Source organism: Gadus chalcogrammus, chromosome 19, assembly GCF_026213295.1.
Source record: "Gadus chalcogrammus isolate NIFS_2021 chromosome 19, NIFS_Gcha_1.0, whole genome shotgun sequence".
Lineage (NCBI taxonomy): Eukaryota > Metazoa > Chordata > Actinopteri > Gadiformes > Gadidae > Gadus > Gadus chalcogrammus.
In genome coordinates, this window is record NC_079430.1 from 14,948,419 (window position 1) to 15,008,196 (window position 59,778).

Here is a 59,778-nt window from a genome sequence, read left to right on the forward strand (position 1 = left end):
ACACACTGCACTGCGCTAGGGGTCAAGAAACAAGTGAGTGTACATCGGCGCAGATAGCCACAACAGATCCCTGTGGACCCGTTCACCTCCCCAGGGTTTTAGCTCCGCCGTTCCAGCGCTGTTAGGGAGACTGTCAGCTCGGCATTGGAAGTTGATCAGCATACATGCTTCCACCTATCCCACTGCATCCCATACTAGGCCGTGAGGAGATACCAGCATAAGGCCTCAGGGAGTTCAGTTCAAATGGGGTTTTCTCTTGTCCTCTGGGGGGCTAGAGTCAGTGGGGTGTCATAAATATACGGCCTGTTGAGGCCTTTTGAGACTGTACCATTAAGGGCTATGTACAATTGAAGGGAATTGAATTGACGTTATATTAATTAGACATCATTATACAAAGTGACTTTCTGTGATCTTTCCTCAAGGATGCCTACAGGTGGACTGGAAACCTTGTGGCTCGGAGTCTAACACCCTGACCACAAGACTGTCCTGTTCCCAGCTGACCTAATATCTTCACTGAGCAGCGAGCATTGTTCCAATATTGTTCTGATGTCAGAATAATCCAGACCGTTGCCTGGCCTTACACCCCCTCACCAGGGCTTCGTAGAGAATCAAGGCAGATTTAACCCTTCTTTTGGGCATGGTTATTCTGGGTGAATCAAAGATTCATGCTCTGCTCGTTATATTGAGATGCTGGGCAACGGACCAAGATGGCAGAAAAACGAAAATCAACAACAAGAAACAAAGCGGTGAATAGTTTCAGACACAGGTCTTTGTCTTGACGTCGACCTCGTTGAAACACCTTCGCCCAAGCTGTGTGAGGCATCTATTCCTGCACTCTCTCTGTCTTTCATTTCTTTCCACAAGGACACCCAAATCAGAGCCATCTGTGCTTATCTGGGGAATGTTCGCAGCACCCTGCATGGACATATATGTACCCACACAGTGCATTGGCGTCTTGGCTATATTTAGCCACAGCCCCCTGCTGCAAGATGTTGCGATGATGTCACGAAACAAGCTCTGGAAGATTTGTTTGTCTTTGGTTGCGTTTTCTGCCTTCCTCTTCCTGTCTGTTTTGTTTACATTTGTCGAGATACACCCTTTTTTTTTTCCGCTGCTCCAGCAGAGAAGCCTTTTACAGATTTTGTTCTTGGGATGACTCCAGTCATATTCCAATTTTCCCCAGAAAAGGTGGCTTTTAGAAAGGTTTTACATATGCTGTTGGGGGATGCTTTTTGCCCTTTAAATGCTGAATCGGTGCGTTTGTGATCCCACTAGAAATAGAACCCCTAACCCTGCCGGGACACTAGATTTGTTGGGAATGGGATAGAAAGGGCTTGTGTGATGTCTTATAGTCTGTGTATGGGGCTCCATTTGTCTTGTGCTCAGCTCAAGACATGAGGCTAGGCGAAGAAAGCTAACCTGTGGGGTTAGCGTATCCCCGCCATCACCCTCCCATGACCCCCAACAATCCATCATCCTCCTCCGCCTCCCCGCGTTCATCCACCGCGCAGGTAAGGAGGAGTGGAAGCCCACGAGGACGTCGGAGGATTCTCTGCGTGATGAATAGTGTTCAGTCGGCGCCCTGTCAGCCCCGACAGCACCGAAACCCCTGATGGGTGGCAGATACCGCAGACGCTCCTAAATCATGGAACGCACACACACACACACACACACACACACACACACACACACACACACACACACACACACACACACACACATGCTTAAACACATGCATACGCAGGCACACACACACACACACACACATGCACTTATGCCTCCATGCACACACACACGTGCTTAAGCACATGCATACACAGGCACACAAACACACACACACACCCACACATGCATGCAGGCACACACACACACACACACACACACTTACGCACGCACACACACATGCACGCAAACACTCACAAGCGTATGCACGCACACATCCACACACATGCACATAAAGTGCATACATGTGTATTTTGTCAACGAAGTGCAGACGCTATGGTTGTGGTGCGCCCCCATCTTTTTTCTACGCTCTTTGCCACCGCTCTGCTCTCTTGGAAATATTTGAATTAATTTTGTCATGCAATTCCATTTTTTTTTGGGATATAATTGGAGATTTCATCAATTACAGTTCTACCAAGTTCAAACCAATGCTACTCACTGCTGGAAAGTAATCAAATACATACTACCCAATATACTGGCGGTGTTAAAACTGTTTGGGCATTAGATTCCTAATCAGGATGAAGATGGGGTCTTTGAAGATAATTCTGGGCCGGCTCCAAACATATAGTTGTTGTTTCTCTTCTCATTCATGACACGACCCCCATGAGGAAGATCCGCAATGCAAACATCCAGCATGTGAATGTTTGCAACGTATGTAAACTGTTTTAAAAACTGCAACACTGAGCACTCAGCAACACTTTACAACTTCCTTAAAAAACATAGGCTATGTTGAGTCGAAGACGATAACAGGCAATGTATTTTGAAATGAATCACACGGACATCAGCCTGTGGGTGGTCTTTCGGCCCCAGATGCGGTGGTCCCACTTCATAACAGATAACCACAGCTAAGCAAGGGTTGGCTATAATGAGTTGTTGGCTCCACTGCACGAGGAAAGCTAAGCAGGAGTCAGGTATATAAGACTTATGAATCCATAAATCTCTAGCTCAAGGCTTTTCGGTCCAATGTCTCAAGAGATTATGGGAAAGAAATGATAAGTTCAGTTTTATGCAGGTGTGACGTAAGAAGGCTGGAATCAGCTTTTTTCAAATAGACATTGTGTGTTCGTTAAATGTGCGTTCATGCAATGTGCGTTCAACCAATGTGGCGATTGTGGGAGATCAGCAGATTCAGAGGACAAGATATGTGACACCTGTTAATTGAAACATGAGCCATGGGTCTACATGGGAATTGAGATGGAGGGGTATGTGTTTGTTTATGTGTGTGCATGTGTGTGTCTCTGGAGGGGGGTCCTTGAAGTAGTACCCTTGACAAATTGGGGGGTCCTGGTGAACTTTGACCCCAGAGAATGTACCCACTGGGCAGGTCTGATGCACGCTGATTTCAGATCCCAGTGTGTCCAGCTCCCACTGTGTCCAGCTCCCACTGTGTGCATCTCCCATTGTGTGGAGCTCACACTGTGTGCAGTGTGTCTATCTGGGATAACCCCGATAGACCCTTAGGGCTCACCATGTCGGCCATCTCTTTCCACTCCTCCACGCTTCTCTTTCATGATGAATGGAAACATATACAAATGGGGAAGGTATAGCCATGCCTTTGAAATAAACCCTAAAGGTCAATCCAACTGCAGGGAGAATCCTCTTTTGAAGAAATTATAATTTGAGATGTATAACATAAACATTACTCCCTCCTAATGGTAACCATTTGCACATTATTCCAATCTTTTTGTGGCAAGACAAAATAACAGAACTTATGCGTTAAAACAACAACAAAAAAGTTCTAGCAATTTATCTGAAACTCCTGAATCTATCAGTAGCCTATGGCTGAAATACATTGAGATGATTGTTTAATGTGCAATCTACAAAGTAATCAGACAGAAAAAAACAACATCCTGCAATTTGGAGGAATTGTGACTGTGGCTGTAATTAATTCTTCAAAAATCCAGTCAATCCACCTACATTTTCCCATCAGTTGGTGTGGTTGAATTGAGTGACGTTTTGCCTTGTTGTTTGGTTAAACTCTGCGTTTTATCAACTTTCCTCATCAACATTGGCCAAACCTTGCTATGCTATGCAATGCTAACCTATCTGAGTTGTGCAAGGTTTAGGTTAGCATAGGTTAACAGGGTTCACTTAGCATAGGGTAACAACATTTAGATGGAGTAATTCAATGTAGCTTTTAGCACTCACCCATTACAGGCTTTAGCATAGCTCTACATTCGTCCTATTATTAGGCCTCCCCTTTCTCTCGGAAACAAGGCCACTGAAATAGCCTCGACCTATTAGGCTCTAATGAGTCATTTGTGACTTAAAGAAACACACGGCTGTGCATTAAGCTACGTGGCTATCACAGAAGCAACATGCTCATACTTACAGCAGCATTAACACTCTGCAATTTCAAGTTGTCGTTAGCACACTTTAGCGAGTGTTGTTACGCTACGCTAGCTTGTGGGAGACGGTGAACGGAGAGAGAGATGCTGTCGCTGAAAGTGTGGTCCTCCTGCCACTATTTCTGTCCCGGGGTGAGAGTGCAGCTGTCGACTAGCAGCAGACCCCTGACTGACTGATCGCCGCGGCCTCAGACTCCTCTCGGTGCTGGGCTGGGTGGCCATGTCGACTCTCCACTCCACTCCACTCCTGTTTACCTTTGAAGTAGATGAGAAAGCATAAGCTTTTCCTCCGTTCTTGGTTCGAACCCCCGTATCCGCAGCCTAAAGGCAACCCTCATCCCTACCTGCGCCATAATGCCACATATCTGCAGTCACTTTGGAGAAAAGAATCCCTTCAATAGCATATTACTAATTATAATTGTTCGTCAAAGTTCAGTGTCTGTTTGTCTGTCTGTGTGTCTCTCTGTCTGTGTGTTTGTGTGTCGGCCTGTCTGTGTGTCTGTCTGTTTGTCTATCTGTGTGTCTGTCTGTCTGTGTGCGTGTGTGTGAGTATGTCTCCTGTGTGTCTGAATGTAGGACTTTTGCCTGCTGTCGCCGTTAAGAAGTGTCAAATCTGATGTTGAGCAATGCTTTTTTGTTCACACCTGTTGAAAGTGTCTGACAGAGCACCGTCGGTGTGCTGTGAACATCTACTCTTATCATCCCTCTCCCACTGCTCTAAGTCTACTCCATATCTCTCCCCTTTTATCACTGAGCGGCTATGTTCAAGTCCTTAAAGAGATCGGCTGACACAAAATAGTGTGGTGCGGTTGAGCATCGGACAAAGTTGTATTCACCAGCTTCTTACTCTTTCATTTTAATATTTCAGATTCCAGTGCTGCTATTGATAAGAGGGCAGCACAAAAAACCAACAACATGACATTGAAAACCTTGAAACGTTGCAGGGGTATTTTGTTGCATAAACTACCCTGAGCGTAAGATAGGGACACGTCTGTCCACCGACGGCAACCCGACGACCTCCAGGTTCAAGCCCTGGTTTGTGGCTTCAACCCGCTGTGGTTTTCCCGGCGTGTTATTACAGTCTTTCTCCAGATTATTAAGCATTAGCCCAACGCCGTGGTGGACTCGTGTTGTCCGGCTAACTCTGTCCTGGTCGGCTGGGGATAAGCCCGGCAATCAGACAGGGCCTAATGGGCCGAGAGACTACACACTCCTCAGCCTCCCCCCCTGTCCAGTGTCACATCAAAGCGGGACTATTTCTGTCGGGTGTGATAACTCGTGGCCGTCTGGGTCCGGGAGACGAAGGCGAGGAGGACGAGGAGGAGGAGGTGGCGACGGCGGCGAATGTGTCGCCGTGGATGGGCGCCAGGGTAGTCACGGTGACGGGAGACGGACGAGCACAGGGGCATCTGGACTCCCTCAGATGGTACCCACTTGTCCACACTTGTCCAACGCTCTCCTCCTTACGTTCCTATCCCTCTCTCTCTCTCTCTCTCTCTCACTCACTCTCTCCTTCTCTCTCTCACTCACTCTCTCTCTCTCTCTCTCTCTCTCTCTCCTTCTCTCTCTCTCTCACTCACTCTCTCTCTCTCTCTCTCTCTCTCTCTCTCTCTCTCTCTCTCTCACTCACTCACTCACTCACTCACTCACTCACTCACTCACTCACTCACTCACTCACTCACTCACTCACTCACTCACTCACTCACTCACTCTCTCTCTCTCTCTCTCTCTCTCTCTCTCTCTCTCTCTCTCTCTCTCTCTCTCTATCCCTCTCTCTCTCCCTCTCTCTCTCACTCACTCTCTCCTTCTCTCTCTCACTCACTCTCTCTCTCCTTCTCTCTCTCACTCACTCTCTCTCTCTCTCTCTCTCTCCTTCTCTCTCTCACTCACTCTCTCTCTCTCTCCCTCTCTCTCTCTCCCTCTCTCTCTCACTCACTCTCTCCTTCTCTCCCTCTCTCTCTCACTCACTCACTCTCTCCTTCTTTCTCTCGCTCACTCACTCACTCTCTCCACTTCTCACCCCTCCTCTCTCTCTCTCTCTCTCTCTCTCTCTCTCTCTCTCTCTCTCTCTCTCTCTCTCTCTCTCTCTCTCTTTTCCTACCTCCCTCTCGCTCACTTGCTGAGTATCACGTTGTCACGGTTACCTGTGCTTACAGAGGAGTTATTCCCATCCCTTGGCTTACCGTCTGCACATGAGAGGATGATTGTAGGACTGTTACATAACTGGGTGTTATGTCATGAATATGAAAGAATAATATGGCCGAAAATCTCTTAGAGAAACAAATATAAGACACGTAAAGAAATGGATTCCCATAAAGACAGGCATATACAGGGCCATATATGATTCTTAGTTTTCTGAGGTAGGTTTTTATTAGGCCGTTATGAAATATTTTGTATGATATATGTTTTTTATTAAACATTATAAGGCATTCCAAAAAACATATTAATAAACAAGACTAAAAAGTGTGGTGTACACACACACACACACACACACACACACACACACACACACACACACACACACACACACACACACACAAACACACTCATCAACGCACAAATATTCTGTAGTACAAGGGTACAGGGTTGTTTAATTACATAGAAGTTCACTATTAAATAATATCCACAACACACTTGTTGAGGATACAAAATGCCTGCATTTAACAAGATGCTTTACAGTTGCTTTTATGTCTTATTTTAAATATAAAATAATATAATATAACAATCACAAAGGTATCACAAATCCCAAAGATATCCCCTAATCTATTATAGGGGAACATTGAAAAGACTGAAAGCTGAAAAATGGGACGGACATCCATGTCCATGATCGGGGATGGGTTGAGAATCCTACCATCCTAAAGTCATTGATGAAACATTCAATAAAACAGGCTGTTGGCCGCCGGTCTTGGCCTGAATGTAGCCACAGATGGTTGGATGGTTCTCTGCTACAGCCTGCCACGTAGAGCAGAGAATGGCAATCTTTCTCCCCCATTTACGGCCCCGTTTCTAGCCCTGAGTGGGGTCGGTCTCCCCTTCATCCTCAGTGAAAAGGGTCGTGGTTTGCAGTTTATTGTTTATCATTGCAAAAATAATAAATAAAAAAACCAGCCTTCAAAGTTCATAAAATGCAGGGATATTGACTGCACACATGGATCCACTTATATGGCTCATCGAAAGGATGGCTTACCTACCGCTCCTCTCCCACCTCCTCCTCCCTCCTGTGGTCTCCCTCCCTCCCCTCTCTCTCCCACCTACTCCCCCGCCTCTCCCACCTAACCCTCCCTCCCGCCCTTGTTATCATCCCCACACAGCCAGGGACTTTGACTTTATTTTGGGATACTGCACTATGGTTGGAGCCACAAGGATAAACACAAATTATTTATTATTTAATTATATATATTAAAGTGAACCATTTTTATCTGGACTTTAATTATACATGCAATACCTGATAGTGAATGCAAATAGACCATGCATTGCAATAAACGCAATGTAGGACTCTGTAAATCATGACATTTGTTCCCTATAAATATATAAAGCCCCATCTTTACACGGCTAAACTGTCCTTAACGTAGACTTACACATGTACTCTAAATAAATTATAATCAGAGTCCTAATAACATTGAGCTTGTTGTTTTCCCTGCTGCTCATCCTGTCACTTTCCCCTTTAACGGGCCGATGATGACGTTATACTGCAGAGCCCTGAGCTGACGGCCACCTCGAAATCTCGCGAGATTATGGGAAACAATCCAGACGCCCTCTCAGCCACAGCCAGCACCACACCACCACCTCCACCTCCTCCTTCCCACGCCCCAGTGCGCTGCTGTGGGATAGTGGCACTATAAAGTATATCCACCTCTCGCTCGGGAGAAAAGATAAGGAGCACCAACAAGAGACACAGAGAGGGGGATGAAGATGGCGGACGCCAAGCAGAAGCGGAACGAACAGCTGAAGCGGTGGCTGGGCTCGGAGACGGACCTGGAGCCGCCCGTCATCAAGAAGAAGAAGACGAGGGTGAAGTTCGACGACGGCGCCGTGTTCCTGGCCGCCTGCTCCAGCGGCGACGCCGAGGAGGTGCTGCGGATGCTGGAGCGCGGCGCCGACATCAACTACGCCAACGTGGACGGTCTCACCGCGCTGCACCAGGTTGGTTTTTGGGGTGCTTTTCTCTTTTTAAAACGCGGAGGAACACTGGGAGCCGATCCGCCGTGGGACCACGCGGGGGAAGGAACGCAGCCCCCCGGGTGGATAGGGAGTGAGGCGGCGGGGTATAGGGAGCGAGGCGGCGGGGATAAGGAGCGAGGCGGCCCGCGAAGGCTCGCCTTGCTCCGCTCCCACAGCACCTGGGTGGATAGAGATTGAGGTTGCCGGGGATAGGGAGCGAGGCGGCCCGCTGAAGGCTCGCCTCCTCCCGCAACACCTGTCAAATGGAAGCCGTTCGGCTCCGGTTGTTTACCTACCGAGCCCGGCTCCCTTCCCCGCACACACCGCCTCTCTTTGGGGGTCTTTTGCGGGCTGTATGTCCTTATAACTGCCTACTGTGTATGTGATTAGTGTGGGTGGTGAAAACAAGACGTTAAATGTGTGTTGGCTTCTTTTTGTGACAACTTGTTTGCGTCAATAAAGGGAATATCTGATCCCGGATCCAGATCGGTGGGCGCCGTCTAATTGCTGTAAGACAGTTTTGTGAGATCGCGAATGTGCTTTGCATTTGGATATTCCGAGTTTTCCCCCACAAGCTTAGTTGTTTCAAAAGCATTGCATGATAAGGGTTTTAAAGACTCATGGTGGATGTGAGAAAGGTGATTGCGAATAAAATAGGGGAATGTTGTCATGGTTGTGGCCTGTGTGAGTGGGTCAGAAGTATGGAAGTGTGTCGTCGTTTTCACTCATTAGAAGGTTAGCCTATGCTAACGGGGCGAGTGGACCGCCGTCGTTCGGGAATCTAAAGTCCTGCGGTGACAGTTGGTTCTGAAGATAACTGTATATTGTGGTTAATTTGTATTTGTGTTGTTGCTGTCTGTTTCATAACCGCTTAACGTTAGCGGCGACGGGAGTAGCCGACGCTAGCGCCGAGCTAGCGGGCTAGCGCGGCGCTAGCTCTTGTGAGCTGTTGTGACGGGTGATTCATTCGACATCGGGCTCCGCGAGCTCGTTGTCAAGCGTTAACTTTTTCGTGCAAACTGTACTTCGCTAAAATCGTAACGTGGTCGGGTTGTCGACTGTGCGTGTGTGCTGGGTTGTAAATACGAGCAGCCATAGGCTAACGTGGGTGGTGAACTTTCGCCAGGTAATGCCCTTCAATAGCAAGCCTCTTTTTTTATATATATATTTTTATTTAAACGACATGGCAGCTAATGATGGTTGTTGTCCAGGAAACAATTAAATCGAGCGTTTGCATGCTGCTTAATTTTACTGATATGCAGCATTGTGATTGGATGCTGTTTTTTTTTATTGCAGGCTTGTCACTCAGCTTGTGTATTTGTTTTGAAATAAGTTGATGGGTTGTGAGTGTGTAGGCTTTGTTAATGTGTTTGTTCGTCATGCCATGGCATTCAGCAGACCGTTTTAAGTAGTAGTCTGCGAGTGGATCAGCACATCTCTGGTCTTTGTAACTACATATATTTACTTTGAATTGTCTTTGTGGATTGAGAAGTCTTCAATTCAACCAGCAGTACAGCTGTCATTGTGTAAGTGTGCGCTGTTGTGGTGTTGGTAGGACAACAAGTGATGGAATGATCAAACGATCAATTAGCCCAGAGTATAATGTTGTGGGCCTATAGCTCACATAGATGTTCAGTGAGGTCACCTGATTACTCATTGCCCACATGCTCAGTTTGAGTAAGCCCAGGCCCTGTTATGAACACCTTGCTGGAGGCCGTATTCGCCTGTTTTCACACATTTGCTCTGTCCACTCTTATCCAGCAAGCATTTTATTGGCTTGGGCTGTTTGACTTTGACACATACAAATTTAAATTGACTGCAGTGAAAATGGAACTAAGTGTTTTGGATAGTGTGTATTGTGTGTTTACCGCTGATATTTTCGAATGGGACATGAGAATGATGCAATCAGTTTCCCTGTGCCTATTGTTTATTATGGGTTGGTATCGTCTACTAATTTACTAAAAGCTGAAGTGGATTACATGTATCCTTATGGCAACATATCCTTCACCTGGGTATTCCAAATTCAAAGACTATTAAGAAAATAGTGGGAAGACAATCTGATTTATTTGAGATAAAGTCACCTCCCTCAAACTAATCTCAGATCCAGGAGTTTTGCAATGCTACAGCACAACTTCTGGACGGAGCAGGAAACCAAAACCTCCAAAAGGCGGAGTTAAAACCTTTTACCTGTTTCGTTGTGGAGATATTTTACAGACGAAAACTATTTAATTGATGCTTCAGAAGGGATTTAAGTGTTTACGCAGCGGACAGTCTGCACAGGGTTGATTTGAAACCTTTACACACACTTTTTAAAAAAGTTTACAATGCCAGCAGCAGTTTTGTTCGACAATTGCGCGCTTTCAGATCTCTGCCTTTAGCGGAAATACATTCAAACAGGCCTGTGCAGTGCGTAGCTAAAATTGAGGTCCTTCCAGGGACTATTTATTGGACCTGGGAAAATGTTATCATCCCGACTAACTTTAATCCTGATCCATTTGTAACCTATCAATTACTGACACTTGGTCTGTATTTTGTACATTGGTAGGATACCCTTTTTCCTTTCTGTGAAGGCTGGATTGCGTTACATCCATATGTACCACCTGAAATTGTAGGTCAATGGATATCTAGGAGGAACCCCCAAGTCCTTGTTAATTTTGGCACAACATGCCTTGTGCATGGCCTCATTTGGGGGAAATCTTGCCTTTTTTGGGACAAATGTTGAGTGTATGAAGAGGGGGAGGAACTTGCAGTGGCTGTGGAGACCTGACCATCTCTGGTGTGTGTGTGTGTGTGTGTGTGTGTGTGTGTCCAGCGCTTCACATTAACTCTTGTGAGCTTGTCTGGGTCAAGTGGACGATGGAGATGGATCTTCTTGTGCAAACGGATGAGTTAACTCCACAAGAATGAAATTACTCACAAGTGTCCGCTTCAATGTTGAAAATGCATTGACTCATGATAAAGATATTCAAGAATCATATTTCAAAAACACTGAATCTTAACGAATGATCCTCCGACATTTCATTAAATCTGCTTATATGCTTTACATGAATATTATTGGTTTTAAGAAACTATAGTGAAGAAAAATATATTGTGAATGAATGCACGCATACGACACCTAGGCAGGATTGAGATTTTACACCTGCCACAAGCCAATGGTGGTTAGATTTGAACATTTGGCAAGTAAAAAAAATCTGGTTACATAATTAAAAAAGCATGACGATAAAAGTTAATGCTTGGCTTGTAGAATTTTTTTCCCTTCAGGCAGGTATAAAGACACATTTCCAAAAGAGCCTGCACTTAGGCGTGTCTCTGAGCAAATACGATTTTATAATCTAATCAGTTAATCAGCATCTATCTGTCATTCTGAAAACATAGCTGCTTATCTGTATCAGGCTCCTGCTGCTAAAAGGAAAGATCACTCCATCTCTTTCGCAGCAAAATCAGGTCCAACGTCAGTGAGTGGTGCAGGTTTATAAATACCCCCAACACAAGTTCCCCTCGCTGGGCTTAGGAGTGGGTACTAAGTTTAGCGATGAGTCAGTCTGAAGCTCTGCTTTGAAGTGCAGGCCTGATTATAAGTATTACGTTTTTATGCCCGAGCTTGAGTCATGAACTATATTCCACACTACTTTATAGTTCTTGATGGCAGCCATTAGCCAGCCAGCCAACAGACCCCAGATCGGTAAATAGGTCATGCAATACTTTCTGTATACATAAGCACGCACACTTGTATATTGGTTGATCCCCAGCGTTCATTTGCAGAGCTGCAGTTTGTGCAGCAATGTGTTGCCGGTTTAACGCCGCAAGCTAAAATCTGCCCGCAACGTGTCCAAAAATAATGTTGTTATCCAGCGGGGCGGCACGGTGCACGGTGCACATGTCTGTTGAGGGGCTCCACATGCAAGCGGAGATCGGCCCCAGATTCCAGGGACCGGTGCGCTCCGCCACTCCAGTTTTCAGCGGGTAGCATTCCAAGGGCTGTCGTCCTAGCCTGCGCATTCCTTGCATGACATTCTGTGGAAACCATGGCGAACACTGCACCGGCGAGCACACAGAGCATTCCTCAGCTGTCACCAAACCCCAAGCCTCCCGGCTCTTCTCCCCCCCCAGTCCCGTCCTCATCTTCTGCCTGGGTTGGTGGTGTCCCTCCTGGCTGCCCTCTCTCTCTCTCTCGCGCCCTCATGGCAGGCCCCAGCTGACTGCTGCCCCCCCCCCCCCACCCCCCCCGGGGTCCCCCCATGTCTGTCGGGGCAGAGTGGGAGGGGCATAGGTCAGGCTATCTATCCGTTTTTTTCTTTCTGTTTTACCGTTGACCGGTAGCTGACCTTTGGTGTTTTACTGTTTACGGCCCTCGCCAATGCCCGAGGCAGAATTGAAGGCAGTCCCTTACAGCCTTACGATTGCGTCTGTCAGCGGTTGCTTGGCTGTTGAGTTGTCCGTCCCTGTTCACAAGTTGCCCAGCCTCCCGTTATGGCTATGAAATCCCCACAGACATTATCTTGTGCAGTCTCCATGGCAACCCCACACATCAGGTGGCTAGTCGCTTGAGTTGGTGGATTTGCATGGAGAGGAGTTATGTAACAGGGGGGGGGGAAGAGGGTGTTCAGCAGTTTCAAATGGAACATAATGCTTGAAATGGAACAGAAAAAACAATAACAAGAATAACATCGGCTTAGAATCTCGGTTTGTCAAGATCTGAAACAAATCCGTTGACACACTTGTTCATCGTGCTTCTAAGTGTGTTGACGTGTGTCTGGCAGACAATGTGTCTCAATACGCAGGGTCACAACTAAATGAACAGCGATGCAATCAAATGATGCGATTTACTGTGATTTAGCTGAGAAGGGGTATCGACGATTTGACGGTTATAAGTTGCATGCCAGAAGATGGATGTTGGTTCCACTCTGCATCACTTACAGTGCAAGGAAATGCTATTTGATTGTACTTGTATTAATTTGTAGCGAGCATGTTTACATAGAGGGCACATCTCAAACAAGCCATTATGTTGGTCCAGGGTTCCATGTTATGTGGGCCAGTCAAGCACTGTGTATTTGACCATAGCAAGACACACCTTGGTGGATTTGCATGAGCTTCATCTTAAGGCACAAGGTGAGCACGAGCGCATTTGAGAGTGAAACAAGAAATTAAGCTAAGGACAGATGTCTATCCCTATGCGTGACAGCCTTCAATGGGTGGATAACCCATTGTGTGTGTGTGTGTGTGTGTGTGTGTGTGTGTGTGTGTGTGTGTGTGTGTGTGTGTGTCCCTCGACTCCCCTTTTGGGTTATTAATAACCATGCCTCCGTGAACATATTAGCATAAGTGTTGCTTCCATGAAGCGCAGCCTTTTTATATTGGGTTTTGTCTTCATGAAGGTCAACACCACATACAAGGCAGGCTGATTAAAATGGACCGGTCATAAACCTCTTTATTATGATCACTTGCTGGGGTGTTTCAGCAGCAGTCTTCTTCGCTGTGATCAGTCCTCGACGCAAATCATTGTCTTTTCTCCCCGCCCTGTGGACATTTGACATCTGAAAACATTGGGGGGGGGGGGGGGGGGGAGAGACGGTTTTCAATTGACATTCTTTTGTTAATTTACCCACCGGCAACATATTTTCTTTGTTATGGCCATGCTTCATAAGAGCAGACATCCACCCATGCATATGGAACGACATAATGCAGAATACATTACAGACTATGAAAACGCTCAATAATTCATAGTCGGGCCCCCAGACTCTTTGTATGATTGTTCTTTTGTCTAGCCATCACCAAAGGTATTTGGTTTAGCTTTAAATCTAGATGTATTGGTTAGGACTACAAGGGAAGGTAAAGCCTATTGTATCCTGACTTGATTAAGCTAATGCATCTATATTGACCAGTTGGGGTTTATTATAAAAAAACGACACACAGAAGCAGACTTTGAAGTCGTTCTTCTTGCCTGCCCTTATTCAGTGCTTGCAGATTAACTCAGCATCCTTAATGGCTTTAAGCTATTACACCCTGACATAGTTATCCATACATGAAAACATCTTGCTGATTGAACTCGATTCAATGCTCTCTGGGTTTAATTTGCCCGATGGAACTGATTCCAGGTCTTAAACTTTCACTGATCGCGTTTCGATGTTTGATCTGGGCTGGTAAGGCAATAATTTATACCGCTCTGCATTTCTTCAAGCTGGTTCAGTTTTGTGGTTATAGATCACTTGTTCACACTGGGAATTATTGTATGATTAATATACCCAAAGTCAACTAATAATAAGTTGAAATCGCTTAAGATCCTAAGGCACTCATACCCTCCATTTTGACATATCTGATCTTCAAACCGTTTGTTTATCGTGCATCTCTGCAGACATGTCTCTGAGCATGTTTGACATGATGGTATCCTGATGTGATATCGTTTGTTTGTTTGACTGTACGTGTTGGGTGGAAACAGCTAGGGTGGCGAGTGAGCGATTTAATTTTAGAAACGGCCGTGTTTTCCATCCTACCTGTTTTCATAATTGGCAGTTCTATCCCCGTCGAGCAGGTCCACGTCGCCCCGAACCAACCCCGTAATCAACGCAGGAAGTGTTGGTGGTGCGCTCACTGTTGTCTGCCATCATGCCAAGTAATCTGTTGAGTGACATGCGTGCTCCCCCCCCCCCCCCCCCCCTCCAAGCAAACCGTCTCTCCCCAACCGCTCTGATGCAGTTTAAAAAGTTAGAGAAACATGGGGCACAAAAGAGGCAGTTGGCAGCTTCTTCCCTGGAACTGTTTTTTTTTGTGTTGGTTGTTCTTCCTACAATGTATGTGAATGAGCTTCTTAACGCACTTTATACATCTATAGATGTACAGTATATTTTATATAAAATCACACTTTCTTATTACGCTTAATTCGCCAAAGGTTGGATGTATACTTTATGGATCCTAAATGCAAAGTTTTCCAGATGCATACCAATTCAAGTGACTAATGGAAAGCGGAACTAACTAATGGAAAAATAATTAAAAGTCCTACGATTTCCCTTTTTTTAATTATAAGGATTCCCCACGTCCTCTTCAGTTCACAGGGTCTGAACCCTACAAAGGAAAGGAAAGGGGCTAACGCTCCATAAAGGAAGCGTATCGCCCTGCTGGAGTCTGGGGGGTTTGTGAGAAGGATGAGGCCCTGAGCTATGTGAGCGTCTGTGCAGGTTGGAACTGGCTCACCCGGGGTCGTACGAGACGGCATTCCTCACAGATACTGCCACGTATATAGGCTGCTTCCCCTTACCTGGCAGCTGGACTTGACCTTGCCCAGTACCCCATTCACCACCATCACCAACACCACAACCACCCACCCTTGTATCTAGTAAATACCACAGTAGGCTGGTCTTTTTCAGAATAAGATTAATTTTCCCCTGGACCTATGTGCTGTTCAGATGGAGGAGAAAGGGGAAAAACAAGGGTTCTTATATAGTTTATTGATACTAAGAGAAGTTCAGGACGGTCGCAATCGATTTCCGTCCTCACTCAGGCGAAAACGAAGGGTTAAGTTTCACGCTGAGCGTTTTGCACACGCACGTGAAGTCCATCCGTCTCCGTCCGATCCCGCGTCACACTGAACCCCCTCGGGTTAACGAGACCCGGCCTCTAACGATTAAAACCCTGTCGTCACGTCTGTTGTGAAACGAGCTGAGGTGACTCGTCGAGAAGACATTCGACCGCCCCGCTCGCTCGTACGCCCAACAAGGCCCGCATTAAAACCCTCGCTCCAAGAGGCCTCCAGCGATGACCTCAGCTGTTTGTCTACAACGCTGTGGTAGTGCAGCGTCTCCGTCCTCTACTTACGTACACACGCACTCCTGTGTTTGCGTTTGTTTGTGTGTGTGTGGGTGTGTGTGTGTGTGTGGGTGTGTGCGCGCGCCATCCCCACCATTGTGCGCTTGGCGGCAGTCTCCTGCCTCACGCAGGGCGGTGTTTACGAGGCCGCGTTTGAACTGAGACGAACACCTGGACCCGCGCCTGTGTGAATTCCTCATTGTCCCACGGCGAGGCAGAGTACAATTAGGACCCGCAGAGCGAGAGACACAGAGAATACCTTCTCCGTTTTAGTTGTGCGTCCGACATTCTTCCTTCCGACGTAATCGCCGTGCAGTAGGGAACACACACAGGGTGGACAAACGCAGATAATGCCCGGCCTGGCATGACCATCGTTAAAGCTTGATGCTTGTTTTTCCATGAACATGATTTACTAAAGCTAAGGCGATCCTCTTCGCTCGAAACTGAGAACATTTGTGGTCAGTGTTGTTCTGCTTGTAGCGGTACGTTGCGGTCGACGTGTGCTGGGCACTGGGTCATTCTGTCTGGATTGTGATTACGATTGGTTCCTGTTTTTTAAAAAGTACTTTGTGTTCAATTGGAGAAGGTGTAGGTTGATGCCGTGGCGATGAATGCAGAAATTATTTTCAAAAACGGTTATTACTTCTTGTTATTGTTGAGGTTACTACATCTTGTTGTTGTTGAGATAATACAAATTGCGGAAAGAAGCAAATATACATTGAATGAGGCAAACGCAACAGCTGCCAAATGCAATCATCACAACAGCGTAATCTATGATGCTCGCATGATGGCTCAGTGAACCTTCTGAGGGCAAACATGTTTGTAGTCTGAACAATTGATTAATTACCCTTAAGCGTTCTGGCTTGTGTGTGTGTGTGTGTGTGTGTGTGTGTGTGTGAGTGGGCAGAAGACATGGGGTGTTGGGTGGGCGGGGTTTTGGCCGGAGGAACAGGAAGTAACTGTTTATTTTTCTCATTTCCTCTCTGAGGCTCCATCGATGAACGCTGCTCCATATAGCGCCTTTGCATTCTCACGCATATGCACCCTCTCACACGTCGACCAGAGCTTGACGCCATTTATCTATATCATCTAAATGTAAATATTGGGCCTAGTTCGCAGTACGCATCGCTCGCATTCTATCTTTCTTTAGACAACGTTAAATATAATTGATTTCAGTAGTAGTGATGTTGCCGTGCAGAAAGTTCAGACTGAAAATATCGTGACATTCTCTTGTCGGCTTGTTCTAAAAAGAGAGAAAAACAAAAAGTGGTACAACACATGTAATGCAGGGAACCTTTTTGAAAGGACAGTGTGTGTGTGTGTGTCAAGTAGCCTCTCGTCGATGACTGCCAACTGAGTCCTACTGTCCCCTTGTGTACAGTAGCCACTGCTTTAGCTTTGGATCATATGGGAATGGGAACAAAGCACGCCTCTGTGAGCTAGCTGACCTCTCTATCTCCTCTCTCCACTTTCCCCTTCTCTCTCTCTCTCTCCACAACCACAACTCTGGTCTCCATTGGGCCATTGTTTTGGCTTGGATTAATCTCAGAGCGAAGTGAAATGCACAGTTAGTTGCAGTCTCTCCCCCCCCCCCCCCCCCCCCTCCTCCTTCCTTCTAAATCTTGGCCCTATTTTTCCATGGGAATCCCACGGCCATATATGGTCGTCCTCGGTAGCAGGAGGTGTGTGTGTGTGTGGGGCTCGTGGGTTGGAGGACCCCAGCTGGCTGCCCCGAAGCGCTTCAACCATCCCACCCCCCCCACCCAACACCACCTTCCAGACCTCTCTAGAAGAACAGGAGCGCTTTGGACTTTCACACACAGACAGACACACGCACCAAGATTGAGCGTCTTGGGTTTCTTTAAACTGTTGCCTGTCTCTCCCCTCTCTCGCTTAATGCTTTCTCCTTTCTTCAACGGACACGACCACAATCTCTCTCGCTCTCCGTGTCGCCCCAGCCCATACAGGCGGTAAGAAGGAATTCCTTTTGTGGAAGTGGCTCAGGGCCTGTGGGCTGATGACGTCATCGGGAGGGAGGGAAAGGGGGCGGGGCTAGAGTCCCCCCCCCCTCTCCCCCCCCCCCCCCCCCTCAGAGGCTTGGAGCGTTGCTTATCTGAGAGTTTCTCTGCTGGTATGCTAGTCCTGTACCCCACTAGCTGCCGCTAGGGCTTGCAGTCTGGCTAGCCGGCTGCAGAGAGAGACGGACGGAGGGACGGGTAGGAGTCTGTAGGGCCAGGGGGGTGAGGGAAGGGGGAAGAGGGAGAAATAGAACGAGCATGCACACGAGAAAAATGTATATTTCATTCGGTGCATGCTTCTATCTAAAGCGTTTTACAATACAGTGAGTACATACATTCTTGGCTTGGGAGAGGAGAGAGGAAGACAAAGAGTGATGATAAAGGAAAAGAGGGGTGAGGGATAGGAGAGAGGGGGAGATCTAGTAGGGGGGCAAGAGAGAGAGATTGAGAGACGAAGGGGTTAGGCCAGCGCTGCAATCCAGTATAAGCCATACTGTTGCTTTATAAGGGCTGAGCGAAGTCTTTTCCTAGTAAGAAAACAAAAGTCTGCAATATTACCCCCACTCTCTCTCTCTCTCTCTCTCATCTTGGATTCCCCCATCCATTGTGATCCAGCAGGCTGCAGGACCTCAGGCAGGCCTGCAGGACTATTATTCACACGCCGTACATGTAATTGGGAGACAGCCCTGCCCGACGATGAATGTTCTTCCTCCCCTCTCGCAGAAACAAGCCTTACTGCCAAGGCCTCGCTGAGACGGACCAGGGCGTTCTGTGGAAAGAACACAACACTCATTGTGACATACGCCTGGCGATTATCTCCTTAACGAGGAAACAATGGCCGCCCTCCCTGCGCGACGATGGGAGGCCTCGTGTTTTCAATCCATCAAACGCGTCTGTGGGAAGGTTTGATCGTATCTTGAAGGGAGGGGCTTGAGCCGAGCCGCAAGCCCTGGGGGCTGGGGGGGTCGGCGGGCAGGGGGGTGTCTAGTAGTTAGGGGGTTTGACTGTTTGTTGGAGGTTCGGGGATACCTTTTGATCCCAATGTATGCAGTCTACCTGTAGGCAGTAAGAGGGTGAAGGTAAGTTTCAAACTGGAGGAACAAACTGAAGACTGTTTTCAGTTTGACAGCAGTGAGTGCTTTAGCTATCCCGAGGGCCAGCATTCATTGTATTCTGTTCACTATCAAATAAATTAACCATATAAATCAAAGCTTTAGTTGGTCTCGATTCATCTACCTGTAAGCTTGCTCTTGGAGCACCTTAACCTAACCATTACAACTCCTGGGTTAACCAATGTAATGCGATGCTCTTGTGGCTGCCATTGGAAAAATAAATAAACGGCAGTTGGGTTTGGGCCTATCCCAACTGCCGTTTTCAATCGTACTTCGACGGCGTAACCGTAGCCTCACCGCTAGGCTAGGCTAGGAGCTGGCTGTTATCTCGAGCAGTCAAAGGACTAGCGGAGCCAGTGGAGCCGATCTGTTGGCCTATCTTGGCCTGGTGTCCACGGGGGCCCAAAGGAAGTGAAGCAGGGGAGGGGTCCCTGAGTGTCTCTCTCTACTTGATGTGGAGTACTGCTAAATTAAGCTTGGATGACCACACACACACACTGTGTAGTAGCTTTGTGCTTTCAACAGGAAGGCTGATTTTCAAAGGCCAGGAACTTAAGTTCTGTGAACTTTTCCAAAAGGGGATGTACAGTATCACCCATCGCTCCTACGGTATTATTGTTTCGCTCTTCTACCAGTCGTAAAACGTTGATGTAAACGGCTATGTAAAGCGATCCGTGTCCCCCCCCCCCCCCCCCCCCACACACAACTTCAGAATTGCCCCAAAGTCTTCCACTGCTTTCCCCCAAAGCCATTTAGATTGATTGATTGCCCGTCCTGTTGTTACGGCTGGCTAAAAATAGCTCAAAATATGTTGCCTGTTTTTTTTTAAAAAGCTTCTGTGTGTAGGTGACGTGTGTGTGTGTGGGTGTTTGTGTGTCACAAAAGGGCAAACCAAAGTACCTCCTCCTCTCTAATGATTGACACCAGCATCATCTGTCAGTTTCCACGGAAGGAACCTTTTTGCTCCATCGTACCGTGACTCAGGTGAAGAGCATCCTGGTCATCACACCTCACCATTTCTCTATTATAATATTTGTTTTGTTTTTTCCAAGTCAAGGTTGGAAATACCTACCTCGAGATTCCCACCTGGTTGGTCTTGGGTCTCCAAACAGCCCCGGCTGGCGGTCCAGCCTTCAGAGCTAGTGCGATCTAAAATGAATCCTCCACTTATTTATTTACATTTCTTACACCGCCCTGACCCAGTGCGAACCCAGCTCCTCCGTCTTTTTATGTATACATACCTACGGGAAAGGGGGTTCTGTTACCAGGGCAACGGACACGGTCCATCCCCACCCTCCTGCCCCCCCCTTCATGAGCATGTATTTGTGTACGTTTTATTCATGCCACTGAGAAGGCCTCCACCTATCCCCCTCCCTCTGTGTGCTGGCCGGGGCAGCGAGAGTTAGTGATCCTCGGTGTTATCCTAAGGCTCGCCGTGGTGGTGGTGTCTGTGTCCGAGATGGACGCTGTCTTCTGCCCTGCCCGAGGGCCCGTAATAAGTTCCATACTCGTCCCGGGCCGGCCCAGCAGGGGTTCATTGAGTTAATCCATGAGGTGGTTATTGTAATCTTCTCCATGCGGAGCACGCGCGCAGTCGAGTGGGAATGTCCACGCCGTCGGTAGATCCACGATCCACGCCGGTGACGCTCGCTGCCTCATTCTTCATCTCGCACGCCCGACGTTGCCGTGGAAACACAACAGCAGTATAGGTCCGCAAAGGACACTCGACTGATCAAGGTCCTGGGTTTCCCGATGGCGTAGTGATTATTGTTTGTGACTGCCGTGAAAAATCGTCAGGTTGTGTGGCTAACCCCAACCTCAGTTGGTTTGGCCTTGGGCAAGATGTCCTTAAACCCCTACCTTCTCATCCTAATGACAGCTGAGTTCACAATGGGTTATTTTGGATTAAAGGGTGCCTTGAGTGACTCCTCCCAGGTAGGATGACAGGAGAATGTATGTGCCTTAAAAACCGCCGTTCGTGCTAACGATTGATGCTCCAGACCTGTAAATCCTAAACCATATTTTTGTTCGCCCCACGCGCTGATCCAATAGCTGAAATATTTGCGTTTGTTTGTGCTGCCCTCTGATTGGCTCCTCGGGACCCTGAACCCACCTCCCACCCTTTTTTATCAGCTCTGATCGCCTTGCCCCCCCCCCTCCGGTGAAGTATGGATGGCGTTCATCTGACTGTGTAAACATTCCAGAGATGTGTGATTGAGTGGACGACTTCTGAGAAGTTGAAAGCTAGATGGTAGGAGCATTTCTGTGTCTTGAAATGTGGTCCGTCACGTCCTAAGACTGGATTTTTAACAACCCTTTGCTGTCGTAATGCGGTTTTGCAACGCTGTTTGCGTGGGATTCCATTTTAAAACGGGAAAATTATGTTTGGCCGTTTTATTTTTATGTTTTCATTGTGTGCTCATGTTTTTATGGTGGTCAATATGTAGAGCAGCTGCTAGGGAAATACCGAAATCCGTCGGATACCGTGCTCACTTGCTCGTAATCGTAATAAACGACTCGGATAAAACCGCATCGGATCCCACTTTACGGCAACCTGCTGTCAGTGGAGTGTGTAGGAGGAGGAGGGGATTATATACGACGAAGATGAGGATGATCTAGCATAGCTTAAAGCTAGGGTCAGCCATTTGGAGGAACCAGCCAGAGTAGGTTAGACTTTGCAAGTATCCAGCTGAGAAACCCAACATATCCCTTCAGACCTCCAAAGCCACTCCCCAAAGCACGTGACTAGCTCGCTAGCTTTACCTATAGCTCCGCCTGGCCTTGTGGAAGACTCATGAGCAATTAGTGTGCAGGGCAGAGTTTGTTCAGGTAGGTAGGCAGACAGACGGGTTGGACGTCAAATATTTTCATAGGGGTTGAATTAAATGATTGGACGTGCTTATTAAATGTCTGCGACAGCCACAGACTCTGATTTCTTCTTTTTTTTTTTAAAGATTTTGTCATGGCGTTTGATTTATTGATTGACGTCAGGATGGGAAGAGAATTTCCCAAAATATTACAAAATAATGCTTCTAAAATGAATGGCCAATGTGGAAAGAGGAGCGGCGGCCGGTACGCAATGTACATTAGACCGCATTGATGAATCAAGTCGGACGTCCGCTTATCATTGATCAGGTTAGCCTTCAGTCCTGATGGCCACTTCCCAGAAGCCTCCCTTTCCCATTTGAGATTGGCTTTTTTGTAATTGGTTTATTTTTAGAAATCGTACCGTGGGCTTTGTCTACATAGAAATGGTTAGCAGGCAACATTACATACGAACGCCACATTCATTAAACGTCAGCGCCCGTCTGTGTGCGCACACTGCGAGGTCGGCACATTGCAGCCACACTTTTCCTGGCAGGATGGTGTAATGTAGTGTAGTGGGCGAGGATGCTCTACTTCAAGCTTATATGTGCCGGGGCGTGTCGCGTCCCTAATGTCCGTAGCTTTACCTGTAGGTATCCTAGAGCAAGGTGCAATGATCCCCTACCTGAATGACCAGTATCAGAACTCAGTCAGTGACTTTGTGTTGAAACAGAAAACCAAGATTGAAACAAAACGGGGAACCTTGTCTTCGTAGTGTAATGTTGTGTTGTTGAATCAGAGTTCCATGACGTTATAATTACTGTTGTTCCATTCATTGTTGTTGTTTCCGTGTTGCACGGTTTCCTGGAAAGCTTGACGATATTTAAAAGGTCGTTCTGTCAGGCTATTTAGATCTGTGTCTGTCTGTCAGTCAGTCAGTCAAGGCATCCACTCTTCTCCCTCTCCACCGCCAGCCCCACTGGCCAAACAGGTTTGAATGACAGTGTGTCTGTCTGCAGCACCGTGAGTCACGACATGTTTATTTGTTTGTTTCACTTTGTTTGAGTCCCCGGCCCTGAGCACTGTCCGTCCACCCTCCGGGCGGGGGGGGCTGGTGATGGTGTGTGAGGGAGCAGTCTGCCCCACAATGCAGCCCATTATAATCACCCTTTATTAGCCCGGGCCGGAGACCCACCCACTCACCCTCCCACTCGCTCTGTAGAGCCCTACTTCAACCACGGTGGCCATAGCGACACAATGTCATTTTAACCCGCAGGTCAGTATTCAGCGTTAACTTCAGGTCACAAAGGACGTGCCGTCCTCCGTCCAAACACACCATATGTGGTGCTTCACCGCTTCACAGCTTGGAAAAGAAGCGCAATAGCACTGAGTCGACCAATGGTCCTTGACCACCGACTGTTCATTCCCTCCACACGCATCCATAGAACAAAATGCTTGTTCTTACCATGTTAACTATCAACACCAGGATTATAACTCTTTCAGTCATTTTCCATCCACCACGGCAATCTATCACATTTCAGTTGGTAGTACATTTCATTTTATGATCCTAACACGTTGTGTTTTATGATTGGAGCTTACGTTGGACTCATGTTCATCTTGTACCTTGATTGGTGTCTTTTGCGTAACACACACGCACACGCACACACGAGGGAGATAAGCTTGCAGAGGCCCGTGCAGGCAGCCAAACCTCCCTGGCCTTGTACGGCAGTAGAAACGGACCAAATTTGGACAAGGATTCCAGCGAGATAGCGGTGTGCCCCGTACGCGAGGCCCCGGCGTGTGTGCATGCGCTTCTATTTTCCCTCGTCAACGCCGGCGTTGTCATAGCAACCCCCCAGGAGACGGTGGGGAGTCTCTGCAGGCGGCTGTGTTCAAAAGGGGAGGTGGGGCAGCACGTCAGAAAGGGGGAGCATAGACAATGTTACGGTTGATCTTATCTGAGACACTTACTACAATGTTGTCCTGTCTCCGTATCTCTCCGTTTATTTACATAGCCGCAAATGTTCCTCTGGTGTTTGGCTGGACCTCAGAAGAGCCCTTTTTTTAGTTTTGTGGAACTCCGGCTTTTGTTAAAGTCTTTCCAGAGCCCAAAAGGAGTGTTCCATCGTCATACCAGTGGGTCACACTCCCTAAACATCCCCGCGTCCGCGTATACTAAGCTTGTTGCAGTCAGAATCGAAGGCTGACCCGGTCCTTTGATCAAGCCTTGACATCTTTTTGTTTTTGCTTTTTTTTTTTCCCCTCTCATTTTCTCCGGCCTCAGGCCATGGCTCCTTTTTTAATTGCCCGTCACCTCATTATCTGGCTGCTCGCCTGCTCTCAGAAGACTTCTTCAGCCCAGGGGCACCTTGGCTGGCACGCCCTCACCTCAAACCCTCCTAATCCTGCCTCTGCTAGCTACAGCTAGCTGCACTCACTCAGCACTGACTCGTGTCCTTCAAGCTGCTATGCCTCGGATGGCCCTCACTCATTAGCTTATCACACGCTACCACAACTACGCTCTTTTGCTCACCGCCATGCTTCACGTGTAGATCAGCATCGCTTCTGTACCTATCCCGTTTCGCTTCGGGCCTTTTTAATAGCTTTCACTTGACGTCTGCTTGCTGTGTAATACCCCTACCCCTCATGCTAGTTAGTGTAGCATCATTATCTGCCCGACCACCAAACAAGTAGCCTCACGTCTCGATAAGCCTCCTATTCACGTTGTATCGTACGAGTTATGTTGTGGGACAAGGCATTGTGAGAAGCCGCTTTCGGGCGGGGGATTGCGTCGCGTTGAAGGGGCGGGACAAAGGTTGAACTTCTGTTAACTTTATGCATACGAGTTGAGTATGCGTTTGGCCATGCGATTGGATAGTAGACATTCGTAGCACTTCCATCCACATAGTGGTAAACTCCCACAAGCAGACGCTAGACAGGGTGCGTTGGTCAATCATGGGACCACGTGTTTGGTGTTTACGAGTTGGGGAATCCATACTATCAATATATTTATTTCCGGTGATTTAGTCGCGTTTGTTTGTGCCATTGTTTTCTTTGTAGTATGTTAAAGATGTGGTTGATCACAAGGGCTGTTTGTGTACCTCGAGGCAAAATGTGACACTTCCTTTTGGGTTCTCAGACCCTGGTGTTAATGGTATGGGCTGTTCTGTGTTGACCTTTCTTACTCGCGTATTACTGGAGCTCAGAGACTCGTGTTTTGTGCAGAGGGGAGGAGCAATGCACGTTAAAGATAATGTAAATCCTAATGGTTTTATCAACTGAGACCCAGGCCCCATCGCCAGTGGTGATGTAATGCTGCAAACGCAAACACATGTTGAATCTCTTTCCTCCAGTCTGACATGCATACAATAAAAACGTGTACATCATTATCACCGGAGCCAGCGAGTGCCTAACCGTTTTTAATTGCTCCCGTAAGGCCTAGCGTTCGGTCTGTCTGAGTCATTAACAACCTGATGTTTTAACGTGAGGGTCTTGAGGAGGTGGGTGATGTATTGAGATATATTTTGGGAGATAAACAGAGAGGCTCTCGCGCTAGCTTTCTGGTCGATACTTGGTCGGTATTCCAAACGCCCCCGCTATTTGTGGAGTTCTGCGGCATGCCAACATTTCCAAACGCATGTGGGGATCGCACGCAAACACTCGCACACTAACACACACCCACGCTAACACGCGCCAGAGGAAGGGCAGGTGGCGTGTGTTATGCGTTGAGTCGCAGAAGGAAACGAGGCTGTGCGTGTTTGTTGTAATTTGTCGGCCATATTTGCATACTTGTTTTGACTGTCTATCCCTGTTTTAGTAGTGTCGCTGTATGCTTAAAGATTCTGTTATCCGTTTTCATCAAATGTGTTATTTCATTTTCGTAAGACGCTGCACGTGTTGCATGTGCTCGGTCACACGTTTGTTTGTATCTTAAACAAACTCCCTTTGGAAGATAACACTATCTATTAATAGCAGCGCATCACAGTATTGGTAGCATATTGAAATAAGACCAGTGTACAGTAATGCATATTTAATCAGTTATATTTCAAAACGTATACATTTAGAAGCCGCTTCATCCAAAGCGAATCACAATAATTAGTTTTTCAGAACAGCAATACCGTAAGGATGTTCATAGAAACAAGTGCATATACTTAAATTACCATGTTCCCATTCCAGTATACAACGCAGATGGCTAGGATAAGATGCTACACAATGTGAAGTACTATTTTTTTAAGTGCGAGGACATACAACACACAATAAGTGCGTACATTAAGTGCCAGGACGTACAAACGTATAATTAGTACGTAAGAGGGGTGTTTTTCGCAGGAGAAGGGGCGGTAGGGGGGTAAGGAGGGAGGCTATGCAGAGCCAAGGTGAACCCCAAAGAAGGGAGTGTTGTTCAGAGTCGGGGTTGCTCTTCCCCGGTCTCACCCCTTCTCCTCTGCCCTGTGTGTCTAGGCATGCATCGACGACAACGTGGATATGGTGACCTTCCTGGTGGAGCACAACGCCAGCATCAACCAGCCCGACAACGAGGGCTGGATCCCCCTCCACGCCGCCGCCTCTTGCGGATACATGGACATAGCAGAGTGAGTGGTCCCCCCACCCCCCCCCCCCCCCCACCCGCACCTCAGTTACCGTGACAACGAAGCCGCACGTTTCGATTCTGATTGCTGTTTTTATTTTATTACAAATCCACTATCGGTCAACCTCTCATGGGTCACAGCATTGTTTTTTGGCGTGTCTAATTATTTAGACCCAAACTTTTTCACATGATGTACCGGTGAACAAAGAGCAGTGCAAATACGAAATTGAACGTTTTGATTAAAAAAAAACGAGTACAACACTCGACTCAAACATTGCTCATCTAAAACGCAACAACTCCTCCCTTGTGGTCAAACACTTGGCGGACCAGGAGTGTCTTGCGTGGCCGTGGGCCAGCTGACGTGAGAGGCCCATTAGTGACCTCTGTCTAACCCATGCTGGCTGCTGGACGGCTGGCTTCCCCCCTGACAACATCTCGTGATGGGCCACCGTGGAGCTAACTTGATTTAGACTGTTTTGGGACCTTTTTTACCTCAAAGGACATCAGTCAACCAGTTGAAGGTTGAATTATAAACCGGCGGTTAAGCGGTTGTTTGTGCCACTGCCAACAGTCTAGGTTTTGTGCTGTCCCTAGTAGAAATAAAAGTCCTTGAAAATCATGCTTGCATGTAGGCTATTCCTCTTGAGCCTTTTTTATCATGTTATGATCTACGGAATTGTCAATTTATGTGTGGCGAAAACGGGTTGTTATCTGTGTGCACTAGTATAACCATAACCAAATAGACCCACCACATTGTTTAGTGGCTGTGACCACTCTTTGTCTAAGCACGATGCCATCAAATATGTTCAGGCCTGCAGGCCTATCTCATAGCTGCAGCTAAATTCCAGTTTAAGTTCGAATTTCAATGTTCTCTTTCCCCGGTTCTTTCAAAAGGGACGGGGTTCATTGCAGCCAGAGCACACAGGTTGTTACAGGGAGGGTAGTTGTAATAGTTAGCTGTCATCAAACGCTGCTGTGAGTTGGAACCTGCTTTAATCTAACTTCGATGGCATTATGGGGATGTTCAGTGTAGGAGGACATTGAACGCTCTTATAGATTTCTACCTCCGCCCTATTCCTTGTCATTGATTACTACCGCCCTCTCAAACTACTACTACTACTACCACCCTAGTGGAATGGCTGCAATGTCCGCCTCGATTTCTCAGTCTTCTTCGGAACGCTGTCAGCCAAGGGCCAACGTCGAGGACAAGACTATTTTTGTTTTTCGCACAATGACTCAAAAGGTCAGTGTGCTCACGATGGATGAGCTAATGGGGGCGGTCATGACAGTCCAGCCATCTGAGGGTGGGTGACTGCACTCTTCCACTGGTGTGTCCAAGCCCCCCCCCCCCCCCCCCCCCAAAATCACTCACCGCCAGGCAGAAGGATACGCCACACTAACCAGGCCCTTCCTTTGTTTACGGTGTACCACTTGATCATTAGGCAGATGTTTTTCATCCGATGCGACTGCCATCATCACAGTGCTAGCTAGCTTCCCCTCGGTTGCCTCCAGGTTAGGCTGCAGGCACCAGGGGCTGGAACACGGCGCCCTAATCAGCTGGGAGTCCAAGCGAAGCCTGCGCCCCAGATTTGGTTTCAAGCGCTGCATCCACGATTAGAATTGAACTCCCACCACGGTGGTACTCCAACCAGACCACGAGCCCGCTGGATCCAGTGAAATAACCCGAGAATCGCCCTGGCGGAGGGTCTAATCAGGACGATGCAAAGCAGGGGAGCGTGGCCGCGGTCCGCCAGCCGATAACATGGAAGGGAAGTCCTCGGCGTACTTCTCATTTGAAGTGGTTTCCTGGCCTAATGAGAAGGGCCTGAACTCCTCTCTTTCTTTAGCTATGTCTCTCTCCCCCCCTCACTATCCCTCTCCTTCCGTCACTGTCTCTTGCTCTCTATCACTCTCTCTCTGTATCTCTCTTGCTCTCTATCACTCTCTCTCTCCCTCTCTGTATCACTCTCTCTGTCTCTTCCTCTCTGTCTCTCCCTCTCTATCACTCTCTCTGCCTCTTCCTCTCTATCACTCTCTCTCCCTCTCTCTATCACTCTCTCTGTCTCTTCCTTTTTGTCTCTCCCTTTCTATCACTCTCTCCCTCTCAATCACTCTCTCTGTCTCTTCCTCGCTGTCTCTTCCTCTCTATCACTCTCTCTCCCTCTCTCTATCACTCTCTCTGCCTCTTCCGCTCTGTCTCTTCCTCTCTATCACTCTCTCCCTCTCTATCACTCTCTCTCCCTCTCTCTATCACTCTCTCTGTCTCTTCCTTTTTGTCTCTCCCTTTCTATCACTCTCTCCCTCTCAATCACTCTCTCTGTCTCTTCCTTTTTGTCTCTCCCTTTCTATCACTCTCTCCCTCTCAATCACTCTCTCTCTCTTCCTCTCTATCACTCTCTCTCCCTCTCTCTATCACTCTCTCTGCCTCTTCCGCTCTGTCTCTTCCTCTCTATCACTCTCTTCCTCTCTCTATCACTCTCTCTGCCTCTTCCTCTCTGTCTCTTCCTCTCTATCACTCTCTCTGTCTCACCCTTGCTCTCTGACTCCCTCTCTTGCTCTCTATCACTCTCCCTCTCTGTCTCTGTCTGATTTTAATTGAAAGCAGGGAACGGCTAAATGCTGTGTGGCTTTTAAAGGCCTCTGATTCCATGAAAGGGCTGGGCGGCCAACTCAGAGTTTGGCCAGTGTGGCGATGATGTCAGATGTAGTTGTAATTGTTGTTGCTGTTTTCGCTGCATCCATGTTTCTTTCAAACAGCAGCGATCACGCTCCTGTCCCCTAGGTGCTGTATTCTGTACATCACACAGCCTGGGTGTTTAGCGTCGCTCTAAGTGTAGGAATGTGATTCTGCACCCTGCTGCCGTGTCATGCCAAACTGCTGCTAGTCGAACAGTTGACCCCCTTTGCAAGCTTAATATGAGAGTTGTATCCTATGTGACGTATAATTGCTTTAAGTGTTAGCCTGCCTGCAATGACTTAAGGCTTACGTCCAGACAAAAAAGCTCAGCTGTTATTATTAACCGATTCTCTGACTCTTGGAGGTATTTTGCGAACATTGTTTGCTTGGTAAAATGTAGTAGTGTGTGTGTGTTGTGTGTGTTGGTTATGCATTTTACAATTCACATCATGAGGATTTAAAGGTTGAAGCTATTGTAATAGCCAGGGCCACTTTCTGTTTAGTACTAATGTGGGTCATGTTTTGCTGCCCTATTGTAAACAAATTAACAGACTTTCACTTTCACTTTCTTCAGGGTTTCATAATCATTATCAGTCACACCAGCATAGACTTAACATATCTCTTAAAGAGAGCTACTAATATTAAGACTCCACTTAGCCCTAATTATACAGTGAAGGCACTCGTTTTTTTAAGGTTTTCTGTCTGATTCTTGTGAGCCATGCCTCCCAGACCCAGCTGGCCCACATTTTATTAATAGCTGCTGCAGAAATAACCTGCAGTAGGACATGGCACGGTTCAGACCTTTTTATTGATTTAAAAAAAAAAACTACAAAAACGACTCTCCAAAAGGGATGATGCCAATAACAAGACACTCCTCTAAAATGATATATTCTACACTTCTGGCTAAATGTAATAAACAACAACATTAATTTTCTTGAAGTCATGTAAATATATATGTATAGTGATTTATACGTGTTTATGTGTCTCTCTCAGGTATTTGATAAGTAAGGGGGCCGATGTGGGCGTGGTGAACAGCGAGGGGGAGACGCCCCTTGACATCGCCGAAGAAGAAGCAATGGAGGAACTCCTGCAGAATGAGATCAACCGCCAAGGTAAAGGAGCACACTGATGGGACATGCACTCATTCACTCACGCACTCTTTGGTGCGTCAATCAATTGCTGTCTGATATACCCACTCACTCTTTCACCGACATACCTAAAGCTCTGAGACCAGCAACCGAACGTGTCTTGGGAAACGTAAAATGTTACCACAGTTAGACAACATCTTTCAAATTTAATAATGACCTGTATTCTTTCTAAAAGCCTAAACCAGTGACCCTTAGTTGTGTACCTCAACTCGTCATTGCTTGATGCAAAGATGAGGTACTGTGGTCAAATCCTGTCATTTTTTAATTTTTTGTGGACAGACCTTTATGGTACATTCTAGGAAAAAACCGACAAAGTTGTTAGAACTGCCTTTTGATGAGGTCATGGTTGGAAACTCGTCCCCTGGGGCGATGTTGACTCGGCCTTGCCAATCGTAGGCCTATAAAACCTGGCGTACAGGCCTATAAAACCTACCGTCGCCATCCAGGTGGCTCCTTTAACCTGCTTGGGGTGATGGCATCACTGCTCACAGGCAGGGTAAATGTGGTCGCTCTCTGTTGGAGTAGTTGTATTCCATGCATCCACAGGCCATTAAAGGAGCAATCGGGGGGGCATCAAGGTATCATTTGGAGCACAGAGGGTTGCTACAAACCCAGCTTGTTCTAGTCTTTTTTGTCTTGGCATTGTGTAGCACCTTATCCTAGCTGACTTGGTTGTACACGGGTAATGGGTTAACCTAGCGATTGTTAGTGTTTCGCAGTTGGTTCTATGAACGTCCTTACTGTACCGACAACGAGATATTGGTGTTTCTCTTTCTTCTGACAAATGTACTTATTGTCGCTTTGGATAAAAGTGTCCGCCAAACGCCCGATATGTAATTGTTTGATTGTTTTCAAGTGAATCGTGGTAAAGTCGAACATGATCCTCTTGTGTTTGGGATCGGGAACTAAAAAACGCGCTCTTTTCTGCCGGGGTCTATTTTTGGCCTCGCTGTTAAGAGGCCGATGAGAGCCACGTCACTCTCCGTATGAGCGGCCGTGTTCAGACAAGAGTCCCTAGCCCCGGGATGCACTGCCTGCCTCCTTCTCCGTAGTGGCTTGCCCTTCTTTTCCCTCGGAATACTACAAAGAATTTTTCGATTCCGATATGGATAAGAATCTGCGGTTGTAGTTGTTGATGACACATCAAATTCAGTTCAAGTGCTTAAACGATTGGTCCATTAACAATTTGTTAGACTGTTTAGTTTTGAGATAATCGGTTCACCACGTTAGTCACTTGGCCCTGATTTCGACTCATTTGAACACAAATATTTATCAAAGGGTGAATCAACAACATATTTGTTATTCGTGGCCCTAATCGTTGCCGACTTGAAAGCATCTTGCGCGTCTGTTTTGGCTATCGTCGTAAAGTATGTTGTCTGCTGGGGGTTGACCCTTAGCCGAGGTGAAGTCTGGCCACTGGGCCAGTAGGCTGATGGTAACATGAACCCCGGTCTGCATATGCAAGCGCTTATGGCAGCACTTCTAGCGCTGTCGCCTCAGCTCTGTCTGCATGACTTATCACTCCTCCTTTACACTCAATTCCCGGGAGGGTGTGTAGACGGTTAACCTATTCCCTCCTCGACGTTGTCTCTGCTTGCCACGTTGTCCTTGCGTACGCTGTTATGGTCCTCAAAAAGCATGTTACAATCGCGACACACACCCGGTCCCCAGAATCACAGCCAGTAGCAGCTGTCTGGCCGGATTTACACTCACACTGCCACTCCCAATATCAAAGAACACAAATGGATGCACTTCTGGGTTTTACATCACACATGGTCGCCACAGAGCCTGTGGGCCTTTGTAGCCTTTCCAGGAATTTTCAGTTTATTTTTGCTTGTTTTTCCTCATTGCTTATAAATCGGCTGCGTCGCAGATTACTCCAGGCAACGATAAACAACAAAAGCGCAGAGGGAGAAGCCATCTTGTGAGGCACAGAGGAGGTGTGAGTGTGTCACCCCTCAGCCCCCCCCAGAGCCATCGACCGTCCTGTCTTAACGAGGGTGACGTCAGCTTTCGCATTGGCTGGCAAACGCTGCCACGATAATCACCCGAAGGTGCGCCCCTGCCCGTGTTACTCCCTCGTAGCGCTCGAATGCCCCGATGGCAAACGCAAGCTCCAACACCGATGCTCTTGCACATGCAAATCATGACATCATTCCGTGAAATCAAGCATTATGTCGGAGCGAGCCGTGTCGCTGCAAGTCGGGCGAGACGCCGATGACTATGCAAAGAAGCACACCGTGGAGCGGCTATGGCGAAGCCTCCTGTGTTGGGCGGACCGTCCACTATGTCTCAGCCCTCGCAGCGGAGAGAGGAGGGAGGCAGGCAGGCAGGGGTGTTATGTAACCGCCCGTTGTGTAAGGAGGTTGTTTCGTCTGTGATGTGGTTTTCCCTCCTCCCTCGCTTGCCCGGTCATGAGGATAAATTGTTAACCAGAAGCAAACAGCTACTCTGCCGATGCATCCTGCTCGAGGCAGGCGTCTCTCTGCTGTTGGATTCTGGCCTGCTGCAGGAAATCAGCAGGTCGTGTAAATTGCCCGGCCCGACGTTGAAACCGACTGAGTGTATTTGTTGTTGACTTGTTGTTGACTATCTAAGAAAACTGGATGTCTATCTTTGTTGTTTTGCAACGGTTATGAAACTAAGGCAGTTCCGTTTATCGACTTATGTAATCTACAGGCTGCTAATGTTTTTTATGCAGCTTGTCATAAAGAGGCATCCGTGAGCGACGCAAAGACATTGAACTATTTCCAACACTTTCCAACACAACTTTCATGGACAGTGGTCCATTAATATTCATACTATCACACTATTATGCAAGTAATCCCTAATAATATAAAATAGTGTGCATATATAATATAACAATTATATAGCTTAACTTTATACCCTTATGCATGTTATTTTATCATTATGATACCATTATTGATGATAAATTATCACAATTGTATCATTATAGCCCTCTTTATTTGATATATTTCCATATATTCCTCCTATTCCGCGTGCTTTACCATTGGACGTGCCTCACAACCCCAATCCTTCGCACCCCTTCCCCTCCGCCCCGGTGCGACTGAGGGGTTGAACCTCTTGTCAGTCAGAACCGGTTCGCTCGCCTCACACTCGCCACCTGTTCTCAGCTTGCCGTTGGGCCCCGCGGGCGACCTGCAGGCAAACTCGAACATGGAGCCACGGTGTGTGTGTGTGTGTGTGTGTGTGTGTGTGTGTGTGTGGTGTGTGTGTGTGTGTGTGTGTGTGTGTGTGTGTGTGTGTGTGTGTGTGTGTGTGTGTGTGTCACCGCAGGGGGGGGGGAGAGATGAGCGAGTCAGTGATGTTTCTCCGAGGAGTAAATCAAGTGGGGGAGAAAAAAAAAGCCTTCAGCCAGGTTTCAGCGCGGTGGTTGGTTGTGTTGCGGTCGTTACGTAAGCTTCGTCTGATGACTCGCTGTGTGCTCATCAATTGCCCTTTTGCGTGGCGCTAAGGCCAGGTGTCTGGAAGACTGGGAACACCCACGGCCCCTTGCAGGATGCAACCCGAAGCGTCAACACCGCTCTGCTATTTACAGCGCGCAGAGCCCTCCTTCTAGTCTTTGGTCCCAGAGATTGAAGGCCGAATCCAGCTCGATGCAGGCACAATATTGAGGTGTTTTGATCTGAACCTGGGATAGGGTCCCGGGTGCCAACCCCAATAGACTCCGCAGACTACCTAGGCATCCTTGAGCAAGATCACCTGACCCCTACCTGCTCCTTAAGGACATGTTTTAAAATCCAATGTCACTGTGGGTAAAAGCATCTCGCTGAAGCCACTCATTAACCCCCTCTAGTGGTCGGAACCGGCACCACTCCTGCTGCCCGTCACTGCTCTGCCCCCATCGGTGTACAATGGGGACTTTGTGGCCGGTGGATCGGATTTAGTTTTACACAGACTATAATAGATGTCATTATGACTGTCTGCCAGCCCGCAGCGTAGCTAGGCTGGCCCGGCCTGCCCCCCTCTCCCGAGGTTATGTAATATTCCCGATCGTGTTTCTCCTGTGGAAAGATGACCCCCGACGGAGAGTATGACTGGATCTCTGGCGGGGTCACCGATGTGGAATGGCCGGTTGGGCTCTCGCACACTAACCCAGCACTCGCTCCCTTTTGTTGTGATGTAGGGAGCAATGGTAAGGAGAGTAGGTTGAAGGGTTTATGGGTAAGGTCAGTCGAGAGAATGGGGGTGTAATAATGCAGAGTTGACGGTTTTACGTTGTACAGTAAGTAACTATTTGTTGAGTGACTACTGCTAATACTTGATATACTTGCTTAAGCCTTACCATCAGAATTTATCTAGAAACTGATTATTTTTGTACTTTTCTGATTGCTGTGGCTTTCTCAGAAAATATTGATGCAATGCCTTTCTATGAATAATGCTGATACGATGCCTATCTTGATGTGAGGTAATCCCGCCATAAAGCGAATCCTCAGACACCCCTCCCCTTACGCCTCCTGCGTTTCTTCAGGTCCTTAGGTTCTGTCTTACTTGGAAATGATGACTGGTCTTATCGGAAGAAAGAATGTAGCTCTGCGTCGTCTTTCTTTGATGGATTACGTATGCCTGTGTAATCCCCACACACACATGCACATTTTTAACATGAATAGCGGTGTTAATCTAGGCTAACTGATAAGCCACGATGATGGCCTCTGAATCTTACTCTGGGTACAGCTGTGCACACAAATATGAGCAATATTGACTGATATAAGGTATGACTAAATCATTTGTGTGTTATCATTTGTATGGGATTCGCTCTGACAGGAACGGCGTGTTTGCCTAAGAGTACAGGTATCGGAATTGAACCCGGCATTAGCAACAGAGTTGTGCTTACCTGGTTGTCAAATAGGGGGGTTGCGTCGCTAAGCTTACGTTAGCCACTGTGTTGCTAACCTAACGTTAGCCACTGTTTTGCTAACCTATCGTTAGCCACTGCGTCACTAACCTGACTTTGGCAAACATGTCGTTTCACATAACATTAGCCAATGCGTCGCTAACCTAACATTTGCTACCGTATAACTATGCTAACGTTAGCCACCAGCGTTGCTAAGCTAACGTTAACCACTGAATCCCTCCCCCACCATCTCCAGGTGTGGACATCGAGGCGGCCAGGAAGGAGGAGGAGCGCATCATGCTGCGGGACGCCAGGCAGTGGCTCAACAGCGGCCAGATCCAAGATGTCCGCCACACCAAGTCCGGAGGCACGGCGCTCCACGTCGCCGCCGCCAAGGGCTACGTAGAAGTTTTAAAGTGAGCGTCTGACATTTTGTACTCTCACTAAAACATACAAACAAAAGTCTTTCTGTTTTTATTTTGTGATCTTTTTTTGCTATGGTCATTTGCAGAGCTAGGTTTAGTAGAGGGGAGACTAACAGTTGTAACATCAAGGGCATCCTACTCAGGGATTCTTACCGGTAGATTGCATACATTGGGGATCGAACCCAGTACCATTTGGCTTGGGGTAAAACGCCCTTAGCCACTAAACTACCACCCACAATTTTGTAGTTGTTTAGTTGGTTTTATAACGCAGGGCTTTTCCTTAATGTATAGTTTGTTCATCTATATCAGCAGTTTGAACACTAAATTTACATTTGTGCATCTACGAATGTGTATCTATGTACTTGCATACAGATATATAGAGCTATCTATGTACATCTATACAGATATAGATCTATGTACATGTATCTATGTACAATTACATGTACACAGTGTGTCGTAAGCTCTTTGGTTACAAGCATCCAGTGATTGGCGTGTATATATACTGTGCCTACTTGGTCAGTGTGCAGTTGATGCACACACACACACAAGTGTATGTCACCGCGCTCCATTGAACCCAGCACTGTCAGGCTCACTGAAACCTCCAGCTAACTCAGCAGAGCACCTTTTGTCTGCCTGCCTGCTGTGTCTGGCTGGGCACTGGGCCAAACGCCCCCGGTCTCCCCGTAGCCAGCACTGCCATTTCCGTGTGGAGCACAGCATCTCCCCCCCCCCCCCCCCCCCCCCCCAATCCTGTGGCCCCTCTCTGAGCATTGACTTGCCGTTCACAAGAACGGACAGGGACGCGTTTCATGTGAAGTCGACAGCGGATGACGCATTTCGACAGAAACCCGACTGAAAACAAATCGGGACGGGACAGGACAGGAGAAGGAATTGTGTAATTCTAGGGAACTCTATTTCTAGTGAACTCCAGATCTAGCGAACTCTATTCTTATCATTTGTGTTTATTTTTCCCCCCTCTCTCCGCTACTGCAGGCTCTTGATCCAGGCGGGCTATGATGTAAACATTAAGGACTACGATGGCTGGACCTCGCTCCACGCAGCGGCTCACTGGGGCAAGCAGGAGGCCTGCAGGATCCTGGTGGAGAACCACTGCGACATGGACCTCATCAACAAAGTGGTGAGTGGGCAACACGCGTACATGTACTACACCTGTGCAAGTAGTACACGCACAAAAGGAACACGTTTGCACACACATGTACACACACAACTTGTGCACGTACACACACAGCACGTGCACATACGTGCACACAAAACAACACTCACTTGCACTAATCGAATCCGCGTGCACACCTCTCTCTCTCTCTCATCTCGTCTCCATGGAGATCGTCATGGTGATTTTCCGTTGTATCTCCTCGTGTCTTCCCAGGGTCAGACGGCCTTCGACGTTTCAGACGAGGATGTCCTCGGCTACTTGGAAGAGCTGCATAAGAAACAGGATCTGGTATGTCTCTCTCTTCTCCCACTAGAACTTGCTTATTGTTCGAAGGCCTGTGTATATCCGGAAATGTGTCAATCAAGGCACTTTCGATACCAGCCTGGCCTCGAGTTCACTGGTAGAAGTAGCATTGGCCGCCACAACATTGCGATGCATGACTTAAGTCACGTGAATATATAGGTATGCAAAAGTAAAATCCTAATACCCTACGCGACCCAGGGTAGACCTTTTCTTCTAACCGTTGGTCCCTCATTGCAGCTCTCGAACGACAAGAAGGACGTGAAGAAATCCCCCCTGATCGAGACGACCACGACCGGAGACAACAACCAATCCCTGAAGCCGCCCAAGAGGTGAGCCGGCGCTGCCACCGGGAGAGTAACGAGTGTTTACACCGCACCGTGCCGATCTCGTTTCTCTTTTTACTACTCCCTTCACACAATGCAGACTCGTCGCTCCTTCGAGTGCCTTTTTCCGCTCGCGTGTAAAAGCCCCCCCCCCTCCCCCTTGCTAGATGTACGCGGCGCTAGTGTACACACGCTGTCAGGGGGCAGTGTATATACGCACGCTGTCAGCAGCAGTGTATACACCGGGTGTGCTGATGTATATCGCCGTTGCCGCGGCGCCACGCACAGGAAGTACCATGGTTGTTGTGTGTTCCGTTTTCCCCCCCCCAGCGAAAAGACGGTGCTGCTGGAGCCGGAGAAGATCGTGGCCAACATCGAGGTGCTGGAGCAGGAGAAGGTGGACGAGGAGGAGGAGGGGAAGAAGGACGAGTCAAGCTGCTCCAGCGAGGAGGAAGAGGAGGAGGACTCTGAGTCCGAGAATGAAGCAGGTAAACCTCGCCTCCCCCCGTACGTCTAAGCACGTGCCGCTCAAAGTCAACTGAGGAATGAAAATAAGGAGAACTTCTGAGCTTCCCCCGGGATAAACAGCCTACTTTTGTGGCTCTTCTATTGTTTTTTTTATTAAACTTAGTCGCATTATCTCCCATAAAACATTGTTGCCCTGTCAAACTCCCCCAATGGGGTCTGGTCGTGATCATTCAACAAAGCATTTTGTCTTCTAGCTAAACCTATACCTTGTCAAACTGTCTCATTTGCAGCTTTGGTTCGTTGTGATTAACTTTAGGCTAAATACATTGGTTTGAGTTCAAAATGTCTGTCCACCCCTCCTCACCAAAGCCTGACTCCTCTTCTCTCCTCCTCACTGCTCCCCTCTCTGGACCCTCCAGAGAAGACCAAGACCCCCGGTCCTCCAGTCAGCCTCGCCACCACGGCTGCCGTGACGACCCCCCCCGCCGCCGTCACCGTGGCGACCCCATCCAGCCCCACCAACCAGGTGACCACCCCCACCTCACCGGTCAAGAAGGTACGACCTGCCGGACACCGCCCACCCACTCTCCTCACCGTTTCCGTGACGATAGGCCACTCCCTTCACCTTAGATGCACGCAGCGAGATGCATTAAGTGCATCTGTGTACTGGTTTATACCCAGTTGTAGAAACCCCCCACTGCCCCACCTCTGAGCACGTCACCTGGGAGGCCAAACGGACAGAACTGGGGGTGTAAGGTACTGGAATATCGGAGGATCAGTTGGTTATTTTTTCTTATGTGTGTAACGGCATCACTGCTTTCGAATAGTTCAAATCTGCGATTTCCTATATTCACATACTCTACACTTCCATGCAGATGACACTCGAGGTAAATGAAGTCCTTGTCAGGCCTTCATTTTGACCTGATTTCTTGTTTCTTTTGGGTCTTGGAGGAGATATATGGTGCGTTCCAGAGCCCATCCAAAGCAATGGGATGTGGGACTTATCCTACCCGAACTGTACTAGCTCCTACTTGGTGAAGTGGGGGTAGGTCGATCACCCCCCAGTTCGATAGTAGGAGGTTCCACTTCGACGGTGGGATGTTCCACTACGACAGGCATTCCAGGTCACTTTTCTTAGTTGGAGGTAGGATAAGTCCCACGTCCCACTGGTTTGGATGGGCTCTGGAACGCACCATAACTGCTCTTTGTGGCTGCTTTACATGGAGCCAGAGTTGGAACAAGCTGTGGTCGAAATGTGTTTCTTAAAGTTCACATTTCAACGGGAAACCAACCACGCACTTCATTTGAAATGGGAATGCATTACTAAAGGAATCAGGCTATTTATTTCACCTTACTTCTTTAAATGCATCGTGCAGGCCATGCGCACCATTTCTCGTATATATTTGTCATAAATTATGTTTTTTGCGATCCTTCCTAAAATGCTGACCTTACAATGTGCGTATCCACTTGGGGGCTAGCATTTGTCAAACCGAGTACTTCATGCTTCTCAGTTAATGGAGTAACCTGCCCCCCTTCCCTCACCTTGAGGGAATAGTCTAAAGCTCCTTGGGTTCGAGATAGTTAAAGAAAACATCTTCTTTTTCTATGTCCTTCTCCCAAAGCCATCCTCCTGGCTTCTTCTGCTTCTGCTGCTGCTGCCACTTATGTGTCTTATTTTGGCTGTTTCTTTCATTCTCTATCCCCATCCTCTCTCTCCATCTATTTCCTTCTCCTTTTCTCTTTCTCGATTTCTCTCTTTTACCCCCTCTTTCTCTGTCTCTTTTCCCCTCTCTCTGTCCCTGTCTCTCTCTCTCTGTCTCTGTCGCTCTTTCTCTGTCGCTCTTTCTCTCTCTCTCTCTCTCTCTGCTTTATAAGTCTGATTGTCTCTCGCCTGTGGCCGAGCCGGGCTGTCCTGCATTGTGGCGCCAGGGTTTGCGTAAAACGGGCATTTCTCTAGCGCCCAAAAAAGTGATGGTGAGACATTGGTGTGCACCAGAGTTCCCCCCCTCCCCCCCAAACCAAACCACCAACCCCCTTCGTTCGTGTTTAATATGGTGAACCCGTGCACTGACCACTAAGACTCTGAATAAATAACCACGTTGTCTGCTCTCCCAACAGACCCCATGGGTGTGGGCTCTTTTAACTTATTGCCATTTTTTCGAGAGCCCCAATTCATGTCTTTTAGTAATGCCAATTTCATGCATCAAGGGCCACTTGGTTTTACCCCCTTTACATCACACATAATTTACATTCAGTCATTTGGCAGACGTTTTTATCCAAAGCGGCTTACAATAAGTACATTTAGGTACAAGATTGCAAGGATAGACGCTACATGATGCTAAGTACTATTCTTAAGTGCCACATCGTGTTGGACAGTGCCATGTGTGATGTCACTAGAGGGTTGATTTTGAACTGCTTTGGATGGCTAGTCAACATCACATCTGGTGGTGAAATAAGGGCTGGTTAATGGAGTGGTCATTAGAGGAGAGATCTTTATGAAGCTTTATTAGCCTAAAGCTTTATGAATCGTGTGCATTGAGACTTTTGAAAGACAGGGCGATCGGAAATGGCAGGAGTTAAATAATTACACGCGTGGGGGTCCTTTATAAAAATAAATAATATATCCTAGACCACAAAAGAGTTTGCTACCACCTTAAGGACGATCTATATCTATTAAGCATATTTGCTTTTCCAATCAGTGGCTACACTGAAAAGATAATTGAGTGTCATGATGGAGCCAGCCTGTAGGTGGCGCCAAACCCTTAATCGTGGTCCAGTTTGTCCTCTCTTGTTCAACTTCCTGTCACTGACCTCCTCAGACTATCTTCTGCTTGCCTCACTTCACACCATCCTAACGATTCCTGCCTGGCTTTGTTTGTTTCTCTTTATCGGTTTGTACGCTCAAGGTGTTTCTCGTCTGTTGTGTGTTTCACTGAGTTGGGTGTGTGTGTCTGACCGGAGCATGTGTTTACGTCTGCAACTTCAAATGTCCCAAAAATTTCCCTCCATATCTTTCAATCCAAATACATCTGCCGAAAAGTTAAAAGGCAAATTCGGTTGCATTGAGATTACATTTTATAAAATGTTCTCTGGGTGAATTGTGAAAGAAAAATGACAATGTGCACACACTACTCTTTTTACACTTTTTTTTTTTACTACTCGTTTCGATTTTTACATTTAAGGCATTTAGCACATGCATTCATGCAAAGCGACTTGCAACAAATGCATTTGTCAGAAGAAATAGAGAAACAATATATATCGCTTTCGGTAGAGTAAAGATATTCATAGAAACGAGTGCATCTACAATTGTTAACCCATTCCCGTGTACAACAAAGATGGTTGTATTTTATTAAAACGAAACCGGCCCTTCTCCACCACCTCACTCTCCACAGGATGTGCTCCGCCCATGTGTGACTCACAAACAGCTCCTTAACGTCTGCCTGACCTCCATCAGCATAACCAACCCCCCCCCCTCCAAACAACACAACCACCACCTCCACCACCTTCCTCCAATAAACCATCTCCGTCGCCTCCATCCCTCCAGGTCCCGGCGTCGCCCACGGCCAAGGTGTCGTCGCCGCGGGCGACGGAGGAGGACCGCAAGGACGAGTCCCCCGCCTCGTGGCGCCTGGGCCTGAGGAAGACGGGGAGCTACGGCGCGCTGGCCGAGATCACGGCCACCAAGGAGTCCCAGAAGGAGAAGGACGCGGCGGGCGTGATGCGCTCGGCCTCCAGCCCGCGTCTCTCCTCCTCGGTCTCCATGGACAACAAGGACAAGGTGGGCCGCAGGCCGCTGGTGTATAGGACCCCTGTTCGCTCACTCTTTGTGCTTCTTTTTTTTTTCGCTTTTTTGTGGAATTGTTATTACTATGTTGTTGTCGAGTAAACAGATTTATTGGTCATTTGGGGATGACGCACTTATTGATTGTTGTGGGTCCTTGCACTTAGCTATCTTGTTGTAGACGAAGAATGGGTTGAATTTGTTAATGTTTTTTGACATTTTTTGACGTTTTTTGACATCATCGACTGAGAATTTTTTTAACTGTCAAATGTAAAATGGCCGCCCCCTCTTCCTGATGCCTTCTCCTTCCTATTCCTCCCTCCCAGGAGAAGGACAAGAGCACCCGACTGGCCTACGTCGCCCCGACCATTCCCCGCCGACTGGCCAGCACTTCAGACATCGACGAGAAAGAGAACAGGTAAGGGCCCGATGCTCTGTGGACATCAGCGCCCCCTACAGTCCACTGCTGTGTATCACAGTCCCAGGGGCTCTGTGCAATGCATGGTGTGGAGCGCTCTGCTGCCGCTGGGCTCTGTGTAACGTCTGCCCTACTCCCAGAAGGTCAAGTTCAATACTAAGTGCAATGGTGAAAATACATTGAATACAGGATCATTGACTAAAACAATTTTTAATTTCCAATGGAGCCTGACGTCAAACTGTTAACAGCTTTAAATTCACTGAGAGTTACTCAGTCCTGAAGTTTGAGCTGCTTCTGCAGGTTATTCCGGGAAGATGGTGCAAAAACCTTTTAGGCCTTTTACCCAGTTCTGTCCGAGCTCATAAGCACCTTTACCTGATTCCTAGCATTCATCCTTTATGAATGGTAATATGAATTGAATAGTATTCAAAAGGTATTGCTGTAGGTTCATTATTTTATCATTTCATTGAGTATTTGCTGATTCCTGAATATGTTATCATGGGAAAATTCTTCTTGAGCAGTATCAGATTACATCACAGGACCCCACAGACGCTCCTACGTCAGGAAGCGTTACTGGCTCTGTGGCGCCCCTGGACCCTGCCTCATCTCCCCTGTGGTTCCTCCGCCCCTTCCCCACCCACCAGGGACTCCGCCTCTCTGGCCCGCAGCAGCTCCTACACCCGCCGGCGCTGGGACGACGACCTGAAGAACAGCGACAGTACCGCGTCCACCACCACCGCCTCCACCACCACCACCACCACCAACCGAGTCCCCATCTACCAGCGCAGGTTAGCCGCCCACCGCTGCCCTGTGGGGACCGCCTCCTCCTCCTCCTCCACCCAGCACTCGCTCCATCACTTGAGACCTGCTGGGTGGACTCTTAAGACGACCTTCTACCGTCTACAGAATAGATCGTGGACCCCGTCTCCTCTTATCGTGAACCGACTAACGTAGCGTAGACGAGATGACCTTCGTAGTACGATCGTAGTGTTGTAGCCGTCCCGTCACACCCATGATGCCGCAGAGACATGCATGCGTGCGTGCGTTTGTGCGTGTGCATGCACAGGTGCTTCCATATGTGCCGGCAGCTGCTTATGTAGACCCCCCCCTCCCCCCCCATCCATGCTAGTCATCCTCTACCTCCCTACACTAGTGTCACGGCCACGGACCTGTGTCACGTGACTGTCCGGTCAGGGGTGATGTGCCTTTAAGTTGTTGATGATGGGTGGGATTCTGACCATTAACATTCAAATTTTCATAATTGAAGCAAATTGTTACGGCACGAACCCTAGACACAGACGCTATTAGCCAGACCTGTGTACATGCGTGTGCGTTGGATATTAGTGTGCCCGTGTCTGCCCTATGCTAACTTGCTGCTCTCGCCTCCTCCCTCCATCCCTAAACCCTCCCCTTCCACATCACGCACACACACACACACACACACACACACACACACACACACACACACACACACACACACACACACACACACACACACACACACACACACACACACACACACACACACACACACACACACACACAAATACACACACACAAATACACACCCACACACAAATACACACCCACACACAAAAACACACACACACACCAAAAAATACACACACACACACACCAAAAAATACACACACACACACACCAAAAAATACACACACACACACACCAACAAATACATACACACACACACCAAAAAATACACACACACACACACCAAAAAATACACACACACACCAAAAAATCAACCTTCTCACCCACACACACACACTCTCTCCCATGTAAACATACCCCCCCCCCCCCCCCCCCCTCTGCACCGTGGTTCCCCCCCCCAGCACGTCCCACACGCTGGCACTAGGGCGCAGCGGCAGCACGCGGGACGTGCCGTCCAAGTCGTGGTCCACCTCCAGCTTGGAGCCTAACGCCTCTAACACTAAACCCTGGCAGTCGCCCTCCTCCCATTACCAGTCTTACAGCATTTACCGCAGGTACAGAACCCAGGCCCCGCCCGCCACCGCCGCCGCCGCCGCCGCCTCTCCCCGGCCCCCACCTCCGTCCGTCTGCGGGGTTGCTCTAGATCTGTCTGTCCGTGTCGCTCACCGCCTGTGTCCCTCGGTCTATGTCTCTCTGTCTCACAAGGACCTGTCTGTTCCTCCTTTGTATCTTTCCGTCTGTGTCTCAAACTATCTCTCTGTCTATCTCTCAGTCTGTGTCTTTGACTATCTCTTACTTTCAATGTCTACCTCTTTCTATCTCTCTTAGTTTGTATCTCTTTCTTTCTCTTTCTATTTGTATCTCTCACTTTCCATCTTTCACTGTCTTGGTCTGTGTCTCTCTCTCTGTCTTCTGTCTATCTCACTGTCTGTCTATCTCTGTTGGTCTCTCTGTCTGTCTCTCCATATATGTCATCAGTCTGTATCTCACTGTCTATCTCTGTCGGTCTCTCTTGTCTGTCGCTCCGTCTCTCAGTTTTATGGGCAACTAGCTCCTACTTGAAGAAGCCACACTGTTCTTTTTTTTAAGCTTAATTCCTTTTTCATTCTTAAAGCCAAATGGAGAGATGCTTTGAGAAGTTGAAGGTTATCACTTAGAAGGTTATTAGAAATGACATTTAAACGATGAGCACACTTCGTTTATGGGTAAGTAATGGAGCCGTAGCTCCATTACTTACCGCGACGCTCGAAACTTTAGGCAGGAAAATGTTCAACCAAAGACTTGGGCCCAATCCCATTTCTACCCCTTATCCCTCCCCCTTGTTTTGAAGGGGTAGGGGGAAGGGGTAGAAATGGGATTGGGCCTAAAGCCCAATCCCATTTCTACCCCTTACCCCTTCAAAACAAGGGGGACGGGGAAAGGGTAAGGGGTAGAAATGGGATTGGGCCTTAATGTAATGAACCTCAGCTTAGAAGCATCTCCCCACCTTGGTTTTAACTCGGGATATTACTAAATGGGGTACCATAGACTCCCAGACTACATCGATTAACATACCAATGTGCCCTTATCTTAAGTGAGAGGCAAAATAACGAGTCTTTCCTATTTCATCATCATCTAGAGCAGTGGTTCTCAAACTATTTTTATGAGTGAACCCCCCTCTAAGATATTTAGCACCCCCTTCACCAGCACGAAACAGATTCTTTCAGAATTGAAACTTGCTCAGTGTGAATGAGTTAGCTTTTTTTATTTTATTCATTTTTATGAGTACCCGCTTTTGTACTCCAAAATACCCTGTGGGGTACACGTACCCCCATATGAGAACCACTGATCTAGACAGATGCCACTTTAAATGTCCTTTGAATAAACCATTTTATCCATCCAGTTTATAAACGTTATCACCACATTTAGGCAATGATGGTGGGTTTGAGTTGAACCAATCTGACCAACCGGTCTTGGTTTAACCCAGGGAGGGGTTGGTGCTGAACTATCCGCCGTCGTCCCATCAGCGGTCCTGCTCATGGTGCAACGTATTAAAGTGAATGTCGTGTCCCTTCAGTGGCTCCTTCGGCAGGCGGGGTCAGCACGAGGACCTGACCTCCACCACCACCTCCACCTCCCCGACGACCACCACCACCTCCAGCCCCGTCTCCTCCACCACCACCACCACCACCACCTCCTCCACCACCTCCACCTCCTCCTCCTCGGTTACCTCACCCACCGGCCACCGCGGTCTGCTCTCGAGCCTGGGCACCTCCTCCACCCGGCCCCCCACCAGCCTCACCAGCAGGTACGCTCCGTCCTTGGGTGGGGGGGGATTGGCATGACGTGGCTGGTGGTGTTCTTGTTAAAGGGAACCGTGCTGATTAGCTCCCCTGCACCACCTTATATTGCTGGGTGAGTGTGGGTGTGGGTGCGATGCTGGTTCTATATCTGCTCCGGAAAAGGGTGCTTTAATTCGGCTAAGCAAACTTAAATCATACCCTCCACCCTAAAATCAAACAATTGTGTAGCAGTGTGTTGTACGCACAACACCGTTTCCGTCGTTCGTGGGTTCAGCCAGCCCGGGAGCCATTTTGTAGTGCTTCTGCTCTCGCTCACGTTGGGAAACGTTTCCTTGTGGCCAGGTACTGGTCGGAGGAGAGCTCCGACCGGGACAAGGAGAAGGAGTCCGCGGCGGTCATCCCCACAATGAACACTGGCTCCACCACCACCACCTCCTCCACCACTAGCACCATCATCGGCTCGGACGGCAGGGAGAGACGCAGGTACGTGCGGGGCTCGTGTCGGACGGGTGACGACCAGTGGCCGTTGGATAGCGCAGACGCCGCCCGGGTCACGTGACGGCTCTGGGTCGAGGACGATCGCATTACTATTCATGTATGGAAGACGCGACAACCATGAAGGACAGATGACGTTGTGGAGGAGGGGAGTGTCAATGTTGTTGGCAGAACATGGCCTTCCTGCCTCGCGTGTTTTTGGGTTGAAAAAAAAAACGTATTTAGTTTTTGAAACCCATAGTCTAAAATAATGTAGTTTTGAACTGGTTTTGCTATTTTTATCGTGTTCAACAGCAGTCCCTATGCTGATTTAGATTTAGTTTAACTGATATGCTGATATGGACTGATATGCTACTGTTATGCTTGGAAGATGGAAGGAAGATGACTGCTGCCCAAGGCCACAGCCTCACTTTGTATGCGGGACAGATGTCCTTTCCCACGTCTGTATGATGTGTTCCATCTGCCCTGTTGTGTCCCTCAGGTCGTACCTTACGCCAGTGAGGGACGAGGAGTCGGAGTCTCAGAGGAAGGCTCGCTCCAGGCAGGCGCGGCAGTCTAGGAGGTCCACCCAGGTACAGACGCACTCGCTCGCGTGGAAAAAACACTCACTCACTTTTACATCCCCACCAATGGACAATCCCCCAGAAAAAACAGTCAATCCCTCAATCCCCCGGAGGAACACTCAGTCACTTTAGCACGCGCTCACCCAGAAAAACACTCACTCACTCTTCGATCCCACCACCGGACAATCACCAAGAGAAACGCTCCCTCCCTCACTCACACACTGTTCCACCCCACCGCTAACCGTCCCCCAGAGCGACTTCCTCACCCTCCTCCCCCCCCTCGGTCTCCCCCTCCAGGGCTCGACCCAGAGAAACACTCACTGCCCCACTCACTCACTCGTCCACCCCAGCACTGACCACCACCCAGAGCAGCACCACTCACCCCTGCCCCCCCCTCTTCCCCCCCCCCCCCTCCAGGGCGTGACCCTGACGGACCTCCAGGAGGCGGAGAAGATCGGTAAGGGCCGGACCCCTCGGAGCCGCGAGGAGGAGCGCGAGAAGCAGGACAAGGAGAAGCTGCAGGAGGAGCGCAAGGAGACGGAGACCAGGGAGGACGACTACCGGTCGCGCTACCGCAGCTTGGACGAGGTGCGCGGCCCGGCCCGTGGCCTGGGGGGCGGGGGGGGTTCAGCAGAATGGAGACAGAGAAAGGGGCCATGTTGCCATTTTAGATTCCACAACTCTTTTATTTTTTTAAATGGGGGGGGGAAGTATGTTTTAGGTTTGTGGTGTTTTAAAGAACACCAGTGTGTCTTTTGATCGTCTGAATTATGTTTCTGTGCATGTGGCGGCACTTTAAAGCCCTTCCTCTTGGATCTCCGTCCCGCCCTCTCTCTCTGTCGCGTGCGGCAATGTTTTTCTCATTCTCTCACCCTGTCATCCGCTCTTTCTGCCTCTCCCGTGTCGTCGTCTCGCTCATTCGCTCATCGGTTCTTTCCGTCTCTTTCACTCACTCGTTCTTTCTGTCTCTCTTGTCTTTGTCTCTCATTCACTCACTCGTTCTTTCTGTCTCTCTTGTCTTTGTCTCTCATTCACTCACTCGTTCTTTCTGTCTGTTTCACTCGTCTACTACTTCTGCCCGTTTCACTCATTCGTTCTTTCTGTCTCATCTTTGACTCGCTCCCATTCAATCATGTTTGTCTCACTCATTCATTCTCTCGGCCTCTTCTGTCTCATTCACTCATCGTTCTTTCTGTCGCTCTGTTTCACTTCTCCACTCTCTGTCTCTCTCTCATCTCCGTCTCTCCATCTCTCTCCCTCAGACCTACCAGCGGTACCGCCCCTCGGCCACCTCCTCCACCACCTCCAGCAGCGTGAGCACCTCCTCCTCCGCCCCCCTCTCCTCCACCTCCTCCTCCTCCCTCCACCGACCCAACTCCCTGACGGGCATCACCTCCTCCTACTGCCGCTCCTCCCGGGACACGGAGAAGGGTGAGCCACGCCCGGCGCTGCTCGCGCACGGCACTCGGTCATCGCTTTCCCCTGGTCATGGGATTTGTAGTCTTGATGAATTATGATTATATAGAACTACAAAAAGGGGCACCTTAGATTGTCAGTGTCCGCGAAAGGTGGTGTTTACATGAACATACAAGTTAGTGGTGTTTTATCATTATTCTGGAGGTGTTGTATACGTGGTGAGAACTCATTAGTTCATAAAGGTTTAGCGGCTAACCTTAAGCCTGTCGGGGTCATTCTATTGAGTTGCTAAAGGTTTAGCGGCTAACTCTTAGCCTGTCGGGGTCATTCTATTGAGTTGCTAAAGGTTTAGCGGCTAACTCTTAGCCTGTGGGGGTCATTATATTGAGTTGCTAAGAGGTTAGCGTCAACTCTCAGCCTGTGGGGGTCATTCTATCGAGTTGCTAATGGGTTAGCGGCTAACACTTAGCCTGCAGTGGTTGCTAAAGGGTTAGCGGCTAACTCCTAGCCCGCAGTGGTCATTATATTGAGTTGCTAAAGGGTTAGCGGCTAACTCTTAGCCTGCGGTGGTTGTTAAAGGGTTAGCGGCTAACTCTCGGCCCACACTAGGGCTGTCAATCCTCCCCTCAAATCATATTCGAATTTCTAATGCTTCTTATGTTGAATATTCGAATAATATTCGAATATTTTAATGTTTTTTTTATTTATTTATTTTATATCATTATATACACCGATACCATCTTATTATTAGGCCTACGTCCCGCGTCCACTAGAGGGCGCGTCAACCAAATCTGTTATGTAACATTTGCAACAAGTTTTACCAAATCAATACAAAACTTATATAAATAGGTAAGATATAACGCCAGAAATATTCAAGCAATGATGTTTAATGAAGAAGCTGATGTTCAATCATTCAAATACACACACACACTGCTATTTTACGATGTTATTCTTGGCTGTTTCGACCGTGGCTCTTCCTCAGCCGCTAACTGTTCTAAAAAAGCGGTCCTGCAAAAGTTTAATGTAATTCTTGACTTGTCAATAAAATGTGCTAAAAAAAAAAAAAAAAAAAAGTTCAAACGTTAGTTGCCGCATTCGAATGTTCTCCTTTTTTTAAAAATGTGAATTATATTCGAATAGCGAAGTTCGTTTTGACAGCCCTAGCCCACACTGGTCAATATTTAGAGTTGCTCAAAGGGTTAGCGGCTAACTCTTAGCCCGCGGTGGTCCTTCTGTCCCCACAGAGACGGACAAGGAGGAGGAGAAGGAGGGCGAGGACAAGTCCCAGCCCCGCTCCATCCGGGATCGCCGGCGGCCCCGCGAGAAGAGGCGCTCCACGGGGGTGTCCTTCTGGACCCACGAGGTAGGCCACGCCCCCGGGGGGGGGGGAAGGTTCTGTCATCAATAAACAACACGCCTTTTGAATGGCATCTTACTATGCATGTTCACTTTGAGAAACCTCTTAGCTGATTGATTATTATAATGAATATTATTCATATTTTTAATCATATTTCAGAGCGATGAGAATGACGCCGACCCACAGTCGGACTCGGAGGACGGCAGCGTCAAGAGCGAGCCTCAGGTACACACACACACACACACACACACACACACACACACACACACACACACACACACACACACACACACACACACACACACACACACACACACACACACACACACACACACACACACACACACACACACACACACACACACACACACACACGTGTTTAAGCAGCAGGGGCGTGAGCTGCTTACATAGAGTGCTATTACGGCAGACTCCTCCTAAACCTCTCATTGCTTATAGTGTCATGTCTCGTGTCTTTCAGCTGAGAGCTTACATATTTTCAATCTCCGGTTGGCCTCGATAGACCTCCCTCCACCCTCTTATGAATTTCTAACAGTCACCCTGTTTTGCCATCTGTGACGATAACCTTGCATTAAAAACATTATGCATAGTTCCACTCACACATAACTGCCGGTCTGGGAGCAGGTATTTTAAGACACACAGAGGTTAACGCAATTCTACCTTGAAGATGTTCGCATTGTTATTGAGATGATTCTTAATAAAGTTAAGAAAGGCACTGGGGCAGTGCATTGTGCTTGGCCAGGGTCTCAACAGATAAATGTCCTGTTACCCACCAAGCTTTCTTTCATCTTATTTTTGGACTTTGCAGGGCATATGTTAAGGCAAACCTGTAACTATTTTCATGCGATAGGTCTTATTTGGTCGTCAGCAGATTCATCGATGCCATTTTGTCAGTTACTAAAATAGGAGAAAACTGGAGTAAGATCCTACGCTTTTGCGTTTTGTCTCCACCAAACTGTTTATGAAAGTTTTTCTCATTGTTCAAATTCTAGCTAAATCAGGGGCTTCACTTACACAAGGTTAGGTCGGATATTCAGATATCAAATGTTCCTGTTTGTTCAAAGTAACTTGAGCAGCATGGAAAGGGAATCGATGGAAGAATACTCATTCATACTTTTCTTCTTGCATTTTCATTACAGAGCGACAGACTGTCAAGGTATGTTAAACTCTGCTTTCTATGCACTTTATAAATGTTGAGTGTTATTATTTGCGCAGGTACTACGCATTGGACAGTTATATTTCAAAACATTGTTTTTCCAGCAATTTCAATTAAATTGTCTCAATGTTGTCAATAAAGCTTTGACTAAAAAGCGGTTTGTTGTGGTCAAAGGAATGACGGCAGCACTTCCTATGAACGCAATGAGTCGGTGGGCGGCCGTACCTATGGCGACGGTCGGAGGCCCTACTCGAGCAGGCTAGACAGGGACGACAACACTGACTACAAGAAGGTATTCCAACCGTTTATTGATTATTGATTTTTGTTTCTTGTAAATCCTCGTAGTTTTCTCGGTTTCAGGGTCCCTGGCCATGTCATGAAAAATGTATGCAGTTCTGCTGAAATACATTTCGCAAAATTAAACGGTTGACGCCAGTCTTTGTGTTTTGGGGCATTTAACTGGTCTTTTTATAGTCTGTTTGTTAAAGTTGTTTTTCATGCTCTTCTTTGCAAGCTGACAGTTGGTTATCACTCTGCTGTGGCCTCTTATCCTAAAAATAATAGGATGTAATATAGGCCAGGCGTGCACAGCTCTAAAGCAGCACTATATTCCCAGTCCGAGTTGTGCTGTAACCAGGTCTTCTCTCTCCCCCCCCCAGCTCTATGAGCAGATCCTAGCTGAGAACGAGAAGCTGAAGGCCCAGTTACGCGACACGGACCTAGAGCTGGCGGACCTGAAGCTCCAGCTGGAGAAGGCCACGGCGGTACGCATGACCCCCCTGGTTGCCTCTGTCCCCCTTACTGACTCCGCTCCCGTACCTTAACAATATCACTTTAGAGGGCTACACTCTCTGTTGAATAACACTTGCACGGCTGAGATCGGTGCTGAGCTTTGTTTGTTAGTCGGTCGACTGACATTTTGTTGATTTTATAATTTGGTTATTTCATCAATCATTTTGGTATTTTATATAAAATAAATCTTATGTTCGTTGCTCAATGATATGTTGTGTTTTTAGCTGGTTGCTTGTCCGATAAAAATCGTTTAATCGATTTATTTTTTGGTGCAAAAAAGCGATACAATCGAATTATGATTATGATTGACAATGCCGTTTTTTGTCAGTTGGCCTTAGCCCCGCCCACTCACTTACCTCCAATGTTTCCCTTCTCCAGAGGCAGGAACGCTACGCCGACCGGTCGCAGCTGGAAATGGAGAAAAGGGTAACCGCCATTTGTTCACCTTTTTTAACACCACTCCCATATCCGACATGTTGTAACGCTTCTGCCTGAGAGACCCCAAAACGTACGCTATTCATCTCCTAAAGTCTCAAGTGAGGACTAACTGAGCTGATCCCTGGTGGCTGGCTGCGTGGTAACGTGTGGCTCCCCTGGGTTTATGTCTGAAGGTAGCAGGCAGGCCCCACTATCAGCTGGGGGCCGGTGCTGCTGCTGCTGCTGCTGCTGGTGGTGGTGGTATGGTTTTCTTCAGAGTTTATAGCTGATCTCCACTGCTGGCTGTCCTCCTGTCTCACGCGTTCTGATCGCTAGCTCCAGTAGCAGCTGGGGGGGATGGCCCGCGATACTCGTGTCTCACTCTCTACCTTCTCAGTCTCACTTTACCCCTTTCTGTATTACTCTCGACCTCTTTCTGTCTTACTCTCGTCCTCTTTCTGTCTCTCTCTCGTCCTCTTTCTGTCTCTCTCTCGACCTCTTTCTGTCTTACTTTCAACCTCTTTCTGTCTCACTCTGGACCTCTTTCTGTCTCACTTTCGACCTCTTTCTGTCTCACTTTCGACCTCTTTCTGTCTCTCTCTCGACCTCTTTCTGTCTCTCTCTCGAACTCTTTCTGTCTCTCGTCCTCGTCTCATTTTATTTGACTTTCTCTCATGTGTTCTCGCGGTCGGTTCTGTTATTGTACGTGTATATTTATCGTGGCTTTCTAACTTTGTTTTCTCTTGCTATCTTGTAGTCGTTTCTTTGTAGCTCATGTTGTTCTACCGTTCTGGCCTCTATCTCTCACTCTTTCCCTATTTTTCCTACTCTTCCCATTCTCTCGTTCTTTCTCTTGGTTCCCCTCTCTTTCCCTTTCCCTTTACTCTCTCGCGCTCCTTTTTTGGGTCCATCTTCCTCAGTCTCTCTCACATCATTCCTGTCACATGACCTTCCGGGCAGTGTGTGGTCACCATGTCGTGTTTGTCCAGATTCTGTAGACCAGAGTCCAGGAAGGCTCACTGACTCAGACTCGGGTCATCATGTCCCCGCCCCCCTCCCCTGATTGGCCCTTCTTACAGCAGCCATTTTGACATGTCTTGCAGGTTGAAGACGGGTGTAATTAATACGCTACCGTAGTGGTTCTCAAACGTTTTCTACTAGTGTAAAATAATACTAACAAATATAATATGGTTCCTACGTTTTTCGGTGGGACCCCTAATTAACATAAATAATGTATGTGGGGTCCAATGGTAGTGTAAACATGAACATTAAAAGGTTGAAAGTACTCCCAATTTAGTGAGAAACATGGGCCTGTGCGTCATGCAACTGTTGGCTAAGAAGCACAACGGCACGGGAGAAATAAATGATAGTTCACCTTTCTTTAAAAAAAAGAAAGAAAATTGTGATTTACGGCGTACCCCCTGCGGTACTCCAAGCTACCCCTAAGGGTACGCGTACCCCCATTTGAGTACCACTGCCCTATAGTATGGCCCTGATATGGTGTATGCGGTCTCACTGGATTGGCTGTGAGCCACTTAAGGCAGCCACACCCTGAAGCATTTCGCCCACTGCACCCGTGTTAACCCCGCTATGACCTGTCAAAATGTCCGCTGCATAACGGGCCTGTTCCCCGTCTGGAATGAACAAAGGGCCCGTTATCTTACCTGGAGTCGGACGGGACCAACAATCCCTCACATGTTCCAGGAATCTTCTTTCTGGAGTCTTAACCCAACTGATCAATATCCCCCTCCCGCTGTCCCACATGTCTTAATTCATCAATTCATCGATTCATCAATTCATCCATTCATTCTTTCGCTCCCATTCTGACGCTGAGGTCGCCGAAGCGGTCACCTCACAGTCCTGCGTGTGTTCACGCGTGTGCGTGTGTGTGTGCAACACCCCCAAACTTTCTCACCCCTCTCCTCCCTCCCCCCCTGTCCCCGTCCCTCACCCGGTGTCTTTTAGCACATGCATAGCCTGTGTTGTGTTGTGTTGGACCTTTGACCTTTGAACCCTGCAGCGTGTGTATGTGCGCCTCAGTGACGCTCTTCTCCCCCGCCCACAGGAAAGAAGAGCGCTTGAAAGGAAGATCTCTGAGATGGAGGAGGAGCTGAAGGTAAAGTCCTCCTCTACAGACACACACACACACAGGCACAAGCCTGCCCCCCACAGACAAGCCCCACAGAGAACCCCCCCCCCCCAGAGACAGATAGACAAACAGACAAACAGACACAGTATTTAAAAAAAGTGTGTTCAAAGGGAGTCTGGACAAGGATCCAGTCCTCAACATGTTGATAATGACCTAGTAGAAGCCTCATTTGGGCAGGATCAGCTCGCTACCTAACAGCGCCCCCTTGAGGTGACACTGGGAACACATTCCCTCTGCCAGATAATGTTCCACGCTGTGATCCAGCAAAATAAAATACAGGGGCAGTTATTTTCCTAGAAGTAACATCAGCCAAAGGTTATGAACTTACCCTTAAGCTTCAGGGGGTCCAATCATCTCAGATTGACGCATCAGGTGACCAATAACCACTGAATCTCATCGAGCCATGTTGTGTGTGTCTCCTAGGCCAGTCGTCAACCTCTCCATCTCTGTTATCTTAGAGCTCCCCCGTGCATTGCTAGTCGTTACTCGCTGTCTAAACTTTGTCCCCATTTTCTAAACTCTTTGTCCTCTTCTGTGCTCATGTTCCTCTCCTTGTTCCCTCTTATTATTTCACATCGTCCCTGTATTGTACCCCCCCCCCCCCTCTCCTCTTAACCCACTTCCACATTCCTCCGTTTCCCTCTTCGCCCGTTTTGACCCTCTTCTCTCGCCTTCCACCATCCTTTCATTTCCTCTCTCCCGTTCTCCTGCTCCGCTGTGTCCCATGGTCCCTCGCCCCCTCCCCGCCTCCCTGTGTCCCCTCCCTCCCCCTGTGTCCCCTCCCTCCCCTGTATCTCCCCATGTCTCTTCCCCCCCCCCTGCGTCTTGTCCCTCCCCTCCCTCCCCCTGTCTCCCCTCCCTCCCCTGTGTCTCCCCATGTCTCCCCCCCTGTGTCTTGTCCCTCCCCTGTCTCCCCTCCCTCCCCTGTGTCTCCCCCCTCCCCCCCTTGTCTCCTCCCTCCCTCCCTCCCCCTGTGTCTCCCCCCTCCCCCCCCCCCTATGCCTCCCCTCTCCCCCCTCCCCCCCTTGTCCCCTCCCTCCCTCCCTCCCCTTGTGTCTCCCCCCTGTGTCTCCTCCCCCCCCCTGTGCCTTCCCTCTCTCCCTGTGCCTCCCCTCTCCCCCCCTTGTCTCCTCCCTCCCTCCCTCCTCCCCCTGTGCCTCCCCTGTGTCTCCCCCCTCCCCTGTGTCTCCCCCGCCCTCCCCCGCCCTCCCCCGCCCCCTGCAGAGCCTGCCCCAGGTAAAGCAGGTGCAGGCCCTGCGGCAGGTGAAGGAGCGCTTGCAGACGGAGAACCGGGCGCTGGGCCGCGTGGTGGCCAAGCTCTCGCAGTCCCGCAACCGCCGGCCCGCCTCCGCCTCCTCCTCCTCCTCCTCCTCCATCGACCTCTAAACCCAAAACAAACCACCTCCGTCACCACCACCTCCTCCTCCTCCTCCCCTTTTCTTCCTTCCTCCCCCCTCCGTTCACGCTCCTCCAATCCATCCCATCTCTTTTCTGTGCCTTCCATTCGCGCTCCGCCACGTCCCCGTAGCAAGGCAGGTGCCCCAGCCGTCCACACAGTGTGTGTTTGTGTGTGTTTGTGCGTCTGTGTGTGTGTTTGCGTGTGAACTCGTTTCCCCTTTTCCCTGTGCTGCTCCAAACCTCCTGGTTTGGAGGTGTTGTCGAGGGGGGTGCGTTTGTTTTGTACCTCCGAGAGGCGTGGAATTGAATGGTTTGTTGTCCTCTTACAGCACATCACTAAGGGAAAGGGGGGAGGGGGGGGGTGACACAATTTGATCTGAGCATGGTTTTAGACTTCAACTGTCACTCATCAGTAACCCCTGATCTGTGAGCCCCCCGTTTCACCCGACTGTACTGTACTGTAAAGGGACGCGACCCCACCCCCCTCGTTCCCTCTAAACGCACCCTGACCCCCTGGTTCCGGCCACGTCCGTCCGAGGGTGCGAGGGTTGCGTTCTGTTCGCGGTCTTGGCTTCCGCTGCATGACTGCGGCCTGTTGGGTATTCAGAGTGTCTGTGGATAGCTTTTCAAGGGGATGGGTATTATTATGATATTGGATTGGTGACGCCATTATCTCTGCGGTGGACTGGTCAAAAGTTGTCCAATTTTGGGAATATACTGTATACATATCCCCGGTAAGCAGGTCCCCAAACATGTTTCAGAAGGGGGCGCTATAACTTCCGGTTTCAGTTAAAGGCTCGGGCATGTGCCTCCCGATAATTGAACGATTCTGAAACTTTGTTGTACATGCTGAAACCTTTGCAAATGGGACCCAAAATGTCAGTCAGGATACATTTGGCTGTACAGGAAGATGATCGTGTTTTGCCGTAGTGTGTGTGTGTGTATAAAAACAGGTTGATTCGACCATCATTCCACTTGACTCGATACAACCATTGGCGTTTTGCGGTTTCACCGAAGCACCTTCCAGGCGCAGCTCTGAACCAATCAGAGCCTGCGCCGTCGTGGATTTGACGGAACGTCGTACGTTCTATGTTCTCAAACCGCCCGTCGTGACCTCGTGTTCTCCTGGAAGACAAACCACTCTCGGCTCTCGCTCTCCGCCAAACCACGGCGTTTCGGTTTGGGTGAGCGGAAATCGAGGTGCTTGTTTGTGCTGTGGTTTTGAATCCCGGTTGGCTGCCTTGCCCGTTGGCAGCAGTGGCCCGGCAGCCATACTGGTTTTGCATGGCTCTGCTCTCTCCCTCGCCTCCCCAGACGTTCGGGGCTCCAGTTTGTGTTTGGTTCCATCCCCTGCCCCCCCCTCCCCCCTCTCTCTCTCCTCTGTCTCGGCACGCAGAGGAAAGCCAAAACCATTCGTACAAATGAAGATCTAAAGTCCTTTCAGGAGGCTTTGTGATTGGTCCAAGTTTGCTGCCCACGCTGCAATTAACCGTTTGCCACCCGGGACCGTCGGGTTAACAGCCAGGTGTGTGTGTGTGTGTGTGTGTCCGCACTTTGTCTAACCTCCTTCTCCCTCTCCCTCTCTCCCTCTCTCTCTCTCCCTCTCTCTCTCTCCTTCTCCTTCTCTCTCTGTCTTTCAGACGCTACCGGACTTGAAAGCCGACAACCAGAGACTCAAAGACGAGAACGGAGCTCTCATCAGAGTCATCAGCAAGCTCTCCAAGTAGACACCTCCCCCTCCCCCCCAAAGCCCCCGCCAGTCCTCTGCGCCCCCCGCATCCCCCCGCTTTGCCCATCACTACGCCCCCCCCCCCCCCCCAACCCCTCCATGGCAGTGGCCGATGGAACGCACATATTAGATATTAATTGCAACAGACATCAGAAATGAGAGAGATCCTTTTCTCTCGCCCCCGTACCCTTTCTTTACCTCCTATTTGTCCCTCCACCCCCCCCCCCCCACCTCCACCCCCAACTCCACCTCCACCCAGACATCTTATCACCCGGATGGAACCACTGAGTTTACAGAGGACAGGTGGAGCAGGGGCAGCAGGGGACGTAGAAACACAGAGGGTGGGGGGGGCGCCTGAGAGTTGTTATTTAACCAATAAGCCTTAGTTGTACATAAGGAAAAAAATGTAAGAAAAAACACTTGTATCCATCTTTCTTTTGACTTTCCACCTCCCTCGACCTCAGAGACACCTTGTTTTACCTTCCCCCTCCGACCTGTTGGGGTGACAAATTGTCCCCCCAACCCATTTTCGTTTCGGTTTTCTCGTTGAAAGTCTGTCATGAATTCCACACACACACACACACACACACACACACACACACACACACACACACACACACACACACACACACACACACACACACACACACACACACACACACACACACACACACACACACACACACACACACACACACGCGTGAGCCTTGTCGCCCCCTTTCATGCCCCACCCAGATGCGTGCACAGGCTCATGCACCCCACCTCCCCCAAACTCTCACCCCTTCCAAACATTTTTTGTCTTTTTTTCTTCCCGACGGGAGACAAAAAAGCGAGAGATAAAGACGAATCTTGCTTTTTCTGAAACAAGACAGAGTTTAAGCTTTCACTTTATGTGCAATATGCATTTTTATTTCTACTTTTTAAACGCTTTAAAGACGAGTCCATTGCCGGTAGGATATTGTTTCCACTCTTCTGCTGTGTCCGAAGCCCCCTTTAGCCCCGCCCCCTTTGTTATTTAGCCCCGCCCCCTTTGTTCTTTAGTCGGTAGTGAGGTCGGTTTCTGTAATGTATCGTTTGAATCAGCACATGGCATGCACTCGTCTGTTACTATTAAACATATACCAATCCCAGAGGACAAAAAAAGGTGTGTTTTTAACTTTGTTTTTCGTCTGAGGCCATCAGACGATCGACAGCACGGCCGCTCTGTTACAGGGGACGGCCCCCCCATCCCGCCGCCCCCCCGCCCCCCGGGGGGTATTTTTTGCTTCCTTTACGCGGTTTAAATAGAAAGTGTTTTAAAAAAATAATAATATAATTGCTTCACAACATTTCACACATTGTATCCTTGGAAGAGTGCTGTTCAGTTGTTGTTTTTTTCTAAGCTGTAGTATTATAGCGAAAAGGTGTTGTCACTAAAAGAAACTTTAAAATATCTTGGCTATGGCTAACCCGGTCCTTTTTAACAACGATGTCTACATGCACTGTCGATACTGTCATACCTTGCCACCATAAAGTCGCCCTGTGCTTCTGAAAACACATATGCATTTCAGTGGCCTTTTTAAGATATCTTTTTTTTTTTTTAAAGATTCTTTTAAAGAATTTTTTTAGCAGAGAAATGTCCGGCAGAATGTTGACTATCTATCCCTTGCTTTTGATTTTATTTGTTGAGCTTTTTCTCCCCATGTTTTTGCTTCCCCCTCCTCGCGCCATCTTGTAAAATAAGTGTGTGGCTTCATACATGCAAGCTGTGCTGTGACAACAACCACTGAAGAGTTCATTAAAAATAAACTTGTACATTGTAAAGTTCCATTGCTTATTTTTTGTAATTATAGAACTTTATACAACAGTCAGTTCCGTCAAGTAATTTTTATTGGACGAGAGGCTTATCATTAGCCTGGTTCTACCAGACTCTCGTACTTCACTTCATTTCATTTGTACAGAGAGTCTGGACCTAATCAATTGACAAACGTTAACTCACTTGAAGGCGGGTGTCTGTTGAAGTTTAAAATGATTGGATCTGCCCAGTGCCACTCTGGATCTGCCATAACCAATTGCTAACGTTTGGTTGTTGTGACGTATGTCATGCGCCGGGAATCACGCGCAGGTTGTACACAAAACAAACACCTTGCGCGTCTGCACGAAAATGTCCGTCAACGACAGCTGCAGGTTTTGTTCGTTGAATTTAATTTATCAGGGAAAAATTGCACATTGTAAATCAACTACCGACCTACAACAACAACTCAAACTGGCGTCATTGTTCTCAGACACGCCCTCTGTTCGCTGATTGGGCGCCGCTGTGGCGGCTCCAGAAAACCAAATTACATACAGCAGGTCCAGACCTAGTACTGAAGGGAAATTCATATTGCGCGGAAGTACTTAGGCGGGCGGAGCCAGGCTAGCTTATCATGGGTGCTGATGGAGTATAACAGCACTG

At 48.3% G+C, this 59,778-nt stretch overlaps 1 protein-coding gene across 2 annotated transcripts; it reads left to right on the top strand.

Annotated features, from left to right (window-relative positions):
* Nucleotides 1-7,812: 7,812 nt before the first annotated feature.
* On the top strand, nucleotides 7,813-57,357 carry ppp1r12a (protein phosphatase 1, regulatory subunit 12A). Of its 2 annotated transcripts, none has more exons than XM_056578113.1 (26): nucleotides 7,813-8,213; nucleotides 26,425-26,555; nucleotides 30,222-30,340; nucleotides 35,488-35,647; nucleotides 36,650-36,794; nucleotides 37,044-37,118; nucleotides 37,371-37,462; nucleotides 37,787-37,944; nucleotides 38,344-38,480; nucleotides 41,469-41,702; nucleotides 42,032-42,123; nucleotides 42,768-42,911; nucleotides 43,974-44,126; nucleotides 45,629-45,859; nucleotides 46,197-46,337; nucleotides 46,831-46,921; nucleotides 47,330-47,500; nucleotides 48,175-48,343; nucleotides 49,573-49,691; nucleotides 49,845-49,910; nucleotides 50,843-50,859; nucleotides 51,034-51,151; nucleotides 51,519-51,623; nucleotides 52,030-52,077; nucleotides 54,134-54,184; nucleotides 57,256-57,357. In XM_056578113.1, exons 1-26 carry the CDS (start codon nucleotides 7,977-7,979, stop codon nucleotides 57,340-57,342), a joined length of 3,291 nt encoding a protein of 1,096 aa, XP_056434088.1. In that variant the 5' UTR covers nucleotides 7,813-7,976; the 3' UTR covers nucleotides 57,343-57,357. The 2 variants fall into 2 exon arrangements, with proteins under 2 accessions (XP_056434088.1, XP_056434087.1); XM_056578112.1 differs by lacking the exon at nucleotides 57,256-57,357 and adding an exon at nucleotides 55,442-55,746.
* Nucleotides 57,358-59,778: the final 2,421 nt, after the last annotated feature.

Coding starts and splice junctions, on each gene's coding strand:
- ppp1r12a (XM_056578112.1), top strand. CDS start 7,977: ATGAAGATGGCGGACGCCAAGCAGAAGCGGAACGAACAGCTGAAGCGG. Junction 26,556..30,221: donor GGATACATGGACATAGCAGA/GTGAGTGGTCCC, acceptor TGTCTCTCTCAG/GTATTTGATAAGTAAGGGGG. Junction 38,481..41,468: donor CCACCTCACCGGTCAAGAAG/GTACGACCTGCC, acceptor CCATCCCTCCAG/GTCCCGGCGTCGCCCACGGC.